Raw genomic sequence first — 72,089 nt, 5'->3', positions numbered from 1 at the left:
AATCTTATCTCAAAGGTATCCCATTTTTAAAACATCTCTGAAATCTTCCTACCACTTTGCCAACATGACCTTGTCCCTCTCAGAGCAGGTACCCTGCTATGATCCTGTCTGGACAACCAATCTGGGAGCTTCATATAGACATAATATTTTTACATTCATGTTTGAAACTCCCTATTGCTTAGCAAAAAAAAAAAGCAACTTACATATAATAAGCAGTCAAAAAGTGTTTTTTGAATTGACCCAATAAATGACACTCTTTTTTGAATTCCTTTAAAATGGAAATGATAGATGCTCTTGGTCACAGTGCTGAGTTGAAGGTAAGGTCATTTCTTACCAGCAGGTTATGACTGCTGGGTAACACGGCTTTTAAAATACAAGAAACATTAATCTGCAAATGAATAGTATAAAAATCTTTTTACAACTTTTCCCTTAGTTACAAGGAGATTATAGTCTAACCACAATAGTTCTGCCCTATTCAAGATTCACAGAAGAATGCTTATACACCTACACGAGGGTAATATGCATCTGGTGCATTATAACATCCTTATGCTAGCTTCAAACACTGAGAAAGTAAAGAATCAAGAGTGGAGAATGTTATGACTTAAACAATACACACATCTGCATTAAGTCATGTTTTTAAAAGACAGGTTCCACATGTGGGAAGCATAAGTGAGAATAGTTTGGGTTCCACTCATTGATTGGATAATATCATAGCACTATGGGTGTCCAAATTTGCTCTCAAGGTGGGAGTGATGGGAGGAAGAGAAAGCAAGCAATATATTAATCAGGCAGTTTACAGCTACAGGGATGGTAACAACTCTTACCCCAACTTACAGTATAATTGTGCATTGACTAGGAGGATAGTGTTGGCTCATAACACAGCTACGTATGAGAAGCATCAAGCTGAGTCCATGAGAAAAGTGAAGGCCACAGAGTTTAACAGAAAGACAAACCTGAAATAATGTTGGAGCTGGAGGATGACCAATTTCCTTCAGTTTATCTTCAATCCTTCCTTTGATTGGCAGGCTGGAGATGAGGATGTCTTAGGTGGTTAAATGCAATCTGAGGAATGTATATTGAGTACTTCACCACTTCATCTACCCTGCTTACCTGCTTGGTGATGCTTATCTGAGAACAACTTCTGTTTCTCTGTCTTAATGGGAAGCTGGCTGGTCTGTGTTGTAGCCTATGACTTGGGCTTGGTTTCAGCTCTTGCGGGGTTTCTTAAGCTGGGTAATGCCATGTTTTCCATGTTGAAGGTACTAAAGGCCACAGAACTCAACGTGAATGAGCAGTCTCTTTTCCTCAAAAAAAAAAATTAATTTCTTACTTTCCAAAACATTTGCAACTCCTTTTTGCAAACTCCTGGATGTTTTTCTCATTTTAGTCTTTGGTTAGGAGCTCTTACCTCTGTCCACCTTATTCTCTCCTCTGAGCTCCAAATTTACAAACAAACTAAATGGCTGATCTCTGTATAGGAATCTCAAACATAAATTTTGTATAATTCAACCTCTTATCTCTCCCCTCTACATCTCTTTATATCTTTCTCTTATCCATCTCCCTCATCGAAACCATTTCCAAATCTTTAATACTTAGCAACTAAAATAAACCTCAAGTTATGTCATATCTTTCCATCTGCATTGACACAACTCAAATACAAACCACCACCGTTTCTCGTCTGGACAGCTTAAAAGAGCCTTCAAATTGGCCTCCTAGCTTCCTCTTGCATACTATCCCTCTCCATCCATTTTCCTAAAATGTCAGCCAAAATGAAATTTTAAAATGAAAAATCATATGTGGTTCATTCATCTTTAAATCACTTTCTCTCTTTACATTCAAAATTATGTTAAACAATGTACCCATTCCTACCTCTTCACACCCATTCTTCTTGCTCATGCACACTTACCACACAGGCTCCAGTCAATTCTTAGGGCACTCCAAGCTCTTGTCAACTCTTAGACTGTGATATGCATTTTGAGCATGCGATTTTCCTACCTGGAATGTTCTCCCCTTATATTTTTCTTTGCTAGCTTCTTATTCTTCAAGGTTCCACTGAAATATCACTTCATCGCAGAAAGCTTCCAGATAACAACCAATGGAAATTAATGCCATTCTCCACCATTATCGCCTAATAGGACACTAATTTCTTTTACTGCATAACAATTATTTAAATACATTTATTTGTGTATTTAATGTCTGTCTCTTCTGATAAATTGTAAGCTCAATAGTAACAGAGAATATGTCTATTTGTATCTCAGTCACTTGTTCAGGGTCCTTAATGTGTAGGGAGCTCAGTACACAATTTCTGGAGTAATGAGCTGATTTGCTGTCCTTTTGCAAGTCCAAGGGCTGTTAATTTCCATATTCACTTTGTGAAATACCACAATGACAATTATCAATCACAGAATCTGGTTTTGAAATCATTGCAAAATATAGTATCAGTGCAGTTATTTGTACATTCTTTAATATACTACTGATCAGTGGTATTTGCTTTTGTTTTCATGTTTCATCTCTATTGTACTCAAGAAGTGAATGAAAATTATAGTGTAAGTGGGACCAAGAGAAACATTTTTTTAAACAGTGCCATCCATCACGCATTGCATTAATTGCACATTAGCCACTTCAAGTGTTGATTTGATGAAAGGACATGCAAGATCAAGCAGTTTATACTCACAAATCTGTTTCATTGCAGGCTGAGGGTACAGAACAGCACCAGCAAAAGAAAGATGCGTTGTAAAGATTGGGAAGATCTCAGGTACAGGTGGCCCCCCACAGTGGGTCAGGTCACAGAGGATGCATAATTGTCAACTGGTCTTGAATCATCAGTGAAAAATCTTAGTACCAGGAAGACCACAGCCTGCTTGTGCTGGGGATCTGCTATGGAGAGTTGTACACGTAGGCACATTCTACCTTTATGATCAGGATTCACTGCTCAATTTCCCATCCTGACCACCAAATCCATGGACACCAGGTACCAATCATTAATTTCATTATTAATAAAAACAGTGCTAGCAGGCTAGAAATTTTTGCTTCCGCAATTTCACGGCTTAGCCAATGGTCAGTAGCCCTGAAGATAAGCAGTGGTCAACTCAGTCCAGCTGAAATCCATACTATGAAAGTGCAAATGTCCCTTAGGGGATGCCAAATACTTTACAAAAGTCTTCTACACGTTATCACATTAAAATTTCCCAATAAGAGATATGTATTATACTTTCAGTTACCATACAGAAGTGGATGTTTTAAGTCCAAGATTTTAGATGGCTTGCTCAGAAGAAATTAATTAGCAAATGAGATACTTGGAAATCATTTACAGGCCAATTCTAACATCTTCAGATGCTTATCCTAGTGTTTTTCTATTTCAACCAAAATTGGCTCACAAAAAATCTAATTTCTCTAGATTGCTCTGACAGACATTTTTAAAAGGTTGATAAAATCATAGTCAGCTGTTTTCAATATTTACATGCACTGTTCCTCTTTCTTTTATCTAGCCCCGCTATCTTGTGACAATTTATACTATAAATCCTCAAAATTCTCTTATGCCCTCTATTTCTCTCCTTTTCCATCAAACACTGAACAGTTGAATTTTACACCGTTCATCAAATTCATGATCTTTGTTTCTCTCCACGTGTTATTATATAATCTGTCTTAGTTATTCCCTTGAAAACAACTCTGAGGGAGATTGTAGAGTTGCCTTCTTTAATAATTTACTCTCAAGGAGAATGGATTAAATTTGCATTAAATTAAGAGAATAGAAATCAGCCAGATTTAGAAGACCGATAAAAATGTTTGCAGTGTGTGTGTGTTTTCCCTTCTTTTATTTATTTTTATTACTCTGGTCTTTTATACTCTAGAACACATTTCTTTGTCAGGCTTTGTACTTCACATCACTTCTAGCATGGAAATCTTCCTGACTTTTTTTTCTCTGAGCAGTTAGCCACAAAGAATCAATACTGAATTTTTATCTATACTTTAATTTACTTTATTTTAACTCAGCCTTTATTTATCAAAGCTTCTAGGGTCTTAGTGAGTGAAATTTTATCTTAAAAAAGTATATTATTTGCCTTGAGTTTTCTTTGAATATAATAAACATCACCAAATAGAAGGGAAAAAAGCAGCATTTAGAATTTGAAGTCATGGGGGAATCCTTCTATTTTACTTGATTTATTCATTAATTCACATAAGATGACAAAAAATTATTCACCTAAATGCAATTATTTGAAGGGTAAATAAGGTTTTGCACATGGAAGCTTTCTGTACACTAAAGCACATTGTAGATACATTATTCTTTTGTGTAAATGGAAATATCTCCAGTTTAACATGGTAAACTAAGCACATCATTTTTATCTTTCCCTTCTGGAAACTCTTTGAAAAGACGGTAAAGAAATACAAAAGCTATAACTCCCTAATCATATAGAGACGAGGAGAATGGACATCAACAGATGCCGTATTTCCACACATTTCTGGAAAGCATTAATCTGATTGGGGATGAGTTACAAATGATATACAGCAGTGGAAAAAACTGCCCAGAAAGTGGATGAAGAAGGCTAGAGCCAAATGGGAAATTATCTGCAAGAGAGCCTGTAAGCACAGATTGTAGAGCAAGCCTGACTGGAATTACCTCCTGTACTGACTCCATCTGGGAGTAGAAGTTACATAGATATGTATCCCTCAGATACCTATCTGTAGAATGGGGTAATAATATTACTTATTTCAGAGGGCGTCTGCAAGCATTAAATGAATCAATGGGTTACTATTTGTACAACACTGAGAACAGTGTCCAGTAGGGAGTATGCACTCTGTTAGTGTTTGTTAAATGCATAAACATGAAAATTGGGTATTGCTACTTAAACTCAGAAACCTCTGCCCAAAGCAAGTAAACCCTGAACAACTTCACTGCTGCAGGCAATTGGCAAAGTCAAGAGAAAAACCCAGCAAATTGAATAATAAGTCAATATATGCTTGAGAATGAAAGAGGAAGCAGGTAAATACTTTCTGACTGATTGAATAGTGAATCCTCTGAATATGACAGCAAATTCAAAGCAGTCTCTATTTGCTTGTTTTCCTCAAATAATAGCATTTTTTCCTACTTTTCATTAACTTCTTCCTGAATTCTCCCTTGGACTTTGTTTATAGTTATGCTACCTGCTGATTTTTTTTAACAGGCCAATTTACATCTTTTGGGAGTAGACACGGAAAATTTCAGAATGATTTAGGAACCAGCTGGATACAGTAACTTCCATGTTTTTCCCTTGCCTATGAAGGGAACATCTGCTAGATATACTGGTATGGTATGTGCTTTTGTCTTCAGAAAGAATCAGACATCTTCCTGCATTTTCATTCTAAAGGGAAATGTTACTATGATCCATTAAAGAAAAATCCAAACTATAAATAACAATTTGCTAAGGCACTCCTCAGAATTGTGATCTATTTTAGGGTCTTAAACGGAATGCACGGTTATCAGAGGCAGAGCTGGGGGAGGGAATGAAGTTGACTTAGAACATGCCTGCCATGGCCTCCTTTAGGCTGTTAAATCTCCTGCTGAGAAAACTCAGGAAATATTAGTAATTGGACAGGAACTGACATGGTTTACATGGTGGTCTTATGCCAAACAAGCTTAGGGACACTTAAAAGAAAATAATTCCAAACAAGCTGGAGAGAAAGCTAACTGTAAGAGTTTTACCATTTTAAGGTCATTCTTTTAATATTGAAAAATAGTAAATCTGTTACCACCAAAATAATAATTCCCTCTTTCTTTTCTTATGGCAATTAGCAGAAATTGATCAATGATATGGTCAATTATCTTTCAGTTCTGTCAAATGGCATACAAGGATTCATGCACTTAAAAATACAAACACTCACACGCAAGCACATGTATGTATGTATTTGTATACATATTCACATACAAGTATATATAGAATTTATTCATATAGCATATAATTACATATAATATAATACTAATTTTAAAATTGATTTCGATTGGGACTAGCTATTAACATTACATTACTTCTGTAGACTCTTTTTGTCCTGTATTTATTGTATCACAATGACCCAATAAATCCCTTGGAATTAAAGGTACTCCAATGACAGCAATCATCATCATCATTTATATCATTAATTCGCTGATAATTCCTGGGAGGTGTGCCATACCGGAATTGCTTCTCATCTAATGCATGCAGGGACTTATCCAAAAATATTTTCTCCTCTTCTGAAAGATCCTTACTTTTCATTCGCTCTTCAACCTCTTTGATCACTTATCTTCACAGGACAATGATTGACCTTTTTAAAAAGCATATTTGGCCTTGATACCCCCTGCTTAAAACATTTCCTATCTTTCCATGGCTCCTTTAATAAGGTCCTACCAGACCTTGCATATCTTGGCACTTGCCCATGTCTCCAGCAATCTGAGCTCAATGATACTTTTTTCCCTCTCTTCCTACACACAAGGAACACAGTACCAGAAGGTCTTTTGCCTTTTCTTTCCTGTTAGGAGCCCTCCTTTCTCCTCCCTTTGTCTTTCGTTAACTCCTCCTTATCCTTCAAGACAGCATTTCTTGTTCCGCCTCTGTCCCCTCCGCCTCTGTCAGATGTCTCATAAAGCTCTGCAGATATTTCAGCCGTTGGATTTATCACTAGAGCTTCTCATTCCTTAAGAACATGCACCAGACAGATGCATTTGAGTCTTGCCTAACATTATATTAAAGAAAACATGCATGTGCTAGCCTAATGTGCTCATGGCACCTTTTTATAAGGATGGGTATGCACAGGCATAAATTAAGAGGAAATGAAAGGGACATTGAAAAAGAGAGAAATGTGGAGCTAAAACCTTCCTAATGGATGACACATTTTCAAGAAGTACAAATATATGCTAGTGTTTTTGCAGTAAAATGTATATGGCTTTTTCCATTATTTGTGAATATATAATATATTACACTGAGCATTTGTTTCATAGCTGTTTTAAAAGTTAATATATTTAAAAAGAAATGTAAATTAAGATGTCTGGACATCTGAAGCAAGAAATCCATAGACCATATATTTAAAATTGATGGCCTTTAAAAAGTCCTTAAATTCAAAATGAAGACATTTGTACCTAGAGATTAAAATAGGTTCCTGAAGTCACACAGTCATTGAGACAAATGTACCTTGAATTCAGATATACGAATTCTTTCAGGGGCTCTATACTTTTCACAATATTATACAGTTTCCCCTCCCGTCTCCTCCTAACTTCTCTCCCCCTCCCAGCTCTTTTACTTTTTAGGCCACTGACATCCAAAAAATATGGAAAAAACTGAGTCAAAAAGAGAAATGATAGAGCACACAAATCACCGTTGTTTAAGAAAAGCTGGAGTAAGCAGTGTAGCCTTTGGTTCCTTAGCCTCTCAAAGTCTTTTACAAGATAGTGGGAATAACATCTACTGTGAGACGTTACTCTACTGTGAGGATCGAATAGTGGGATGATTTTATAATTAATCCAAATCTCTAACTTGTAAGGAAGGCGTCTGAGAAAAGTCAATTTTCACGTATATAATAACTCTGATTAAAAGCAAAGAAACTAATAAACAAGCAGGAACAATGTGTGATATAGATAGAATTTAAAATGTGAAGTGAACTAGCTCATCTTGCAAGATTTTCAGACCTGACCAAGTTTTTGTCAAGCAAATGGGTATTATTTGTATTGTATTATGGGTCAAAATATCAAAACTCAATGTATACTTACTTTGTTTTGTCTTTAGCAAGCTGTGTCCCATTGGAAAATATATATTCAACTGGCTTTTTCTATTGGATTACTGAGTTTTTAGAAGCTGTTAAAAAATAATCGTCTGTTGAAAAGCTAAAATTCCTTTTTGACCAATTGCATTCTTTTGCTGTGCTTGAAGAAAGAACCAGGACTTCATATAGCAGGGATGTTAATAGCTGCCTCTATACTCCTCATCTTTAGCTGGGTTCAGTGTTGCCTGCAACAAAGACTACATTTCCAAAATGGCAAGTAGGTGGGATCTCATATCAAAATCCTGTCCACTGGGGCTAAATAAAAGTGTTTGCTATGTGGCGGCTGACATTTGTTGAGTCCCTGTTATGTGCCAAACCAATGGCTCCACTTCCCTAAGCATGATTTCTTTACTCTCACAAAAACACTGAAGGATCCTGGGTTGGTTTGGAACTGTTCTGTACCCCAGAAAAGGCCATATTCTCTTAATGCATTCCTGTGAGTGCAGACTTGTTGGTGGGAACTTTTGGTCAAGTTATTTCCATTTGACATGTGCCCCACTCATTTCAAGATGAGTCTAAATCCCCTACTGGAGTCCTTATGAGAAGATGAAAAAACAGAAAAAGCTTAGAAAGAGAAAAACCCAGAGAAGTTTGGAGAGAACCAAGAGATTGAGAGAGAGAGAAAAAAAATTCAGAGATGCTAAGAGTAAACCGAGAGACTCTCAGAGAGGAAGCCTCTGGAACCAGGAGCTGAAAGCAATGAAACCTGGGAGTGAAGGACAGCAGACGTTGCCATGTGCCTTGCTACCTGACAGAGGTACCCCAGATGCCAGTGGCCTTTCTTCAATGAAATCATCACCTTGTTGATGCCTTAATTGGAATATTTTTATTGCCTCAGAACGTAAGTTTGCAAATGAATCCATTCCCATGGTTAAAATGCAGTCCATTTCTGCATATTGCATTTTGGCAGCTTTAGCAAACCAAAACAGGTATATGGTACCATCACTTTAGAGGTGAGGAAGTGGTAGCTCAGTTGAAACTAGGTCAGATGCCCAAGGCCACAGAGCTGGGAAATATGTTTAAATCCAAGTCTGCCTAGTGCAGCCAAAAGAAGAGCCATGGAAGCACACTGCCATCCCAGAAGGTTGAGCAGTGTTAGCCTTCTGCAGAAGAGTTTTCTGAAATAGTAAATGGACTGTTTGAGAGGCCTGAAATAGCCTTGCAGTTTTGTCTACAACTTTAATCAAGTTTCAGTCTGCACTGCTGACCCTGACCACCAGTGCCTTCCACGTGGAGCCAGTGGAAAAAGAGATCATAAAGACAGATGGAGCCTTTGGACCCATGTACCATCATTGCCTCATCTCCTTTTATATGATCCCTGTAAAAATAGGTCAGTTTAGCCGTCTCACTCAGTTGAGAATGTAATACATGTTTACACAACTCATCACTTAAAGAATCTAAATTTAATTTCCTACTTGGACTCCTGTCTGCATTAAAAATATAGAAGCAGCAGTCTGGGATATTTACCTCCTGAGAATGACAAGTTATAACGTGGGCTCTATTGAGATCATAAGACTAGATGGATGTTTCTGGAGTTTGTTGCACAAAACACTGCAGCAGTTGCAGTTATCAATACAGCCGGATTTGACCACATGATTATTCTTGCTTATTTATCACTGACTTCATTTTAAAAGGCCTTCAGGATCACCTGATTTGTCATTATAATGGCTACAGATAGAGACACTCTGACTCTCACATCCCATTAACGTGACATTTGATTGCCCTGTAAGGGGATAGCATGTTTTGGAAATTTGGGAATATAATTTCTGTTTTTTTGCTGGGGAAGCATTGAGAATCACGACTTTCACGTGAAGTCTTAAATTACTTCATACGTCATTCAGTGACAGAGTGAATTTTGAGGGCTCCTGTGTTTCAGAGACCTTGCTTACTGGAATTTCATGGTGTAAAAATGATTTTTCCTTTATTGTGGTTTCACTTGTATCCTGTGAATACAGTCTTGGAAAGTTGAATTATTTATACACTACTGTAAATTACTATATGAAAAAGGCTCCCCTTTGAAACAGTTTCCTGAAGACAGGGTTCACTGGTAAAGAATAGTTTGATAAAATGTAGGGAGATCACTTAGAATTTAAAAACAATAGAATAAAGGCTGAGAAATGACTGGTAAAGAGTTTTTGGTATAATATTAATGGCATCATTTGTCTCTTTCACACTTTTTTTACTAGACCTTGCCCATCTTCTTTTAATAAAAGTTATGACATTTTGTAGGTAGTCACAATTTTTCTTTATATTCTTATTACAAAGCAAATGTTCTAAAAGTGTAGAAGAGCTGAAAACTGCATGCAAAAATTGGATTATAAGTGGGTGTTTTTGAAGGAAATATGTTTTCCTTATGCTTATACATGCTGTTTTGTGGTAAATGCACAAAATGTATGGATATGTTTTAAGCATTAACAGAGATTCTGTGAAAAAAAAAGAGTAAAAGTGGTCATATAATGAGCATGAAAGAGGAAAGTAAAGAATTATTCTTGAGATTGGGTATGAAATCTTTACACTGAGGTTAAAGTCATGGTTAACAGGCTTTATTATAAGAATGGCAAAATCAAAGAAACGAAAAACAAAAACAAGAGAAGATATACTTGTTTTTTTTGTTTAATGTGTAACTGCACCTTGGATTTTTATTTTGGATTGTATTTACTCAAGCTGCATTTTAAGATTTTTTTTGTCAAAAGTATGGGATATATTGTATATATTAAATGCTTTGTTTTATGCTTTTCATAACATCAAGAATCACGATTTTAGTTTCTAATCCTTGCCTCATCTAGATGAAACAAGGTGTAAGTGTGTATTTATGTTGTAGGAATTTAACCATGGCATAAAGTTCACTCTTTAATTTTAAACAGAAACAAAAATTTCCAATTGCAGCTTATCTCATCTCAGACATTTTTGAGCAAGTTGTTGTAAAATGTCTTTTATTTTAATATTATATTATTGAAATACCTGAATACTAATATCAGAAAGAAGTAGAAAAAAAAACTAACATTTCCAACAGACTGAACAGGATAACTGGAGGCTTTCTCCTTTTTGGAATTAAGGGAAAGACTAAGACTTGTTCACAATGGTTATTATCTTTTCCATTATCACTTACGTATTTACCCACTTATTAGAAAACTATGTGACAAGCAATAGGTACTGAGCATGTGAAGAGGGCAGTAAAGCAAATATATATTCTTTAAAATATGAAATGCAGTGACCAATATGAAGTGTGTGCTAATAAAAACCCACTTTACTAATGCTGTCTGCCTCTATGAGGTGTTGCTGTCACCTGGGATCTGCTTAGATGTTTTCAGTAATGGTGACCATGATATCAGGAAAAATATATGAATGTATTTTTCTTGCTAAATGGTTCTGGCAAGAGAAATTACTCTTGTTGATAGTAATGTAACATCTTCTCCCCCATAATCTGTGGCCAAATGTTTTTTTCTATTTGGATCAACTGAACATATTGTCTTATGCATAGTAACCCTGTAAATATTGGAAAACATCTCTGACATCCTTATTTACCACACCATTTGATTGCTGTGTTGGCTGTATGTAAGATAAGATCTCTCAGAGCCTTAAGAACTTTTGTGTGCATGTCTTTGAAGATTCCTGCTAATTAGAGTAGCACCAATGATAATCTGATTTTCTGTTCTTTTGTAGAAAACCTAATTATCATTTTTCCCCTTTCTTTCTAGAAACTTTTAGACTTTTACATTTATCTCTGAATGCCTTAAACTTGTTTCACAATATGTCTACATGTATCATGCTTGCTTTTCTTATTTTTGGTCATTCTTCTCTACTTTACATAAGTTCTTTCAACTTCTATTGCCTGTATTTCTCTCCGTCTGTGAAATGTTTTCCTATTGTTCCTTTATTTCCTTTCATCTCCTTTTTTTGTATTATCTTCCTTTTGATTTTGTATGAGTGTACTGTTGATAGTTTTGGATATACTCTCCTTGAATCTTAGCATTCATATTGATATGGGTATGGAAAAGGATGTGGACATGAATGCAGGTGTAGACAGAGGCAGAGATGTTAAAAGTGCCTAGAATTGTGCCTATGCCAGAATGAGAGTGCAAAAAAATTTAGCTACTATCTCTCTTTCCTTTGTACTAAGTGAAAATCCCTTCGCCCCATGTCTTATCTCACTAATTTAAGTGGTCTTAATTTTGCTATTCATTTCATCTATTTTCTTGTTATTCTGAAGATTAAAATTTCACTTTAATATTTCCATTTCATTCTCATTCATGACTGCATTATCTTCTTGTATTACGCAGAATCTCATATAGTAAGTTTATAACTTTGTTCTGCAACTTTCTTTTCCGTGTGTGTCACTTGCTCTATTTTGGGAAAGTCTGTTTCTCGTTAAAGGGAATTGATTTCCCAAAATATTTTGTGACACATTTTTGCCCACAAGTCTCAGTTCATTTTTATGTCCTGTTTATTATGGGTCCCTCCAATATCATGGAGAAAAGGAGAGATGCTTGCTATGGAAGTCCTGAAGTGTTCCCTCCTCCTACCTAGGACACTGTTGGCTTCTCCAGCTCCCAAAGTGAAACTTGATCTTGGCCTCTGCATTCCAGTCTGCAGGCCTGTCGCTAGTGTTCCAAATGCAAAGGCAGGAGAAGAGCAGAGGAACCTGGCTCGTCCAAGCACTGCTCCCCAAACCATCACAAAAAGAAAGCTCCAGGTTCCACTTCTTGTATCTACTGGTTATGGAATTACAGCACCCCAAGAATCTCTCCCACCTGGGTAGCAGTTTCACCACTACGTGTCATTAGCTGTGGTTTCATCGATCTACAGATTTCTTTCTTCTCCTTTTTCTTTTTTCTCTCTCTCGGGAATTATTTTTGCTATGATATTATTCATTCTAAAATGGACTTTCCTCTAATTTCCTGGATTTCAAGTAGAAAGGAACATTGATTTTATACATATGCGCAATTCATTATCTTTCAGTTCAACTTAAATTGTCTTAAAAATTATGGCCAGAATAAGGTTTCTTAGAGTAACTTTACTTCAAGTTCTTTAGAGTACAGGGACTCACAGTTGGATTCTTATCACTTTCGGCTTTATTTAATCTCAATCCTTATTTCCAACCTTTCTAAAATGGTCCACAAATAGTTAAGAGGAATGAACAAGATCTGAATCATCTGCAAATGTTTTATTCTATCTCATATTCTTATACTATTCTCTTAACACCATATTACCTGGTTAAAGAAAATACTACTTTCCACATAGTTAATTCTAATTTATCCCTGAACACAGATTCTTGTGTCTCTTCACCAAATTGCAAGTAGCAGTTAAGGCTTTCTTCAGATGAAAACTAGGAAGTGACTATATACCTTCTCAACCTTAATCTCAAGCAAACAATGGACAGGTGGTCTTGTCGGGACTCGAGTGTACTGCCTAAGCCTCGGACGCTTGTGCCAATCCCGACAGCAGCCTACTTGGGTCTGGCCCTTAGGCTTTTGCACATGTATGAGTAGTCCACCTCCCAGGCAGTGTATGCAGCCAGTAGGCACTCTATCAAAGCTTTGAAAAAAAGGGAGGACTGCCAGCAAAAGACAATGAAAAGAGAAGGAAAGTAAAACTTTCAAAGGAAAACCTCTCTTAGAAATATAGGTAGCAAAGGCAATGTCCCTGACTTCTATTTTTAAATGCCTCTTAAACCAAGAGAGGCTATAGTGTTTCCATGAATAATTTGATGTTACAGCAACAAATTACCTGATTTATCTATTACTATTACACATGACTTCTGATACGTGAAAAGAAGAGAAAAAGAAACACAGACAGAAATTATAACATTTGCTATCAAAAACATTTATCCAGTGCTCGTTTCTGATGGCCCTCTAATAGGCACTGAGGAAATGAAGTCTACACTCTAGTGAATCAGGAATAAGTAAAATATTGGTGATTTTATAGTGCATCATATGTACATTATTTAAATTTGCATGACAGCTTGCTTTAAGCTAAAGGTATAATATTTCCCTGTTTGCTCAAGAACTCTGGCATTTCTTTGCATCAGTATTTGTCTCCTTTCCCAGACCAGGGCCAATTAGTCCTGCTGTCACCTCAGGTGCTCGCCTGTGGTCCGATCCGGCCCAGTCCACTGAGCAGGGAAGGACAAGGGAGACGGAATAGGATTCGCTTTGGTAACTTTTTCTGGTCTTGTACATAGAATGAATGGAAACTTCTTCAGTCCCCAAATATTCAGATTATATGATTCAAAATAGTAAGTCACTGCTGTGTGCACCATCCAACGTAAACCTACATTTCCTAAACTAGGACCTTTCTTTATATGCCCGATATTTAGTAGGATTGAGGAAATACTGAGTAAATGAAGAGAAGAAGCATACACTTTTTGTCTGATTTTCCTAGCCTCATTATAATCTTCCTCTGAATCCTGAAATTCAATTTTATGAATTGAATACATTTTTTCTGTCAGCAAAACTGGCTGCCAGATAGTAAAAGAGATGGAGAGAAAATTGCACATAAGTTAAGTAGTTTTAATAAAAATGCCATAAATAAAGATATAGCCATATTTGGCTTCTAGATGAACATCTTAACACATTTTCCCCTAAATTACAAATATATATATGTATATTATATACACATATATATAATAGGAATATATATGTCCTATTCATGAAGCAACTCAGCTTTAACCAGTTCGGTGAGAACTATTCAGGGTCATTAGGTCCCATTGATCACATAGACATTTGTTTCTTTTCAAATGCTGTATTATTCCATAAGAAGAAATGAGCTCAAGTTTCTGACTGGAAAACAGGAGTGAGTGAAAAAGTAAATTTCTCCTCCCCTCTTTTTTTCTTTTTCCCCACATGGGCAGGTACTGGGAATCGAACCAGGGTCCCCTGTCATGGCAGGCGAGAACTTTGCCACTGAGCCACAGTCGCATTGCCCTGTCCTCTTTTACTTTAACTTTTTTGTTGAGTTCTTTATTTTTTTCCCTTTTCACTGCCTGGTGCACTTTATCAGAATATCTGCAAAGTTAAACTCAAGTCATCTAAATGCATGGTCTGCTAGCAGCTGTATTAAATGATTAAGCAGAGTACTTGGGAGCATCCGTGTAAAGTAGTGTCATCCAATTCTAGTACAGAGAGTAGTGTTGCGTTTGAGAGCCAAGGCCTCTGGAATCACTCAGATCTCAGTCTGAATTCTGATTCTAAAGCTTGCTAAGTTATGTGAACCTGGGCTAAAGATTACTTATCCTTCCCAAGCTTATGTTTCTTATTATGGACAGTGAGAACAACATTTCCTAAATCGTGTCATCAGTTTGACCATCTCAAGAAGTACCATATGCAAAAGAAAGTTTAGCATGTCACAGAATAAGCATCCAATGACTCTTATATTTACAGTTTCAATGACCTATTGTTTTATACAATGTTTTAGAATGAGTTGAAGATTTTTGCTTATACGCCCAGATATATGCACACAACACATTTTTCAGACATTCCGGGTTTCCTCAAAGAATACACCCCTTTACATTTAAGCGGTAATCATTGGTTTAAACATGGAGCCTTGTTTTACTCTGTGAAGTACAGCACACGTGCCAATAGAAAGTTTCCACAGCAGAGATTAAAAAGCCTAAATATTTCAGAATGTGACCTTCAGCAGTGGGTCTGGAGGTACTGCTTCTCTCTTGCTGGTCCCAATTTATTGTCTGTTTGCTTCTTCTGATTCTGTTTCCAGCCTAAGAATTCAAACTGACTCTGTTTTTCTGCTCATTTCAGCTTGACTTTAAGTCTGTAAGTTTTTCTTTACCTGTCTGATTTGATCTGAGATCTTAGGTCTGGGCATAGGTTTTTCTCTGGGTGTGACGACGCTCCCTTGGTCTATAAAAAACACAAATTGGGATTTGTTGCTCTAATGTTAACTCCATGCCTTATGCCTTGCCTGGTAAATCTGGTCTCCAGATTTTGCAGCCCATGACTTAACATGCGTTTGCATCAGTGGATGTGCATATTTCACATACCTATGCCTCAATAAATCACCATGGATTAAAACAGAAATTTGTCAAGTGCCACAGCATAACGATTTACTCCACTATGCCTTTATGAGCCTTATATTAATTATAAAAGTAAGGATGTCTGTCCTCTCAGGGGTGATGGCGTGTGAAGCAATTAAAATATTTTAAGGACCACATGATAACTTGTCTATCCCTTTAGCAACCTATAAATATTTGGGAAATGGGATAATCTGCTGTTTGTTTTGATCTACCCACCATGGAAATTAACCATCATTCAGACTATAAATTTAATATATAGACTGTCATATTTCAACATAGTTCAGTTTGAATAAAGTACCCTGAAGTGAAGATGTGTTATATCACAGAATCTTAGGTAGGTAGGAAATTACAGATAATGATTTGCAGATGAAGAATCAGAGTCTCTGGCTGGCTAGGTCATTTGGCCATGATCACATAATAAGTGTTAAATCATTCTTTTAAATTGAGCCCTTCTCAACCTTAGTCTGGAATGCTTGATATGCCATGTACTCACTCTGGGGGAACTGATGAAGTAACGTATCTTGATTTTTTGTGTAATTTTGATGATGGAAGGTATGTAATTTTGTATAATAGGTGCAATTTTATAGGAAACATAATGTCTAATTTTGAATGCTTGGTTTTTCTAATTTGTTAAATTTAGTCTGTGACAAGATGGTCCTGTTTTGTTTTGAAATGTTTAGTGTTTAGAAAATGAGCTATGTGTAAATAAATAGCTAAAAAATCTTTGGAGCTTTACTTATAAAGAAACCTTTATTGTAACTCAATGATCTTCCACCACCAAAATTCTTTTTTTAGATTTATGAAACATGTTGAACATCAGATAGACACAATATGAAGCAGGAATGTTATAATGTTTCAACAAAAGCATAAAATTTCCTAATTTGAAAACACTTGAAGAGACCGTGCTGACATCGAATGGGTCACCTGGGCTTGGATTACTTAGGAAGAGTCTTCATTTGAACCTTCGAGAAGTCCCTGCCATGCCTGGGTTCACCCAGCATTTCCAGAAACCAACGACGACCATAGAGGGGTCAACCACCTGTGGCACAGGTCCCCACATACATGTCACGCTGCCATATGCCAGCTGGAGCTCAGTTCTGGCAGGCTCTCCTTTTGGCCGTCCCTTACTTCCTATTGGAAGTTTATCCAACTTGTTGGCATTGACTCTGGAGCTGAAATTTCTCTCCAAATAAAGCTTACTTTGCTTCACTCTGGGTTTTGTTTAGGTGTGATTCGCCAGTCTGTACACAATGACAGCCTTCCCCTCTCATGCAGTCATGTAACCAGATGGAATCTATTTTCTAGCCATTCTCATTGACCTGGAATTCAAAGAACAGACAGCCCTCCACCCCCCCTCCAAAAAAAAATGCCCCCTGAGCCCTCCCCATAAACTTCCCTGTGTGTTCATAGTAAGCCACTTTGGCTGATGTCTCTGAGATCAGGCACAGTAAACAGAAGTTATCCAGGCACTCAGAGTCTGGCCAACAGATGAGGGCTGGCTTCTGTGTCAGATGAGAACTACTTAGGGCATTTTCTCCCTTCTGTTCTTCCTGAGATCTCCTTTCAGAGACTGCAGATCATCTGTACCTTCCATTTGCAGTTTGTTAGGGTAGAACCCATGATATTTATGAACACAGAGAAAAATGTAAACATTAATTAAATGGAGGGCAATGCTCCCTGCCAAAAATACCTCTCTAAGTATTTTGAGAAAGAAAAACATGTACCGAGACAAATACAAACATAATTGGAGACCTAAAATATGTCAGGCACCGTGCCTGGAGCTGTACAATATTTTACCTAACATAATCTTCATAATGGCAAGGAGGAAAAAAATTATTCACTCTTTTTTACACAGAGTTGAGCATGAGACAATTGAAAAAGACATCATTTCCCAAAAGTACTTACATGAAAATATGATGGTTGAGTATAATTTTATGACTCCTTCAACCTTATCATATGCAATTTTCACATCTCTGTGACAGAAAAAAATTTATTATCTACTATGACAGTCTTCTTCCTTTATGAGAACAAACATAGTTACAAAGTTTGTCCAGAAACACCCTCAATAACGGGATTACTCCTCAGATGTAATTCTTTGATGTATTCAAAGTTATAACTGCATCACAACTTTGATCAATTCCCAGTTTACTTCTACATGTAATTTCTGTGGCTAGTCAGATTATATGTCAGTTTTCCAACACGGTTTCATTATTTATGGAATCCAAAAGAATTTAAAAATGCAAAACCATTCCAAACACAGGTACATTTTAATCAATTTTTTCCTTAATTTAAAAAGATGATTACATTAGTATATATGAAAACCAAGTTTACTTTAGTGCAAAAGAGACAGAGGGCTGGAGAAATCATTATGATTTAATGCATGAACTGTGAGCAGTATGTTACATATCACTTATTATTTAAATATGAAAAACTGTCATACGTTACATAATGAAAATTATAAGAACATACACAATAATCATAACAAAAGATGCAACCTTACCTCCTAGGTTTGTTAACCTGTGAGTCATGGAAGACCTTATCCATGAAGAAATTCTCTGAGAGAAAATAGTCACGAGTTTTTAAGGCTAGAAATGGGAAGGGGGTTTCAGAGTGGTTATGTTAATTAAAAATGAAAACCACTCCTCTGGATAACATGAAATGTACCTCTTGGTCAATACAGAGTTAAAAGTCCCATTCTCCATTGATTAGAAAAGTGTCTTCAGTCAGGTCCAGTGAGGGGCCAGCAAACTGGGTCACTTGAAGTTCACGGTCATTGATCAGCTTCAGATAATTAGAACCAGTTGTGATGAAACGCTACATTCAGGCTTGAGATCTTCTGCAAAAGTGAGATTGGAAGCAGAAAAAATTTATTTTCATAACAAATATTCCAATTATTTAACATCTTATAATATTCTGAATGTATAATAATAGATATTGAAAATAGCATATAATATTAAAAATATAGGAAAGATATTTAGAAGCAAAGCATTGCAAAGAAAACAAATAATACCAATAATAAATTATTTTATTATGTTTATCATTGTTGACACACTTTGTAACTAAACATTGCTACTATACTTACATCTTAGAAAACCACTAACCTTCCATCTTATCTTAGAATGGCAGTCTGAAATGAAGGAAACAAGATAGACCTAACTCCTAAATACACCAGTGAAGAAATTGCTAAGTCCTTTGGCATTTTCCCTGGAATGGGAAACTAGTTGAAAAATTGGAGCCACAAAAAGACATTGATATTTTATAGAAAATAAATACGGGGAAACCATGTCAAAATTACACTTGATGTGCTGAATGGAAATTAATAATATAGGTATGTATACATAGTTTTCAGTTATCACTTTCTATGAGATTGTTCTTCATAAAACTTCTACTGATAGCTCTGTATATTTATGTAACATTTACCGCTCTTAAAACAGAGTCACTTTTCAATAGTTTTTCCCTGTTCACCTAGACTGTGACCCTGTGCCTGCTGACACAGGGAGGGGATACAGCATTAGTGAATGTTTCTAAGGCTCACAATAGCTAAAGTCAGAGATTTGTAACTCACAGATGGTTAGCATTGACTTGTCCAAAAAATGTACACTTTAGCCTGTAAAAACTACTGTTGATATTGACTGGTCACCTCGCATTTGCAATCAATAGCTCATCAAGATACAATTATGTCAAAATTAGGTACCAATTCCATCTTTTTTGCTGAATTCTAGCTTAAATTAAGCTAATTAGATTATTCTTGAGTTTCAAACTTGTTTTCACCATCTGAAGCTTCTTCTAACAATGGTCTCTATGTATAACAAAACCAAACCAAACAGTCTTGAGTCAGTTTAGTTTTCTTGACTTTGTTGAATTGTTTTTCAAACAAAGCCATTATTTCATTCAGTAAGGAATTATTTTCTTTCCTGGACAGATAAAGTATGGAAAGGGAAAAGGCATCATTTCATTTTCAACCCTGTGTTTTTTTTTTTCTTTTTTTTATTAGAGAAGTGTTGGCTTGAGGACAGATCATGCAGAAAGTACAGAGCTCCCATATAACCCCCTCATGCAGTGTTCCCTTTAGTAACATTTTGTATTGGCATGGCACCATTCTTACCACTGACAAAGCAGTATTATTATAATGATTACACTATTAACTGTCTACTCCATGGTTAACATTAGAGCTGACTCTTTGCAATTATAGTTCTATGTTTTTTTAAACTTCTAATCAGGTTATATATATATATATATATATATATATATATACACACACACACACACACACACACATCTGTGTTTTAAGAAACATCCAATTTTGTAACACTAAGCAGAGCAGAGTGAGTGTGTGTGAAAGTGCAGGCATGTGAAGGGATGCAAAATGGAATGCGCCATAAGCCCTTGGCAGGAGATCAACTTTTTCCAAATATTTTATAGTGTGATGTGGCTATACCTATTTATATAGTAAAAATAAATTCACTTATAATATGAAGCCCAATTCTGAATCGCACTCCTGTAAAAATGTTTATTCATGTGCACTAAGAAGCATGAAAAATAACTTTACTGTGATATCAACTGCAAACTGAAAATAAATAGACGAACAATAAATCATTGGAAATATTTTAATAATTCTGTTACATCCAATCTATAGAATATTGTGTAGTGCTTAAAACTAATAAGAAAGGTCAAAATGTACTATTGGAAATATTTTCAATGTGTCTTTATTATAATAGAAGGACGCTTTGAAATGTTGCATGATGTGTGATAAATGCATATAGAAACTGTATATTTTCGCATGTACATATGTGTTTGTAAATACATAGAAAGAAGTATTTGTAATTATGTGCCTCAATCTGTTTTTAGTGAGTTCTTTTGGAACATTTTTTCTTGGACACATTTCTTTTTTGTAATTATACTAATTTTTCACAATAGTGTATTTATATGTTTCATGAGTTTACAGAGCATATTATCCCAATATTTTAGAGATATACATATATGTGTATATCATTTGATGTATATAATTTTTTTAATTCTATAGATATGTATTATAGATTATTTAGCTATATCTTTATCAATACCAAAAAAAATAGAAACAAACTAATTGTATATCATCTGCATGATAGTTAATTCAAATATATTTTATCAGTACTATGGAGTATAATGCATACTTGCATGATAATAGCTGTCGGACTGTTATAAAAACATTGGTTCAAGTGAGAATATGAAGCCAAGGGCACTGAGGAGCTTCTCTCCTGACAAGACAATATGTTCTAGTGAAAAAAGCATGATCAGAAAGTTAGATAATTATACTGATCTGGTGAAAAAGCCAGAGGGCTCATTTCAACAAGGGAAATCAGCAACTGTTATGAATACATAAAGCTGTACAAGAAATTCATAGTTCAAATACCATGCAAAATGTAATTTGGAGTCATTTCTTTTAGCAAGTGATGACATTTATGAAAGGCGATCTATTTGAGCATATTGGAAAATTCTCTGGAGCAGCAGAATGCATCTTTTTCTATGAGTTCTGTTGAGCAGTAAAGTCTATTTACATAATTATCTACCTATAAAAGTTGGTTTTCAATTTTTTAGAGTTAATCTATGGATAAAACTCAGATTATTTATTTATTTTTTTGGAATTGAGTGTAAATATTAGAAGGCTTGACAATATAAAATAAACAGCATCACACAGAGAACTTGGGCTGAGAAAGTGGGGTGGAGATAGGTGAAGTGCCCTAAATTCCTAATTTCACGTCATAGGGATAAAAAAACGGTCTCTGAAGTGAATGGATCCTGAATATGACAATTAAACATACTAGTTATTTATAGATGTGCAAGCAATAAGAAAACATAAATAACGATATAATTGACAAACCTCAAAATGGGGAAGGTAATTGGGGCAGAGGTAGCGGCTGGGAGTTTAAATTACTTCATTTTCTCCTCATCCTCTGGGGACAGAAATAAAGGATATTCAGTTTACTAATAAAAAAGCTGTTTAGAATTAGGTCCATCCATTAAAAAAGGAAATTTTGAAAAATATAAAAAGTTCTTCTAAAGGAGCAAGTCAGGCTTTGGAATCATTTAACTTGTTTTATGCTGAACTATTTAATGTTTGTTTAATATACATTAAATAATTTCATATTATGACACATAAAAGGATGATGTGCCATCATTGTTACAGAATTTTACATCAGTATAAAAGTTTATGCCAATTATTCTTGGCATTATAGCAATCAATTTCTGGTCAATATGAACCATCATTTTGGAATCCCAATATAACAGGTCATTTGGTAATAAAGGGCTATTAACTTTATAGCATACAGTGTGGTATAAAACAAGTTGAATGTTTTGGAAAAAATGCACCAAAGTGAGTTGCTAGAAAAAATATAATGCAACAAATGTAGTGTAATATTAGAGAATTAGTTTGTTAGCTGCTGGAATGCAATATACCAGAACAAGGATGGCTTTTAAAAAGGGAATTTAGTAAGTTACAAGTTTATAGTTCTAAGCCTATGAAAATGTCCAAATTAGGCCTTCAGGGAAAGATACCTTAATTCAAGGGAGGCTGCTTGATCTGGAACACCTCTGTCAGCTGGGCCACACAGCTGGCATTTGCTCGTCCCTTACTCCTGGGCTCTGTGCTTTCTGCTTCAGTTCCCGTGAGGGCTCCTCATTTTGCTTCCCCAGGGGTTGGCTTTCACCTCTTGGCTTCCCTTGGCTCTCTCCAGGCTCTGGGTTTAACATTTCATGGCGACATCTGCTGGACACCAAGCATCTCCAGACATCTGTGTCTCCTTTCTCTGAAGTAACTGTTTTCCAAGCATCTCATCTGCTCTCTCCAAAATGTCTCCTCTTTTAAAGTAAACTAATCAAGACCTGGAAGGGGTGGAGGCACATCTTCATCTAATCAAAAGACCACACCCATAACTGGGCATGCCATGTCTCCTTGGAGATAATCTGATCAAAAGTTTCAGACCTACAATATTAAATCAGAATTAAAAGAAATAGCTGTCCCCAAAAGATTGAATCATGATGAAAACATGGCTCTCTAGGGTACATAATAGCTTCAAAATGGCACAGTGGGAAAGACAAATATTTAGAATTTGATTATTAAATCATAAACTGTAGAAGAAACCTCCATATATGGATTATATATGAATTACAAATATATAAAACATAGCTCCTTGCTTGGTTTTGTTTTTGTTAAGTATTTATTTCAATTTAAGTAAACTTCATCTCTTAAAGATAATGCCATGTTATTTATAAATGAGAGACAAAATGGTTAATTTGTAAAAGCCAGTTAAAAAAAGATGCAAATATTATATTTATACCTAGATACACATATAGAATGAATAAATACAAATATACATCTATTTGTATAGGTGACTCTATTTCCAAGGACACTTAATTGCTTCTGAAAATTCTGATTGTTATTTTAAAGTTGTCCATAATCTTAGCCAAAAGTTATAGTTTCTAATATGGTTTCTGTTGCAATTTGCATCCTAACTCCTCTTTTCACCATCTAGTTCCTTATTCTTGAATCTTCTCCAGCGTTTCTGACGCTCTCCAAGGTGGTACCCACAGCAGAATATCATATCTCTGTGTTCTGACAAACAAAGGGTAGGGGAAGAATACAATTAATAAAAAATTCTCTAAACTACAATTCTACTACTTCATCAAAATACTTGATCATATTTAAGTTTCTCATTAATTAAAATCCCTATGTCTTTATTAAATCTACATCTGATACTATGACTACTATTTTTTCCTACCTTATTGAGTTTCTCCCCCTAAATTCCATGTCTATTTTCTCTTGTAGCATTTGTTCCATAACTTTGGGCTATCTCACACTCAGGATGCATATGTCTCCTTTGAGACTACTCACGCTGTTATTACCAAACACTCATAAGTGACTCAAAGAAGCCCTGCTATATACCTTAAGCTCGGCACTTGAGGTGGTATAACTTTACGTGAGTCTGCTCATATTGACTGCTGGCTCCTAGGACTCATCATTTCTTCTGGGGGTTAACAAAATGATTCTATAATAGTTCATTCTGGAAACGCAGCAAAGATAAATATCAAGACTACTCCTTTGTGGAACGCGCTTTCTTAACACTTTGGAAGATCCACTTCTCCGCCCCTCTCGTCCTGCTCTGAAGTTTCATCAACGTTTTCTAATAATTCAGGATTTACTCTTGAAAAATCACCATCATTACTTTTCTGCCAAAGTAAAATATATTCTTGGAAGGCAAGCATAGCAGTAAACACAATATATTTAGATGCCCAATAAAATTATATTTAAAGATGTCATATCCATATATGTAATTTAGTTTTCTTCTCTATTTTGCACTATTAACATAAATGTTCATATTCCTTTCTTCTAATTTAATTTTCAAAAGATAAATATTCCTCCTGTTTTAATAAAAAACTACAATATTTCTCATGGAACTGCAAGCTATTATTAGAAATTAAACTATTTTTTCTTGAGAATAATTAATCATTCTTACTTCCCCTCCCTTGACCACAGTCACTTGTGGGTCCATGTTGTCAGAACATTATTGTTTTTCCTTATATTTCCCTGTCCTTTAATATTTTGCATATACTATTTTTCACACAGAATTAATGAGAAGAGAAAGGAAGAATAAGATAATGCAGCTTTCAAACAACAGTGGATAATTTCTTTTTACATTTCTTTAAAATTGATAAAATTTTCTCCTTTCAACTATGTATTTGAAAGGAGGGATTTTCTAGTACCTTAAATTAAATCGTACACCTTTTTAATGTATGTCTGTCTATAAAACTACCAATTTTATGACATTTGCCTCTGATAACAACTGCTTTCTAAAAGAAGTTAATCTTTTGCTAGGGAGCAGCCCATTGGCCATTACAGAATATAAATCTTTTACCAGAGAACACATTCAGGTCTGTCTTAATTCTCACCTGTACAATACCATTTCTGAAGGTTGTTGGGGTTACTCAGAGATTCCCTTGATTTGGATTGCAAATATTCACCTATCCATGGCATGCATATATAAGCCACCTCATTTCTGTTCCCTACCTGTGTGTATGGAATATATATATATACGTGTGTGTGTACAAGGTTCAATGACAGTTCTCTGCCCCAACATGCAACTTGACAGCTTTAGTTTTCCCCTAGGTTTTGATGTGCCCAAAGCATATAATATGCCAAACAGAGTCATTTACCAGCCTTCACCCTCAACCAGTCCTTTTCATCCCCAAATGAATACAGAATTTAGGTTTTTAAGGTTTTTAGCAGTTTTGAGCCACTATGTAGTAAAATTACCTCTATTTTGTTAGAGACTTCACTTGCCACCAGGCTTCAATTATATTTCCCACTACTATTTCTGAGTGTCTGCCCCAGTCCCTAAAAAAAAAAAGCACACAGGAAAAACAATAAAAGAAAGTTATTGATAAAGCAAAGCTAAATTCATCAGCCTTGTCAACATGTTAGAAAAAAGCCACTGTGACTGAATCTTGGTAAGGTCTCAAAATGGGAAATCAGACGGGTATTTATAGGGCTTTGAGTGTCAGAGCCTGGTCCAGGAGACTTTGAAGATCGGTCTTGCCAGGTGAGGAAATGATTGCGATCAAGCAGATTTTTAAAACACAAATAGCTATGAGCTGGGAGTTACAGAGCAGCAGAGGTATGGAAATGGCCTTGATGAGCTTGCAGTGCTTGAAATAGACTGTACTTCTTTCGCCATCTCATACCTCACAAACAAGTGTTTTCAGAAGAAAAGAGCTAAATGATTTTTACTTGCTGCCAGCATTGTTTAACAAAAAGACAGAAAAGTGCGTCCAGACCCAGTGCTGCTAAAGGCAGCATGCTGGCTTCAGCTGCCACTGCGTGCACTACCAAAGCCCTTCTCACGTCTGTTTTTCTTGGTGTTCATTTCTGCACATATACAATAAACGTCATACCTCGTATGCAGGCTCTATGCAGGCAGGTGTATTTTCACATCCAGGACCCTCAGCCTGCCTGCTCTGGGGTGTACATTCAATAGTATTCTGCACCAACAATTTATGGAAATTATTTCATTTACTAGTTTAGAGTGAATTCCAAAAGTATACAATTCCAAAAATATGCATGTTAGAAGTAATTTAAACCTTCGTTTAAAACCAACTTTTCCCTTTAGGTCTCTTTGCAACATGTAAAGTTCATTCAGTCAGTCAGCTCAGAAATATTTACAGTTCCTAATATTTGCCATGCACGCTATCAGACACTGAAAATATAATTCAAAAAGAAAGAAGGAAGGAAGGAAAGGAGGGACAGAGGGAGGGAGAGAAGGAAGGAAGAAAGGAAAAGAAAGAAAGAGAGAGAGAGAGAAAAGTAATGATCCCTCTTCTTAGAGGGCTTATTTTTTAATGGAAAGGATAGACAATAATTAAGAAATCATGCAGATTATTTTATTACATACTAAGATTGGAAAGTGGCCCTGGGTTTGTGAATATATAAATAATGAAGGAATGCCCTAGGCCACATTTGATCAGAAGTGGAGGATGTTCAAGAACGGTTTCCCTGAGGATTTCGACTCCTTGAGCTCAAGCCTGAAATTTGAGTGGGATTCACCTCGACAAATGGGAATGTACTCTAGGCAAAAGGACAAAATAGGAAAATTTATGTTATGGGTTGAAACAGAGTCTGTCTGAGATAGCAAACAAGTCCGTTGTCGCTCGGTGTGGAGAGCAGGATGGAGAACGGGGACAGATGATGTGGAGTGTGAGCAGAGGCCAGGACGGGAGAGGTCTCGGGGCAGTCAAGGTATTTTGGCCTTGACCCTAAAAGTCCGTGAAACCGCTGCTACACTCTGAGCAGGGAAGTGAGCGTCAGGTCTGAAATTTGACTGTACCCTGGCTGTCTCTGGGAGGGGCTGTCAGTATTGGAAAACCACGGACATGCTCTGCTGTGACCAAGACCGGACGATGGCAGCAGCTTTAGATGTTGACATTAGTGAAGGAGGGAAGCAGGGGACCAGGAGGCGCAGGTGAGGCATAAAATCAGAAGACTGAAGGCAAACACTCTAAGCTAGAGTGGGGTAGAACCTGGCTACAGCTTTGCCTTCTTCCTCAAATGTCTAAGGACTTGGGTGGACTTACTAGTTCTGAGAGCTGTGTTTTGTCAGTTTTTTTGTTTTGTTTTTATTTTTGTTTGTTTCTTTCTATGGCAGCACCTACATTGGGTGCCTAATGTATCCTTCGGCCTCTCCACTCTGAAAACACTGCTGTGTCAGGGTACAAAAGGCATCTCTTTTATATTATATTACAAAGTATAATCCTAGAAGAAGGAAAACGAATATTTACTCTTTCCAGATTTTGGAAGATATCTAAATCTAAACAATTTCAGAGTGATTTTGATAAGCAATTATTTTTCATGATTGAATTCAGTTTATAAAGTATGTGTTCTTATAGCCCAAGATCATGTAGCCATCAAATAGTGGATATAAGGTTTGGATTACTGTGGTCACCTAGAAAATGGAAAATGCAGTATAGACTGCCAATTTCAGTGATTTGAAATACTCTTACCCGTTATTATTATTAATGTTCATTTTCTTTAATTGTAAGGATGTACATGATTTCAAAATGAAAGTATTTTTATAAAAAGTTGAGTTGCATAATTATATAACAATTACATAAACAAAGTGGTCACTGTGACGTTAGGCCATACTGTTAGTTTGGAAAATTTTGAAGTTTGGGAAATTTGATGTAAGGGTTCAATTATTTATTTCTGTTATAGATATCATACTCTCTATTTTTCTTCCTTGCCAGAAACATAAATTTGTAACTTGAATTTACATGATGTTTATTCTCCTTATAAGACAATAACATTTAGGAAACATTTACACCACACCAGTCTTAATTTTCTTAGTTTCTGACCAAAAATTATCGCATTTGAAACTTGACTGGTTTATAAAAGGAAAATGTTTCATATATTAAAAGCAATAGAAACATGGTATATATATATATACATATATTTTTTAAATTAAAAATTCAAAGAAAAATTCGGCCCCAAGCAAAATGTTGACAAAATAATGAGTTAGGTGTAAACAGAATGTTACCTTAACTCTTGAATAAACCTGAAACTGTTTCAAAAGTGTTTCAGCCTATATTGTATCTCTAAACTGGTATCTAAAATGTTACTATTCTTCGTTTTTATGCTGACTCTTGCTCTGCCCTTTATTCCATCGATCTTCTCTCTGCCATGTGTAATCTGCTGCTAATATCATCCAGTGAATTTTTCATAGCACATTTCAGATATATCAGTTTAATAAATTATGCTGAGCTCAGTTTTATATGTTTGTTGTTCTGTTTATTATGTTCGTTTTGTCTTTATATATTTGAGCATATTTATAATATTAAGAAAAGCTGCTTTAAAGTGCTTTTCTGCTATTTCTAGCATCCCTCACTTCCAGGTCTGTTTGCATTACCTGATTTCCTTCTTGCTTTGTGTCATATTTTGCTACTTTTTCGCATAACTGAGTCTCAAACCCTGTGAATGTTCGGCTCCTGATTATTTAATCGTGTTTCCTTTGTATGGCTGTCCAAGTTTCTCTTGGCAGAAACTTAACATATTTGTAGAAGAGTTTGATTGTTTGAATGCTTGTTTACATATTGTCATGGTAGGTCCAGGATTATCTTTTCTTAAACCTAGACATGACCTTCCGATGCCTATCACCATCTCTCTGTTCTCACAGGGTGGAATTTTACCTTCTGCTCAGGCAGACAGCTGGGGGAATTTTTCATCTCACAGCTGCCTGGGGACTGTTCTGTGCTTGGACGCATGGAGTGCCACTCTATGGCACATGCACGTTAATATTCAACTGAAGGCTGAAGGGGACCCCATGCATGGTTCGGGGATAGTCTTTGCTAAGCAACCATCTCTTCACTTTCTTCTCTGCAAATTCTAGCTGCCTTGACTTTTCCAAACTTCTTATATACCCCCCACATAAATACGACCACTAGACTAGACTTCTTTACCTGCCTGTGCCAAAGATCTGAAAGCTGTTTCTAAGCAGGTAGATGGGGAAATTGTAGAGCTCACCTTGTTTCCCTTTTTTGGGGAAGCTTAGTCCTGAACTGCCTATTGTCCCAAACTATCCAAATAGCATTCCTATATATGTTCTTCAGTATTTTGCTATGTGTGGGGTGAGGTATGCACCAGGAATTCAGTCACGGCCAAGATGGAAGTTCAATTTCCTCCCTAAACTCTTTCAAATAAGAAAAAATTGTATGTACCCACATGTTTACTGTCTATGGCACTCTGTTTTTTTCTTTTTCTTTTTCTTTCTCCAGATTCTACAATTGCTATAAGAGGGTTCAAAGCCATTTAGAAAAACTTCCTCATTTTATAGATTAGTGAAGTAATGCACAGAAACGTGATCATCTTTGTTAAGGCATCTTAGCCAACGAGTGTTCCAGAAATAAAACCCTGATTTTCTGGCCAACGCGCTGTTCATGAAGTTAACAATATAATTATATGGAAAAATAGATGAGGCATAAAATCTTAGGGTATTACTTGGACCCGAGTTTCTTAAATCATTGTAGTCGGAACATTAGTCCTTTAGAGGTGATCACTGAAAACATTGATTTCCTATTAAATATATTTGATAAAATACCCTTCTATTAATTTAAATTATGCAAAATTCCTTTCCATTAATTTAGATTACCCAAATATTAAAGACTGAGAGATCTTACAATTAAACCCCACCAACAAACAAAGTAAGTTGCTTAATTCAACATTTCCCAAATATGTTTTACTGCTGGTCTCATTTTTATATGATGCGTGTTGCTATCCCTTGGGACTAAGGTTTCATATACTGTTTTCTCTCCAACAACAGATTAGAATATGACAGCACTAGAGGGAGTTTAGGCAAATATTCTGCTGTATATTCCATTCTCTCTATATTTTAAATGTCTATATTTTTGTCATTATAGTGTTATATAAATTATTTGTTATATTTAAATATTTGTATTTACTTTTTTTATTTTACAGACGTAAAAGTAAGGAACTGCAATACACAGAATAGCAGTGGAATCACATTCCCAACTCCTGGTGTGAAGAAATTCTCATCATCAAAGGAAACAGGCTGGCCCTCGCATGGAGTTGAAGTTTGGTCCATGCTTTTCCCTAATCACCTCCCCCCAGCCCGCAGGCTGCATTACACGCACTACAATATCCAAATTGGATGTGAGGGCTGGGGCAGCTGGTCTCTGTCTCAGACATTTGTCAGAGCCGCGTTCTGCTTCCCTGGTGGACCTGCCTGACATACAGAAACCCACTTCCTCTCTGTACCTGTGTGCTGCCATCTGACTACTTCCCTTGGACTTGACCATCCGCCACTCACCTTCAACTTGATTTGAATTCCTGACGCTAAAATTGCTCTGCCTTTTCTGTCTTTGTTTGCTGTCTGCTGCTTCCCACTCTATTTGGAAAACTCGCTGATGACCTCAGGCTGTGCATTTGGATTTTACGCCCCGTTTGCTCCTTTCCTGTTTCCACAGCATCATTAGACTTGGAACAGGTCATCTCTCTCTGGACTTACAATATCTGTTCTCTGTAACCCCCTGGGTTTGGGGCTGTGCCTGACAGACATTCACTGACCTCAAGGGCCTCCCAGTTGGACTCCTGATCTTGGCTTTTCCTTGTCTGCCCTAGCTGGCTCTTTGACAGTTTCCAATACTTAACAGGCATGAGGGAACTCCTTTCAGTAAGTCAAATACAGCACTTCCTGCAATCTCACGGAGCCTATCTGCAAGGCACCACCGTGCTCTTTCCAAATGCACCTTCCCCACAAGCTCTTCCCTCAAAGTCTATTTAAAAATACAGACTTTTTGCTTCATGACCACATTCCCCAGACCCTTTCTTTCTTTATTTTTCTTCATAGTATGCACAACTGTCTATCACATTACATGATTTACTCATTTATTTTACATACTGAATGTCTCCTTCGACTGAGATGTAATTTCTGTTAAGTGAAAGGTTTTATTTGTTTTCGTGACTGATATAGCCTTATAAATCTAGAAGAATCTACTTTACAGCAGGAACTCAGGAAATCCTTGCTGTAGAAATTAATTGATGTGTGAAAATGACTGAGCCCTCGCTGGGGAAAATTTGGGGTAAGAACATTGTAACCAACAATTTCGATTATGGAAAAGCCAGAGACCTTTACTCACCAAGACGGTCCCACCGCCGAGCGCTCCAAAGACTTAGAAGAAGATTTGCACCCTGGGTGTCCTTATCCACTTACGTATTACTGAAAATTTTCCAGCAAGGAAATCAAAATTAAGTTTGACTTATTGAAATTATCTTAGAAATCAAAGTGAAATTATTTTGAAAATTAACATATCTAAATAAACCATTGACAAATGTAGTATGGCTTACTTTCTTTTCATACCGTATTTCATGTGACGAAAATCATATAGCTAAGTAGTTCTGATTTCTAAATTGTTTGAAAGGGCAATTTATTTTGCATCCTACCTTTGTTTTATTGCCTTTTGTGACAGTGGGTTTTACCTTCATTACATTTTTAAGCTTGGAATCTCTCAGTTGAGAGGTGTTGTCTCCCCTTCAACTTCACTATCCTTGTTATAAAGGAGATTGTCTCACACAAACTGCACTGACACACTCTAGGGAGCCCCTAATTCTTTAAACCATTATGCAAATGGTACATCAAATTTTACTCAAATTTGAAATCATAGACCAGAATGTTTACCTGTTTCTTTAGAAAAATTACCTTTTGGTACATCAGAAAGTAAAATTAAAATTAAACATTTCAATCACATGTGAACTTGGTTTCCCACTATAAAATATTAAATACATTATAGTTAATGTAACACTTAAATTATACAATGGATATTTTGGTTTTAAATAAGTTACAAAAAATGTAAAAATGTGTACAAACTCTCATATATCAGTGTACGTTTCCTTTTCTTTTTTTTCTTTTTATGCTGTATGGCAGGGTCACACTTCATTCTTTGTCCACGCGAGTATCCCCTTATTGCAGCACCATCTGTTGAAGTTTTGTTTGGTTGGTTTTTCAATTGTTTGTTTGCTTGTTTGTTTGTTTGGGAAGTGTGTGGGCTGGAAATCGAACCTGCATCTCCTGCACAACAGGTGAAATTAGACCAATGAACTGTCCTCGCAAGCACCCCATGTATGTTTCATAAAGAAGAAAAAAAGAATGTGAGGTTTACTTTAACATCCTCATTGGGTAGGATTAAGGACTGTGCCACTATCACAATAAACTCAAAAGAGGGAAAATACCCCTATGGAAAGATACAGCTGGATTTGAATCAATTTCCTCTTTTTCCTTGTTTATCAAATTACCAGTTTTCCTTTAGAATCAAATGCTGAATCATCACTTTTTTTTGGGTGGGGGAGGTGATATTTAAACTCAAATCTACTTCTCAAGTGTCATTGTTTTATTTGTCCTGCTAGTGATCTATTAAAAATTCACTGTTTGCTAAATTCAGAGGCCCTTGTTTAGTTTTCAGTTTATGTGTTCTCTTTACAAATTATAACCTTACGATTCAGTGTAAAATGGTCTGATAGTAATTCCTGGGCCAAGCTCTTCCTACTTCTGCAGCTTTTTCTCTTAGTTTTTCCCTCTTGCACTCTTTGCTCTAGCCAGAGGAATTAAACAATATGTCATGAAGCCTCTGTAACACCCTCTTGTTCACTATTTGATCATAATAGATTCATAAAAAAATAAAACCACAGTGGTTTTCAAACTTTAGTATGTGTAAGAAATTCCTGGAGAGGCTCAAATTTATAAAAATGAAGAGTCTTGAGTGGATCTCTAGAGATTCTCTGGTTCTCATCTTTAAATGAACCGACCACTGTACTGCGACTCGGTGGAGCAGAGCCCAGGGATGGGTGGATATTGACTTTGAGGAAACTTTCCTCTCTACTCTGTTGGGTGACTCCTACTGATTTCATTTTTCAGGAAACCTGGCTGATGCCCACCATCCCCCCCTTTATGCTTTCAGTATCAGGATCTCCTTCTGAATATTTTTTCCTATCTCCCTTCAACACTAAAATATTTATGGATTAAATAAAGAAATAAATAAAAGATTCTTTTGGTTATAGGTGATTCTGTCCATCGAGCTCCAGGTCGGTATATCTAAATGCCTTGATCTGCCATGCTGCCGTGTCCTACAGTACATAACTGGTGGTACAAACGGTGGAAATTTATTGTCTCATAGTTTCAGAAGCTAGAAGTCCAAAAATCAAGGTATCCACATAACCAAGCTTTCTCTGCAAAGTCTGTAGCTTTCTGATTCTGGCTTGCTATGGTTTCTGGGGTTCTTTGGCTGATATCTCTGCCTCCTTTTCACATGACCATCTCTCTCCGTCTTGGAGTCTTCTCATCCAGTTCCTGCTAAGTTCTGGCTTCTTGTCCTTTCTCCATCTTCTGGTTTCTGTTTCTGTTTTTGTTTCCTTTTTCACTTTATAAAGCCCCCAATAGTATGGATTAAGATTCATCCCAATTCAGTTGACCATATCTTAACTAATTATAACATCTTCAAACTATGTTATTGACACATAAATTCACAAGCACAGGGACGTGGAAAAGATTAAGACCTTGTTCTTTCAAGGTGGCACATAATTCAATCTAGCACACTATATCCACCAGAGATCTCTGATAAAAGGGTAATATAACCATGCTAAACTCAGTATGGGTCCCTTCACATCCCTTCCAACTCATCACCTTTGCTTCCTGATGAGATGTGGTTCCGGCCAAGCTTAGAAGCAAGCTAAGCGGGTGACAGATAACTGCTATGAAGAGAGTGGTCCAGAGGAGAGGACATTTGTGATCAAAACAGAGCCAACTGATAACAAGAGTGGACCTCAGCCAGTGGGGAGCAATCTTGGTCAGACTCAGCAGGAATGGTCATGGGGACAGTATTCTTTTGTGATGGGACAGTTGGCAGAGGTAAGTGCCCCAACCAGACACCCTGCCTGTGCTTACTGTGACTTTAGTGTCAAACCCAAACTGCATTTTGTGCTTCATCTCCAGTCATGCCCACACTAAATTACATTCACTTCCATCATATCACACAAAATTCCTCAACAGTCTTTGAATGGACTATGCCGCTTTATTTTCTGGTGAGGCATTTAGTAGAACTAGACTTAAGTCCTGGTGAAGTTACCTCTTATGTAACGTTGAGCAACTTATCTCTGTGGACCTTCTTCCTGCACCACAAACACAGACACTATAACCTTCTCCACGGTGCTATAAATTTGAAGTGAGATAGTATGTAACCGTGGGCACGGAACTCAAGACTAGCAAATACTCTCATAGAGTAGGTGTCTGATAATTGTCAGTTACACACTTAGACTTGCAAAAAATGCCCAACCTCCCCCTTTCTATTTCAATTGAGAAATTTTAAAGTTTGGCAATTAATAACACATTCAGATTCTCTTCAATTTCTTTTTCTTCTACTAAATTCTAAAAAAAACTCTACATTTATTATTTTAAATATAAAGTAAGACCCAATGTTATTAAATCATTCCATATCATTCCTATCTGAAAGCTGTATAGAATAATATTATTCTAATGGGAATAATCTCATTATTGTGTTGTGGATTTTTGGTGACTTCTAATTTTTTTTAATTTGAAGTTATTGGGATTCATATATAGTTACTGGACATAATACAGATGGATGTCATATACCAGTCACCTGGTTCTCCCTGTAACAATGGCTCACATGATATTATCACAACCAGTAAATTGATACTGACACAATCCATCAACATTTCTTAGACTTCACCAGTTTTACATTCCTTCATTTATATGTATCTATGCATTTAATTCTATTCATTTTATCCAGGTGAATATATATGTGATCACTTTCACAGTTCAGATACAGAGAAGTCGTATCACCATAACAATCACTTGTATTGTCCCTCTAAAGCTGTACTCATTTCACTTCCATTCCACCCACCTCTGACTCCTGGCAACACTAATTGGCTCTCCATTTCTACTTGCCAATTTAAAGTGTTAGATGAATAGGGTTATAATAGTCAATATTCATGAGGCTGACTTTTGGGGTTGACTTTTTTTTCACTCAGTAGAAGTCCCTGGAGATACATTCAAGTTTTGGTTTTTTTTTTTTTCTTTTCCATTGCTGATTCTTAGCCCTGGCATGAGTGACCACAGTTTAACGATTCACTCATTGTCTGACATCTGAATTGCTTTTACATTTGGAAATTATAAGCACCCAGGTCCAGGTTTTTGTGTCCATATTATTCTTCAGTTCTTCTGGATAGATGCCCATGAATACAATTGCTGGGTTCCATCGTATCTTGGTTTCCCCACCACTAAAACAAACACCATGAACTGGGTTGGCTTAAACAGCGGGAGCTTATTGTCTCACATATTGAGGGTGAGAAAAGTCTCAAATTGTGGTTTCAACAAGGCGACGTTTTCCCCCTGAAGATGTGGAGTTTGGGGGTTGGTTGCTGAAGGTCTTCAGTCCTTACATTTCTCAGCTCCTGGCAGCACCCATGGAACATCTTCTACTTTCTCTTCTGGGTTCTGTTGTCTTCCAGCTTCTTGGTTCCCTTTTGCTTGTTCCCTAGGCCTTTTCTCAGGGAAATGGATGAAGAACATTTTATTTTATTCCTCTGGGTACATGATTCAACCTCCCACATGTGGTGCATGTTTAGTTTTGTGAGAAAAAGTTTTCCAGAGAAGCTACCAGCATATGAGTCTTGGTATTTTTACTACCTTTTAATTTAACCTTTGTGATAGGTATGTACCTTTATCTCATCGTGGTTTTAATTTGCATTTGCCAAAGGGCTAATGAAGTTGAACATCTTTTTGTGGGTTTATTTGTCATCCATATATTCTCTTTCATAAAATGCCTGTTTATGTCTTTTGCTCATTTTCTAATTTGGTTATTTGCTTATTTTCTTTTACTATTCAGTTTTGAGAACCTTTTGTATTTTCTAGATACTAGTTCTTTGTCAGATGCGTAGTTTGTAAATATTTCTCCCACTTTGTAACTTGTCTTTTCATATGTTTAACAGAGTCATTCAGAGAGCAAAGTTTTCAAATGGCATTTTTATTTATTTTCTTTTATCAGTCCTTGTTTCTATGGATCATGCTGGTATTGATGTATTAGATTAGTACATAGTAGTACTAATGTAGTATTAGATCATACTAATGTAATAGCTTTTTGAATAGCCCCAGATCCTGAGGATTTTCTTCTAAAATACTGATGGTGATACTTCTAAAATACTTAAAAATGATCACATTTTTAAGTCTGTGATCAATTTTGAGTTCATTTTTGTATAATATGTAAGATTTATGTAAATGTCCTTTTTTTTTGATGTATGGATATCTAATTTGTCCAGCACAATTCGTTGGAAAGGTTATTCTTCTATTGAATTGCGTTTGTAACCTTGTCAAAATGAGCTTGAGTATATTTGTGTGGTTCTATTTCTGGGTTATCTGTTCTCTTCCATTAATCTATTTGTCTGTCACTCCACAATAACTAAACGGTCTTTGTTCCAGTGGCTATATTATGAGACTTAATATCGGGTAGGGTAATTACTCTGTTCTAGTTTGCTAGCTGTCGGAATGCAATATACCAGAAATAAAATGGCTTTTAAAAAGGGGAATTTAATGAGTTGCTAGTTTACAGTTCTAAGGCCGAGAAAATGTCCTAATTAAAACAAGTCTAAAGAAATGTCCAATCAAAGGCATCTAGGGAAAGATACCTTGGTTCGAGAAGGCCGATGAAGTTCAGGGTTTCTCTCTCAAGTGAGAAGGCACATGGCGAACACAGCATCATCTGCTAGCTTTCTCTCCTGGCTTCCTATTTCATGAAGCTCCCCGGGAGGCGTCTTCCTTCTTCATCTCCAAAGGTCGCTGGCTGTTGGACTCTCTGCTTTGTAGTGTTGCTCTCTCTGAATCTTTCTGAATCTCTCATTCTCCAAAATGTTTCCTCTTTTATTGGACTTCGGAAACTAATCAAGGCCCACTCAAATGGGTGGAGACATGTCATCCCCTAATCCAGTTTAACAATCATTCTTAACTAAATCACATCAACCAGGGAGATGATCTCATTACAGTTTCAAATCTGCAGTATTGAATAGAGATTATTCTACCTTTAAGAAATGGATTTATATTAAAACATGGCTTTTCTTAGGAGGCATACTTCCTTTCAAACCATCACATATTCCCACTTACTCTTTATTTCAAGATTATTTTAGCTATCCCAGAGCCTGTAACTTTCGATATAAATTTTAGAAGAAGCTTATCTATGTCTATAAAAATCTTTGCTGAGATTTTGAGAGTAACGACATTCATAAATTTGTGGAGAATTAACACTTTTTTTTTGGTGGGTCTTCAAATCCATAAACACAGAATATCTATCTGTTTATCGAGGTCTTCTTTGAATTCTGTCATCAGTATTTTTTAAATTTTCCAGAAAACAGATTTTGAACAGATTATGATAAGTAGATACCTAAGTATTTCCTTTTATTTGGAGCAATTGTGAATGATACTGTGTTTTTAATTTTGTTTTCCATATTTTCCTTGTTAGTATATAAAAATGTGACTGATTTTTTATGTGTGTGGATCTTGTATCCTCTAACCTTGCTGAGTATATTTATTTGTTCTAATATCTGTCAAATTTTTATATGTAGTCAATCATGTCATCTGCAAATAGGGACAATTTTATTTTTTCCTTTTCAATGTGTATGGTTTTTTCTTCTTTAAATTATCTTCCTGCAGTAATTAGAACTTCCAGTACCATGTTGAATAGGATAGTAAGAATGGACTTCTTGCTTTGTTCTCTATCTTGGAGGGTGGTCATTTAGTATCTCATCATTAAATATGATAGCTGTAAGTTTTAGGTAAATGGTCTGTACCAAATTGTGGTAGATCATTTTTATTCCTAACTTGCTGAGAGTTTTTAACCATGAATGTGTGTTGGTTTTGACAAATGTTTTATCTGCATCAATTGATATGATGATATGATTTTTTTCTTTACCCTATTGATGTGATGGAATACTTTGTTTGATTGTTCCAATATTGAACCAGTCTTCCATAACATAAATACCATTTAGTCATAGTGTATCATTCTTTCTATGCCTTGTTGGATGCAGTTCGTTTTTATGATTTGATAATATTTTCTTGAGGTTTTATGAGAGGTATTTTTGGTTATAGGTTTCTTTGTTTGTACTGCCTTTGTCTGGTTTTGCTATCAATGTATTATGGCTCCAAACTATTTTCTAGAAAATATTGTGTAAAATTGATATTAATTTTTCTTTAAGTGCATGGTAACTCTATAGTGAAGCTATCTTGGCCTGGTAATTACTTTTTTGAAGATGTAAGTTATGAACGCAATTTCTTTAATGATTACATAATTATTCAGGTTAGCTATTTCATCATGATTGAGTTTTTAGAGTTTTTGAGGAAGTTGTCCATTCTTTTCTAAGTTGTATTTTTAAGCATACAATTAGTTATAATATTCCCTTATAATTCTTTTATAGGTCACAAAATCTGTAGTGATATTCAGTGTTTCGTTCCCCATATTAGTGATTTGTGTTGTTGTTAGTGGTTACTAGTGGCTTATCATTTTTATTGATTTTTTTTTAAAGAATCAAATCCTGGTTTCATTGATTTTTTCTCTGCTGTGTTCCTGTATTCAGTGGTATTGATTTCTCCTCCTTTTGTATTATTTCTTTCTTTCTGTTTATTTTGAGCATATTTTGACCTTGTTTTTCTTAACAAAGAACTTAAATATTGATTTGAAGCTGTTCCTGTCATTTGATATAAGTATTTAGAGCCTTAAATTTCACTTTCAGCAATGCTTTAGTTGCATCCACAATTTTTGATAGGGGATGCTTTCATTTTCTCTCAGGTTTAGATATTTTTTAAATTTCCTTTGAGGTTTGCTTTTGTATTTATTATTTAAAATATGGTTTAAATTCCAAGAGTTTATATTATTTTCTATTGTCTTTCTACTATTAATTTCTATTTGGATTCAATTATGGTCAGATAGCACAATCTTTATGCTTTCAGTTCTTATGCATCTGGTGATACTTTTAACTTCAGGATACGGTCCACAGAATTCATTGGTACTTGAAAAGAAGGTGCATGCTGCATTTGGGGAGTTGGAATGGAGAGTTCTAAAAATACCAATTTGATTCTTTTTGGTTGATGGTGTTATTCAGTTTTTCCATATCTTTGCTAATTTTCTGCCTATTAGTTCTATCAAACATGGGGCAGTGAAATCTACAACTGTAATCGTGGCTATATTTCTCTCTTCGCCTCTATCATTGCTTCCTCCATGTATTCTGTAGCTGTGTTGTTTGCTGCGTACACATTTAGGATTGATATGCCTTTTTGGTGAACTGATCTTATAATGTTCATAGAATGTCCTTTTTGTAACTGGTAAATAGCTTTTCTAGGTAGTCTACTTTATCTGATACAGATATAACCACTCCTGCTTATTTATTTCATTGGAAATGGCCCACGTGTCTGTAAAACTGTGCAGTCGAGCTGCTTATAGAGCTGTTACATAGCAGGGCATCGGAAGTTGAGATGACTGCCTGAAGGATTCTCAGTTTCCCGCTCAGGTCCTGTCCTTCATCAAGGACACCTTGGCTGAGGGATGAACAAGCAGTAGCTCTCCAGAAAGCTCCATCATGTGTGTTGGTGGCAATAATATTTATAAAGTGTCCCATCTCCTTTTGCTCTCGATCTGGCAGATTCCAAAGAGGGAAGAGTTCAGGGTAAGGTTTTCAATGCTTTGTCCAAGGTCTTTATGGTTTGAATTATATGCCAGCTCTCACGGAGGGAGTGCGAGGCTTGCTTATCAGTATGCCCAAACGTTGGACAGTAGAGAAAAGGGGGAAGGGCAGAATTTGAAAGTGTCAGCAGTCAAACCATAAAAATATTTGATTTTTAATACAAAAACATCTCCCAGCTGAATACATTTGTCTCAATTATGTTTGCTGCATACATTAAGCAACATGATAGTTATTTTTACTTCAATCATTTAACATAGCTTAAGAAACTAACAAGTATAGGGTAGTCCATTATATCCACTCCTACTTTTATCTATTCTGTTTACTGTCACTCTTTTCTGGAGTTCTGATCCTTCTTCTGTCAGCATTTATTTTCTGTCTGGAGAGCTTCAGTCATTCTTCAAGAGTAAGCCTGTAATTGGCAAATTCTCTTAATTTTCCTGCATCTAAGAATATGTTTATTTTTCCCTTCAGCATAAGATGATATTTAAAGTAGATACATAATTCATGGTTGAAAATGATTTGCATTCAGGGCTTAAAATATGCCTGCTGACCTCCATTGTCTCAGATGAAAAGCCCATTGCCATTCAAATTAATGTTCTTTAGTTGGTAGTGCCTTATTTTTCCCTGGTTACTCTCAAATATTTTTCTTTGAAGTTTAATTACAAAGTGTATAGTGTGAATTCCTTTGGGTTTATCATATTTGGGGTTTACTAAGCTTCATGAATAAGTAGCTTTATATCTTTTACCAAATTTGGAAAAAGTTGTCCATTATTTCTTCAAAGACTTTTTCAGCCTTCATTATCTTCTTCTCACCTTTTGGGGCTCCATTAATACAGATGTTAGATATATTGGTATTCACCCTTTCTTATCAGTCTATTTTCTCTTTTTTTACTGACTGAATATATCCTTTTGATCAGTCCTCAACTTCCTTGATTTGTCCTTTATCATTGTCATATTCTATTGAGCTGTTCCAATGAGTTTTTATCTATTTTAATATTTTCAGTTCTATATATTCACATGGTTTATTTTTAGAACTTTTTTCTTTGCCGATATTTCCTATTTCTTCCTTTATTTCAAGTAATTCCATAATTTCTCACTGAATCATTATTTCCCTTTATTGGAGAAAGTATGGGTTTACAGAACAATCATGCATAAAATATAGGATTCCCATACTCTACTCCACAACCAACGCCTTTTAATGGGTGTGAACGTATGTTACACTTGATACTGGTGTATTGTTATAATGGTACAGTTAATAAAACACGTGGTTAACTCAGGATTCACCAAATGTGTAGTGTCATTCCATGGATTTTTAAAAATTTTTATTTCTATACAATCTAACATTTTATTTAAATACAACCTAACATTTCCCTTTTTAATTATATTCAGTTTATATTTCAGTGCTGTTAATTGCACTCACCGTGTTGTTCTACCATCACCATCATTCATTAGCAAAGCATTGCCGCCATTTCAAATAGTACCCAAAACATTCTATACCTCAATGTGCCATTCCCTACCCCTACCTTGCCCTCTCGTAACCTGTATTTAAGATTCTGACTCTATGAGATTACTTCTACTAATACTTATACTAATATCATACAATATTTGTCCTTTTGTGTCTGGCTTATTCGATTATGATGTCTTTGAGGTTAGTGCATGTTGTTACAGGTGTCAGGACCTCATTCTTTTTATGGCTGAATAATATTTCATTATATGTGGACACCAGATTTTATTTATCCATTCATTTGTTGAGGGACACTTGGGTTGCTTTCATTTTTTCATAATTGTGAATAATGGTGCTGTGAACATCAATATTCAAATAACTGAATCCCAGCTTTTAATTCTCTTGAGTATAAACCAAGTAACCGGATTACCAGGTCATATGGCATTCTATACTTAACCATCAAACTGTCTTTCTCAAGGATTGCATCATTCTACAGTAACACCGGCAATAAAGGAGCATTCCTATTTGCATCTTCTCTAAAAGTTATGTTCTTTTTTTTTTTCTATATAACAGAGTTTCTAATGTGTGTGCAATGATATCTCATTGTGGTCTTGATTTGCATTTCCATGTTGGCTAATGATGTTTAGCATCTTTATGTGTGTTTAATGGCCATTTGCACATCTTCTTTGGACAGATGTCTGTGTCTCCTGCCCAATTTTTAATTGGATAGTTTGTCTCCTTGTTGTTAATTTGAAGAATTTCTTACATATTCTGAATATTAATACTTTATCAGATATGTGGTTTCCAAATATTTCTTCCCACTTTAGACATTGCCATTTTACTTTCATTTTAGAAAAAATCCTTTGATGAACAAAAGTTTTAATTTTGATGTCGTAAAATTTTTGTTTCCCTTTCGTTGCCCATGCTTTTGTTGCCCTATCCAAGAATCCCTTGTCAAAGCCAATGTCATGCAGATTTTCCAGAGTGTTTTCTTCTAAGAATTCTATTATTTGAATGCTTCTAATCAGGTAGTTGATAAAATTTGAGTTGATTTTTGCATACGGTATGAGATAATTTCATACAAAAAAATGTGGTAATAATAGAGCACTTTTTGTAAAGGCCAGATTAGTATATTTTAAAACTTGTCTTAACATAAGTAATAAATATACAGTTTTGCTTTCTTTCTATTTTTTACTTCTCTGTGTATTCTAAAATAAACCAATTACATTTATTAGACATGCAAAGAATATATTTGTAACAATGTAAAACTTTATTTCTCTTCACTAAACCCCTGGGCATTAATATTTTCATGCCATCTAGGTGACAATTTTTGAAAAATTTAGATTTTATTAAAACAGTTCACAAATATTCCCATATTATTTTAATACCACTGCAAGATGAGCATATTTTTCTAACTTTTAAGTTGCCAATGTTGTCTTACTTAAAACTACAAGACTGTAACAGTAAAGAAATCTTTGTACCATAAATAGTATATCAACATTTAAGGTGTTTACTAAAGAATTAGTGTGCACTAGATACCTTCGAGCTTATATATTTTGTTTGTATCTTTCTTTTGTCACTTCTAATATTTCCTTATGAACAACAAATGTCTGAAAACATATCTTACCTTTTCTCTTTAAGCGAATGACCATATCATACTTATTTTTGCATTCCTTTTGCCACCTAGCACAGAAATCATGCAAAAACTTGATATACATATGTAGCTGTTAAATTTAATTGGACTCAGTCCACATATATCACACATAAGCCCTAAATAATAAAGAAAAAATTCCACAAACTCTCTCAATTTTCTCTTATAATATTTCAAAATATTTAATTTGAGATCATAATTCTATGGATTAGGTGGGAATATGACATACAATATTCACTCAGCACTACTTTATAATTCATTCATATCATAAATCTAAAGATGTAAAGATTTCCATCATGCAATCATGAAGTAGTTACTTATTTCCAATCCACGAGAAAGGACTCCACAGGCTGAAACCTTAGGCTTCAGTCTTGGAATACAGGAAAGCTGTGAAAGAATCTGCTTTTTTCCTTTGCTACCAATTCCAACCTGATAACCTCTCTTTTTAAATTATGTTAAACCATGTTATTATCTTCAGACATTTCCACAGAGCTGAGCACATCTTCATCAGCCACTCTGTTTCTTGTGGACCGAGTCAAGCACGGAAGCTTTTTTTTGACTGATACAATTTCAGAAAAATGAAATGGAGTGAGAATCAGCATACAACAACAAAAACATGCAGTTATAAAAAAATTAAATGCTAATGATGCTTTCCTAAATTTCCCTCTAGCAAGTCAATAAGAATGATTGTCTGAAACTGATTTGAAAACTTCACTCTGGCTTTCCTAGACAGTGAGTTAACCAGAGAGGGGGGTCCCTCCTTTCTTCTGGAGAAGAGGCTGCATTTGAAGTCATTTTCCCTTAGAACTGGTGGCATCCTTTATTAGCTGGTGTGATTGCATTAGAATCTGCTTCTCCATGGGTTACTAGAGAAGTAGGGAATGGAGCTCTCATACTATGGCTTTTGAAATCTTGAATCAAAACCCAGGCTGACTGGCATGTCAATATTTCCCTATAAGCAAAGTTTTTAACCCTCCCCCCTATAAGAGGGCAGAATGAAGGTTGTTGTGGTGGTGGAAGTTTCCCCCTGCAATTTATGCCTTCTGATTGTGAATCAGATCACATATGTCTGTGAGCTAATGAGATCTTGGGGTTTACATGCCTCCTTTTGGTAATTATTTCTTGTTATGTTTCCCCAACAAATACAGTTTTCTTATCCATTTTATTTTGACACAATGTCATTCTCTTCAATCCCTGTTATGTAACAGATTACATGTAATATTGATATAGTTTTTTTCATATTCCCAAGAATTTGTATGACATTAAAAAGAAAACAAAGGGGGCCAAGATGGCGGCTTAGTAAGGTACATGCATCTTAGTTCCTCCTCCTCCAAAGCAACTACTAGGTGAACTGAAACAGTGCAGAACAGCTCCTGGGGCTACGGCAGGGAATGGACACACAGCGTACCCCAGTCTGGACTGGCTAGTCTGATTGCGAGACTCGGCTGCGGTGAGATCCCCGAGGAGCGCGCAATTTCCCGAGCAGCAGCAGCTGCGGAAGCCAGAGCTACTCCCTCCCTCCTTCCAGGGCCGGCTGAGAGTCTCGGAGAGGCAAGTTTCCCAAGCCAAGGCGGCCGGCGCCCCTCTTTTGCGGGCGGCTTCGAGTCTCGGCTTCGAATCCGCGGCTACGAGTCTCGGATCAGAGGGCTATCCAAGCCGCGGGCCCCCCTCTGCGGGCGGCTTCCTGGTCCAGTGGCGAATTCCCCGGGCCCGCTGCGGCCGGTGACCGGCCACAGGGTCCCCTCAAGACACGGTGGCTGACGCCCCCACCACGCGCGGCCCCTGAACCAACGGAGAGAATTGGATCGGAAATCCCCAGGCCGCGGAGATCGGTGACCGGGGGGATCAATTCCAAACACGTGAGACAAACGTGTGCCACGAGCACCACCTACTGGGCAGGATAAGAAAAACAGAACCCAGAGATTTCACAGAAAAATCTTTCAACCTTGTTGGGTCCGACACCCAGGGAAATCTGACTAAATGCCTAGATGCCAGCAGCAAAAGATAACGGTCCACGCTCAGAAGATTGAGAATATGGCCCAGTCAAAGGAACAAACCAATAGTTCAAATGAGATACAAGAGCTGAGACAACTAATGCTGAATACACGAACAGAAATGGAAAACCTCTTCAAAAATGAAATCGATAAATTGAGGGAGGACATGAAGAGGACATGGGCTGAACATAAAGAAGAAATAGAAAAACTGAAAAAACAAATCACAGATCTTATGGAAGTGAAGGATAAAGTAGAAAACATGGAAAAAACAATGGATACCTACATGATAGATTTAAAGAGACAGAAGATAGAATTAGTGATTTGGAGGATGGAACATCTGAATTCCAAAAAGAAACAGAAACTATCCGGAAAAGAATGGAAAAATTTGAACAGGGTATCAGGGAACTCAAGGAAAATATGAACCGCACAAATATACGTGTTGTGGGTGTCCCAGAAGGAGAAGAGAAGGGAAAAGGAGGAGAAAAACTAATGGAAGAAATTACCACTGAAAATTTCCCAACTCTTATGAAAGACCTAAAATTACAGATTCAAGAACTGCAGCGCACCCCAAAGAGATTAGACCCAAATAGGCGTTCTCCAAGACACTTACTAGTTAGAATGTCAGAGGTCAAAGAGAAAGAGAGGATCTTGAAAGCAGCAAGAGAAAAACAATCCATCACATACAAGGGAAACCCAATAAGACAATGTGTAGATTTCTCAGCAGAAACCATGGAAGCTAGAAGACAGTGGGATGATATATTTAAATTACTAAAAGAGAAAAACTGCCAACCAAGACTCCTATATCCAGCAAAATTATCCTTCAAAAATGAGGGAGAAATTAAAACATTCTCAGACGAAAAGTCACTGAGAGAATTTGTGACCAAGAGACCAGCTCTGCAAGAAATACTAAAGGGAGCACTAGAGTCAGATACAAAAAGACAGAAGAGAGAGGTATGGAGAAGAGTGTAGAAAGAAGGAAAATCAGATATGATATATATAATACAAAAGGCAAAATGTTAGAGGAAAAGATTATCCAAACAGTAATAACACTAAATGTCAATGGACTGAATTCCCCAATCAAAAGACATAGATTGGCAGAATGGATTAAAAAACAGGATCCTTCTATATGCTGTCTACAGGAAACACATCTTAGACCCAAAGATAAACATAGGTTGAAAATGAAAGGTTGGGAAAAGATATATCATGCAAATAACAACCAGAAAAGAGCAGGAGTGGCTATACTAATATCCAACAAGTTAGACTTCAAATGTAAAACAGTTAAAAGAGACAAAGAAGGACACTATATACTAATAAAAGGAACAATTAAACAAGAAGACATAACAATAATAAATATTTACGCACGAAACCAGAATGCCCCAAAATACGTGAGGAATACACTGCAAACACTGAAAAGGGAAATAGACACAAATACCATAATAGTTGGAGGACTTCAATTCCCCACTTTCATCAATGGACAGAACATCTAGACAGAGGATCAATAAAGAAATAGAGAGTCTGAATATTACTATAAATGAGCTAGACTTAACAGACATTTATAGGACATTACATCCCACAACAGCAGGATACACCTTTTCCTCAAGTGCTCATGGATCATTCTCAAAGATAGACCATATGCTGGGTCACAAAGCAAGTGTTAACAAATTTAAAAAGATTGAAATCATACACAACACTTTCTCGGATCATAAAGGAATGAAGTTGGAAATCAATAATGGGCAGAGTGCCAGAAAATTCACAAATATGTGGAGTCTCAACAACACACTCTTAAACAACGAGTGGGTCAAAGAAGAAATTGCAAGAGAAATTAAAAAATACCTCGAGGCAAATGAAAATGAAAACACAACATATCAAAACTTATGGGATGCAGCAAAGGCAGTGCTAAGAGGGAAATTTATTGCCCTAAATGCCTTTATCAGAAAAGAAGAAAAGGCAAAAATGCAGGAATTAACTGTTCACTTGGAAGAACTGGAGAAAGAACAGTAAACTAATCCCAAAGCAAGCAAAAGGAAAGAAATAACAAAGATCAGAGCAGAAATAAATGAAATTGAAAACATGAAAACAATAGAGAAAATCAATAAGACCAGAAGTTGGTTCTATGAGAAAATCAATAAGATTGATGGGCCCTTATCAAGATTGACAAAAAGAAGAAGAGAGAGGATGCAAATAAATAAGATCAGAAATGGAAGAAGAGACATAACTACTGACCTCACAGAAATAAAGGAGGTAATAACAGGATACTATGAACAACTTTACGCTAATAAATACAACAATTTAAATGAAATGGACGGGTTCCTAGAAAGACATGAACAACCAACTTTGACTCAAGAAGAAATAGATGACCTCAACAAACCAATCACAAGTAAAGAAATTGAATTAGTCATTCAAATGCTTCCTAAAAAGAAAAGTCCAGGACCAGATGGCTTCACATGTGAATTCTACCAAACGTTCCAGAAAGAATTAGTACCAACTCTCCTCAAACTCTTCAAAAAAATCGAAGTGGAGGGAAAACTACCTAATTCATTCTATAAAGCCAACATCACCCTCATACCAAAACCAGGCAAAGATATCACAAAAAAGAAAACTACAGACCAATCTCTCTAATGAATATAGATGCAAAAATCCTCAATAAAATTCTAGCATATCATATCCAACAACACATTAAAAGAATTATACATCATGACCAAGTAGGATTCATCCCAGGTATGCAAGGATGGTTCAACATAAGAAAATCAATTAATGTAATACACCATTACATGATCATCTCAATTGACGCAGAGAAGGCATTTGACAAGATTCAACATCCTTTCCTGTTGAACACACTTCAAAAGATAGGAATACAAGGGAACTTCCTTAAAATGATAGAGGGAATATATGAAAAACCCACAGCTAATATCATCCTCAATGGGGAAAAATTGAAAACTTTCCCCCTAAGATCAGGAACAAGACAAGGATGTCCACTATCACCACTATTATTCAACATTGTGTTGGAGGTTCTAGCCAGAGCAATTAGACAAGAAAAAGAAATACAAGGCATCAAAATTGGAAAGGAAGAAGTAAAACGATCACTGGTTGCAGATGATATGATACTATACGTCGAAAACCCGGAAAAATCCACAACAAAACTACTAGAGCTAATAAATGAGTACAGCAAAGTAGCAGGTTACAAGATCAACATTCAAAAATCTGTAACATTTCTATACACTAGTAATGAACAAGCTGAGGGGGAAATCAAGAAACGAATCCCATTTACAATTGCAACTAAAAGAATAAAATACCTAGGAATAAATTTAACTAAAGAGACAAAAGACCTATACAAAGAAAACCACAAAAAACTGTTAAAAAAATCACAGAAGACCTAAATAGATGGAAGGGCATACCGTGTTCATGGATTGGAAGACTAGATATAGTTAAGATGTCAATCCTACCTAAACTGATTTACAGATTCAGTGCAATACCAATCAAAATCCCAACAACTTATTTTTCAGAAATAGAAAAACCAATAAGCAAATTTATCTGGAAGGGAAGGGTGCCCCGAATTGCTAAAAACATCTTGAGGAAAAAAAACGAAACTGGAGGCTCGCGCTGCCTGACTTTAAGGCATATTATGAAGCCACAGTGGTCAAAACAGCATGGTATCGGCATAAAGATAGATATATCGACCAATGGAATCGAATAGAGTGCTCAGATATAGACCCTCTCATCTATGGACATTTGATCTTTGATAAGGCAGTCAAGCCAACTCACCTGGGACAGAACAGTCTCTTCAATAAATGGTGCCTAGAGAACTGGATATCCATATGCAAAAGAATGAAAGAAGACCCGTATCTCACACCCTATACAAAAGTTAAATCAAAATGGATCAAAGACCTAAACATTAGGTCTAAGACCATAAAACAGTTAGAGGAAAATGTAGGGAGATATCTTATGAAACTTACAATTGGAGGCGATTTTATGGACCTTAAACCTAAAGCAAGAGCACTGAAGAAGGAAATAAATAAATGGGAGCTCCTCAAAATTAAACACTTCTGTGCATCAAAGAACTTCATCAAGAAAGTAGAAAGACCGCCTACACAATGGGAGACAATATTTGGAAATGACATATCAGATAAAGGTCTAGTATCCAGAAGTTATAAAGAGATTGTCCAACTCAACAACAAAAAGACAGCCAACCCAATTACAAAATGGGAAGAAAACTTGAACAGACACCTATCAGAAGAGGAAATACAAATGGCCAAAAGGCACATGAAGAGATGCTCAATGTCCCTGGCCATTAGAGAAATGCAAATCAAAACCACAATGAGATATCATCTCACACCCACCAGAATGGCCATTATCAACAAAACAGAAAATGACAAGTGCTGGAGAGGATGTGGAGAAAGAGGCACACTTATCCACTGTTGGTGGGAATGTCAAATGGTGCAACCACTGTGGAAGGCAGTTTGGCGGTTCCTCAAAAAGCTGAATATAGAATTGCCATATGACCCAGCAATACCATTGCTGGGAATCTACTCAAAGGACTTAAGGGCAAAGACACAAACGGACATTTGCACACCAATGTTTATAGCAGCGTTATTTCCAATTGCAAAGAGATGGAAACAGCCAAAATGTCTATCAACAGACGAGTGTCTAAACAAACTTGGTATATACAAACGATGGAATATTATGCAGCTTTAAGACAGGATAAACTTATGAAGCATGTAATAACATGGATGGACCTAGAGAACATTATGCTGAGTGAGTCTAGCCAAAAACTAAAGGACAAATACTGTATGGTCCCACTGATGTGAACGGACATTCGAGAATAAATTTGGAATATGTCCTTGATAACAGAGTCCAGCAGGAGGTAGAAACAGGGTAAGATAATGGGCAATTGGAGCTGAAGTGATACAGACTGTGCAACAGGACTAGATACAAAAACTCAAAAATGGACAGCACAATAATACCTAATTGTAAAGTAATCATGTTAAAACACTGAATGAAGCTGCATCTGAGCTATAGGTTCTTGTTTTGTTTTGTTTTTACTGTTATTACTTTTATTTTTTACCTCTATATTAACATTCTATATCTTTTTCGGTTGTGATGCTAGTTCTTATAAACTGATGCAAATGTACTAAGAAACGATGATCATGCATCTATGTGATGATGTTAAGAATTACTGATTGCATATGTAGAATGGTATGATTTCTAAATGTTGGGTTAATTTCTTTTTTTCCATTAATTAAAAAAAAAAGAGAAGGGGTAATTGGAGCTGAAGGGATACAGACTGTGCAACAGGACTGGATATAAAAACTCAGAAATGGACAGCACAATACTACCTAATTGTAATGCATTTATGTTAAAACATTGAATGAAGCTGCATGTGAGGTATAGGGTTTTTTTTTCTCTCTCTATTAACGTTTTAATTCTTATTCTGTTGTCTTTTTATTTCTTTTTCTAAATCGATGCAAATGTACTAAGAAATGAAGAATATGCAACTATGTGATGATATCAAGAATTACTGATTGTACATGTAGAATGGAATGATTTCTAAATGTTTTGTTAATTTTTTTTAATTAATAAAAAAAAGAAAAAAATATATATATTTTTCCATTTATTTTTGTCTGTACTGGTTTGATTAATAATATACTCTGTTTCTATTTTGTAAGTAATCATCCTTGTGATTTTACCATAACTCTATTCTAATGGCACTCCATCCAGCTTACATGTCAATCCTATAGAAATGTTTACTTCTATCTTATATCATTATCGTTGTCCTCACTGATACCTTTGTGACTTTTTCCTTGGATTTTATGTTTTTTGCAATTTTATATGTTTAACATTCCTCCTGTACTGTGCATAATCCTTCCCCTTTCTTCTGAAAGGCATCCTCTGCAAGTTCCTTAGTACACATTTCTGAAGGATAAACATTCATAACTTGTCCTTATTTTTAAATATTTCTCTTTTCCCATTCTCTTCTTGAAAGATACATTTGTTGCGTTCAAAATCCTGCTTTTCGATTCCTTGCTTGCATGTATCTTGATGAAACTTCCCCCCAATAGTTTGGCGGCCTTTTTTGGTACTTGAGGCATTTTAATCTTACTCCTACCATTATCTTAATTATTTTTTAGTGAGGAGGACAGGGAGGCAGGTAATCTATTCACTTTTCGCGACTTATTTTAAGACATTGTTTGGTATCTGCATTTTCACTATGGAATATCTTGCTGTGGATTCTTTCATCGCTCTACTGTAGCTAACAGTGAAGTCCAGCTTTAGATTTGTTTGAGATATTTTCCAATTATGATCTCATCAACTATTAAACAATTAAATATTTTAAATAATTAGAATTAATAAAATAATTAAATATTTTAAAATAATATATATGAAACTAAACAACATTTAGTATCTAGTCCATTTTCCCAGATGGTGTATTGTAGATATTATGTGAAATTTATAAAAACTTCAAATTGATAAAATGTTTGATTCATAAGCAATGCCACAGACAAAGGCATAGGAATTCTTATCTCTTTATATTACATCCTTTTCTGTGTGTATTTTTCTAGGCTATTTTAAATGTTATATAATGATTTATCACTATTTGTCTAAAGTATGTATGCACACTTTGATATATTTCTGACTAAATTCATTAAGAAACAGAAAACAAAGCAAAATAAGATCATGCTTTTTGTTCCATCAGGTTTATTTTTATTAAATTGCAATTTTTTTCACAATCAGGTTACTGGTTGATTTTTACATTACAAATAGAATAATGTGGTAAATGATAGCTTATCATTTAGTTCAATCATAACCTTTATGTTACATCATGTAGATAACGAAAAACTAATTAGCATGCTCTAACATTGACTTTATTTGCCTTATCAATGAGTTTATGGGTTTTAAAGTCCCAGAACTTTCCCAGAACTTTTTATGAAATCTTCATAAAAAAAGAAAAAATGAATGCACTTTAAAATTATCCAAATTATTCATGCTGAATTGCCAAGAAATAACTGCATTTCAATTCTTCCAGTAAAGCTTCACTTACATTTACTCTCACTTCTTTCTTTTCTTCATTTTCCATTCTTTTTTTTTTAAGAAAAGTCTGTATCCTATCAATGCATGGTTACTTAAACATCATAAGGTATCTTTAAAGTAATACACTCAATAAAATACCTACTCTAAGGACTGGAAACAAAACAAAATAAAGCTAAATATGACATTGGAAGAACCAGAAGAGATTATTTCTGTCTGGATTGGTATTAGTAGAATTTGAAAGTCAGAAAAATTCCAGACTTGCATTAATAATACAAAATGAGAAAACTCTTGGTTGGTTTAAGTTTATTTCTGCTTTTTTCTTTTTTTTTTTTTTTTTTTATTAATTAAAAAAAGAATTAACAAAACAATTAGAAATCATTCCAATCTACATGTACAATCAGTAATTCTTAATAACATCACATAGTTGCATATTCATCATTTCTTAGTACATTTGCATCAATTTAGAAAAAGAAATAAAAAGACAACAGTATAAGAATTAAAACAATAATAGAAAGAAAAAAAAACAAAAAAAAACAAAAACAAAACATGCAGCTTCATTCAGTGTTTTAACATAATTGCATTACAATTGGGTAGTATTGTGCTGTCCATTTCTGAGTTTTTATATCCAGTCCCGTTGTACAGTCTGTATCCCTTCATCTCCAATTATCCCTTCTCTTTTTTTTTTTTTTTTTAATTAATGGAAAAAAAGAAATTAACCCAACATTTAGAGATCATACCATTCTACACATGCAATCATTAATTCTTAACATCATCACATAGATGCATGATCATCATTTCTTAGTACATTTGCATTGGTTTAGAAGAACTAGCAACATAACCAAAAAAGATATAGAATGTTAATATAGAGAAAAAAATAAAAGTAATAATAGTAAAATCAAAACAAAACAAAACAAAACAAAACAAAAACCTATAGCTCAGATGCAGCTTCATTCAGTGTTTTAACATGATTACTTTACAATTAGGTATTATTGTGCTGTCCATTTTTGAGTTTTTGTATCTAGTCCTGTTGCACAGTCTGTATCCCTTCAGCTTCAATTACCCATTGTCTTACCCTGTTTCTAACTCCTGCTGAACTCTGTTACCAATGACATATTTCAAGTTTATTCTCGAATGTCCGTTCACATCAGTGGGACCATACAGTATTTGTCCTTTAGTTTTTGGCTGGATTCACTCAGCATAATATTCTCTAGGTCCATCCATGTTATTACATGGTTCATAAGTTTATCTTGTCTTAAAGCTGCATAATATTCCATCGTATGTATATACCACAGTTTGTTTAGCCACTCTTTTGTTGATGGAGATTTTGGCTGTTTCCATCTCTTTGCAATTGTAAATAATGCTGCTATAAACATTGGTGTGCAAATGTCCGTTTGTGTCTTTGCCCTTAAGTCCTTTGAGTAGATTCCCAGCAATGGTATTGCTGGGTCGTATGGCAATTCTATATTCAGCTTTTTGAGGAACCGCCAAACTGCCTTCCACAGTGGTTGCACCCTTTGACATTCCCACCAACAGTGGATAAGTGTGCCTCTTTCTCTGCATCCTCTCCAGCACTTGTCATTTTCTGTTTTGTTGATAATGGCCATTCTGGTGGGTGTGAGATGATATCTCATTGTGGTTTTGATTTGCATTTCTCTAATGGCCAGGGACATTGAGCATCTCTTCATGTGCCTCTTGGCCATCCGTATTTCCTCTTCTGAGAGGTGTCTGTTCAAGTCTTTTTCCCATTTTGTAATTGGGTTGGCTGTCTTTTTGTTGTTGAGATGAACAATCTCTTTATAAATTCTGGATACTAGACCTTTATCTGATATATCATTTCCAAATATTGTCTCCCATTGTGAAGGCTGTCTTTCTACTTTCTTGATGAAGTTCTTTGATGCACAAAAGTGTTTAATTTTGAGGAGTTCCCATTTATTTATTTCCTTCTTCAGTGCTCTTGCTTTAGGTTTAAGGTCCATAAAACCGCCTCCAGTTGTAAGATCCATAAGATATCTCCCAACATTTTCCTCTAACTGTTTTATGGTCTTAGACCTAATGTTTAGATCTTTGATCCATTTTGTGTTAACTTTTGTATAGGGTGTCAGACATGGGTCTTCTTTCATTCTTTTGCATATGGATATCCAGTTCTCTAGGCACCATTTATTGAAGAGACTGCTCTGTCCCAGGTGAGTTGGCTTGACTGCCTTATCAAAGATCAAATGTCCATAGATGAGAGGGTCTATATCTGAGCACTCTATTCGATTCCATTGGTCGATATATCTATCTTTAAGCCAATACCATGCTGTTTTGACCACTGTGGCTTCATAATATGCCTTAAAGTCAGGCAGCGCGAGACCTCCAGCTTCGTTTTTTTACCTCAAGATGTTTTTAGCAATTCGGGGCACCCTTCCCTTCCAGATAAATTTGCTTATTGGTTTTTCTATTTCTGAAAAATACGTTGTTGGGATTTTGATTGGTATTGCATTGAATCTGTAAATCAATTTAGGTAGGATTGACATCTTAACTATATTTAGTCTTCCAATCCATGAACATGGTATGCCCTTCCATCTATTTAGGTCTTCTGTGATTTCTTTTAGCAGTTTTTTGTAGTTTTCTTTATATAGGTTTTTTGTCTCTTTAGTTAAATTTATTCCTAGGTATTTTATTCTTTTAGTTGCAATTGTAAATGGGATTCGTTTCTTGATTTCCCCCTCAGCTTGTTCATTACTAGTGTATAGAAATGCTACAGATTTTGAATGTTGATCTTGTAACCTGCTACTTTGCTGTACTCATTTATTAGCTCTAGTAGTTTTGTTGTAGATTTTTCCGGGTTTTTGACGTATAGTATCATATCGTCTGCAAACAGTGATAGTTTTACTTCTTCCTTTCCAATTTTGATGCCTTGTATTTCTTTTTCTTGTCTAATTGCTCTGGCTAGAACCTCCAACACAATGTTGAATAATAGTGGTGATAGTGGACATCCTTGTCTTGTTCCTGATCTTAGGGGGAAAGTTTTCAATTTTTCCCCATTGAGGATGATATTAGCTGTGGGTTTTTCATATATTCCCTCTATCATTTTAAGGAAGTTCCCTTGTATTCCTATCTTTTGAAGTGTTTTCAACAGGAAAGGATGTTGAATCTTGTCGAATGCCTTCTCTGCATCAATTGAGATGATCATGTGATTTTTCTGCTTTGATTTGTTGATATGGTGTATTACATTAATTGATTTTCTTATGTTGAACCATCCTTGCATACCTGGGATGAATCCTACTTGGTCATGATGTATAATTCTTTTAATGTGTTGTTGGATACGATTTGCTAGAATTTTATTGAGGATTTTTGCATCTGTATTCATTAGAGAGATTGGTCTGTAGTTTTCTTTTTTTGTAATATCTTTGCCTGGTTTTGGTATGAGGGTGATGTTGGCTTCATAGAATGAATTAGGTAGTTTTCCCTCCACTTCGATTTTTTTGAAGAGTTTGAAGAGAATTGGTACTAATTCTTTCTGGAACGTTTGGTAGAATTCACATGTGAAGCCATCTGGTCCTGGACTTTTCTTTTTAGGAAGCTTTTGAATGACTAATTCAATTTCTTTACTTGTGATTGGTTTGTTGAGGTCATCTATGTCTTCTTGAGTCAAAGTTGGTTGTTCATGTCTTTCCAGGAACCCGTCCATTTCCTCTAAACTGTTGTATTTATTAGCATAAAGTTGTTCATAGTATCCTGTTATTACCTCCTTTATTTCTGTGAGGTCAGTAGTTATGTCTCCTCTTCCATTTCTGATCTTATTTATTTGCATCCTCTCTCTTCTTCTTTTTGTCAATCTTGCTAAGGGCCCATCAATCTTATTGATTTTCTCATAGAACCAACTTCTGGCCTTATTGATTTTCTCTAGTGTTTTCATGTTTTCAATTTCATTTATTTGTGCTCTAATCTTTGTTATTTCTTTCCTTTTGCTTGCTTTGGGGTTAGCATGCTGTTCTTTCTCCAGTTCTTCCAAATGGATAGTTAATTCCTGAATTTTTGCCTTTTCTTCTTTTCTGATATAGGCATTTAGAGCAATAAATTTCCCTCTTAGCACTGCCTTTGCTGCGTCCCATAAGTTTTGATATGCTGTGTTTTCATTTTCATTCGCCTCGAGGTATTTGCTAATTTCTCTTGCAATTTCTTCTTTGACCCAGTCATTGTTTAGGAGTGTGTTGTTGAGCCTCCACATATTTGTGAATTTTCTGGCACTCTGCCTCTTATTGATTTCCAACATCATTCCTTTATGGTCCGAGAAAGTGTTGTGTAAGATTTCAATCTTTTTAAATTTGTTAAGACTTGCTTTGTGACCCAGCATATGGTCTATCTTTGAGAATGATCCATGAGCACTTGAGAAAAAGGTGTATCCTGCTGTTGTGGGATGTAATGTCCTATAAATGTCTATTAAGTCTAGTTCATTTATAGTAATATTCAGATTCTCTATTTCTTTGTTGATCCTCTGTCTAGATGTTCTGTCCCTTGATGAGAGTGGTGAGTTGAAGTCTCCAACTATTATGGTATATGAGTCTATTTCCCTTTTCAGTGTTTGCAGTATATTCCTCACGTATTTTGGGGCATTCTTATTCGGTGCGTAAATATTTATGATTGTTATGTCTTCTTGTTTAATTGTTCCTTTTATTAGTATATAGTGTCCTTCTTTGTCTCTTTTAACTGTTTTACATTTGAAGTCTAATTTGTTGGATATTAGTATAGCCACTCCTGCTCTTTTCTGGTTGTTATTTGCATGAAATATCTTTTCCCAACCTTTCACTTTCTACCTATGTTTATCTTTGGGTCTAAGATGTGTTTCCTGTAGACAGCATATCGAAGGATCCTGTTTTTTAATCCATTCTGCCAATCTATGTCTTTTGATTGGGGAATTCAGTCCATTGACATTTAGTGTTATTACTGTTTGGATAATATTTTCCTCTAACATTTTGCCTTTTGTATTATATATATCATATCTGATTTTCCTTCTTTCTACACTCTTTTCCATATCTCTCTCTTCTGTCTTTTTGTATCTGACTCTAGTGCTCCCTTTAGTATTTCTTGCAAAGCTGGTCTCTTGGTCACAAATTCTTTCAGTGACTTTTTGTCTGACAATGTTTTAATTTCTCCCTCATTTTTGAAGGATAATTTTGCTGGATATAGGAGTCTTGGTTGGCAGTTTTTCTCTTTTAGTATTTTAAATATATCATCCCACTGTTTTCTAGCTTCCATGGTTTCTGCTGAGAAATCTACACAAAGTCTTATTGGGTTTCCCTTGTATGTAATGGATTGTTTTTCTCTTGCTGCTTTCAAGATCTTCTCTTTCTCTTTGACCTCTGACATTCTAACTAGTAAGTGTCTTGGAGAACGCCTATTTGGGTCTAATCTCTTTGGGGTGCGCTGCACTTCTTGGATCTGTAATTTTAGGTCTTTCATAAGAGTTGGGAAATTTTCAGTGATAATTTCTTCCATTAGTTTTTCTCCTCCTTTTCCCTTCTCTTCTCCTTCTGGGACACCCACAACACGTATATTTGTGCGGTTCATATTGTCCTTGAGTTCCCTGATACCCTGTTCAAATTTTTCCATTCTTTTCCCTATAGTTTCTGTTTCTTTTTGGAATTCAGATGTTCCATCCTCCAAATCACTAATTCTATCTTCTGTCTCTTTAAATCTATCATTGTAGCTATTCATTATTTTTTCTATGTTTGCTACTTTATCCTTCACTTCCATAAGTTCTGCGATTTGTTTTTTCAGTTTTTCTATTTCTTCTTTATGTTCAGCCCATGTCCTCTTCATGTCCTCCCTCAATTTATCGATTTCATTTTTGAAGAGGTTTTCCATTTCTGTTCGTATATTCAGCATTAGTTGGCTCAGCTCTTGTGTCTCATTTGAGCTATTGGTTTGTTCCTTTGACTGAGCCATATTCTCAATCTTTTGAGCGTGGACAGTTATCTTCTGCTGCTGGCGTCTGGGCATTTATTCAGATTTCTCTTTGTGTTGGACCCAGCAAGGTTGTAATATTTTTCTGTGAAATCTCTGGGTTCTGTTTTTCTTATCCTGCCCAGTAGGTGGCGCTCGTGGCACACGTTTGTCTGCGGGTCCCACCAGTAAAAGGTGCTGTGGGACCTTAAACTTTGGAAAACTCTCGCCGTCCTGGGGGTTCGCTAGCCGAAGCGGCTTGAGCCGGCCCGGGGTCCGAACGCAGGGAGGGTTGCTGGTCACCGCAGCCAGGGAAAGAGCCCGTCCGAATTTCCTAGTCGGCCCTGGGCAACAAGCATGGCGGGAGGGCGCCAGCGGCAGCGGCCCGCCCGAGAGAGTGCACGTTCCCCGGGAGTCACGGGGTCACCGTTCTCCGCGGTCTGGGGGTTTCCGATCCAATTCTCTCAGTTGGTCCGGGGGCTGCACGTGGTGTGGGCGCCAGTCGCCTTGGTTTCAGGGGACCACCTCTCCAATTCTCCCTGCCGGCCCGGGAAGGGGGAAGGGAGTAACTCCGGCCGCTTGCCACCCCGCCCGGTAAGGCCCGCGCGCCTCGGCGATCTCACCCGAGCTGCCTCTCTCAGCCAGCCAGCCGTTCCAGGATGGGGTACGCTGTCTTTTTTATCTCTGTTGTGGCTTTGGGCGCTTTCTGTATCGTTTCTACTCCCCTATTAGGTGTCCTGGAGAAGAAACTAAGATCCGCGCGTCTTACTAAGCCGCCATCTTCCAGGAAGTCCTATTTCTGCTTTTATGGTCTTCTTATAGATCAAAGTAATTGATTTTCATTTCCATGTTTTAAATTATATATTTTCGGGAAAACAAAAACAAATAAGTAAAAAAAACTTTGAAAGGTAATTTAAAAATATGATAACTTGGGGAAATTTTGTCCCATATATTGATATTTTTTATGTATAAGGATTCATCATTGGGAATAAAAAAGACACACATCCACTGCGCATCTAAGTAAAACTTAAGTCTCTTCCAAGGAAAACAATAGCTGCATAGTCTTATATTCCAGAAAGTTATGGTAACCTTCACACTTCTCTATCCAAGTTGGATTTTCAATTACTATCCAATTCTTTAAACAGAAGTATGTTCAAATATGTTTTATTACTATCATATATAACATTAGCTTTCTTATTCTAAATAGGATTTGAATACATGTATTGTGCAGTTGCCTAGAAAAAAAAAACGTATTTGAATACGTGTAGTTTGAAATATCCAATCAGACAGTTTATGCACAGTTGAGTATAAGGTCAGTAGACCACAAAAAATGGAAGCAATGTGTTTAAAGAGTAGAAAGTGGAAATGTTTAAAACCTTGCAGGTCAAATTTTAGATTTATACATTTTGTCTTTTATTGCTGCCTTTCTTTCTCATAAACAAAAAATGCATTGTTCATAGGGTTTTATGATGTTTGAATGTCTACATGTTTGAAGTATGCCCTATCATTTGTTTTAGTGCATTTATTTTAATCTGTTTGTTTTAGTCTCAGGAGAAAGTAAAGATCATAAGATTATCACACAACTTAAAACACATGGCAAAGAACTAAAGAGTACTCTCAGAGCATAAAATGGTGTTTTTCTCTCTCTCTTTCCAATTTTATATCACAACTTTAACTTCCCCTAAAAGCAGGAACACATACTGCTACATGGAACTGTAGGTCTCAAATCATTATTCATTCCTCTTCGTATGTTATGTTTTGAGGTTGAGATTCCATCATAAATATTAGTATTATCATCTGGATCTGATTAAATGTAATGGAGAGGGAGTTTTGGAAAAATAACCTAATCTTTTTTGCCTATTAGTAAATAATATTGATTCTTCTTTACACAAATCACTAAAATTCTGTAACACCCAGTAAAACAATGGTCTTTCAAAACTTGCCCAGTCTTGTGTAAAAAGTTTTATTTTCAAAGGTTAATTCAGTCCGATTATTTTCATTGTTTTTACCATAATAGCCTTGAGATTACCTACCGACATAAAATATTTTAAACATCCATAATTAAAACCTAAGGGGAAAAAAGACAATAAAACTTCAAAACTAGTTTAGAGCTTTGCAGTAATATTTTACTGCCAAAGAAAGCAGATAAGACTTTCACACTGTGCCGAAAACTGCAGGTAATTAATTCCCATGGCGGAAAAGTGAAAGGAAAGCACATTCCATACTCTCAGGGCAAAGGGTAACAGGAATTTGCAATAGATCCTGTTAGGTTTCAGCATTAACCTGTAAGGACACAGAGAGTAGATTAGAGGAGAATGAACTGTGAAAGGACAAATCGCCTGTACTTTCTGCCTTCCTACATGTAAGTGCTTCTGCCTTCCTATACGTAACTGTTACAGATTTCCTCTCTTTAAAACATGCAATTCTGACTCTTCCTCTCATTGAATCATTGAGGTAATCTGTAGTTCATCACGGATTCAGGGAAATATGTGTGATCTCATCAATCCTGGAAGTTGTAAAATGTGTTTGGAGATGGCGGGAGTCAAAGACAGAGGTCCCCACACTATTATCTAGGAAAACTTGTAATTTCCCTGCATGTTGCCAGGGTTTGACTGTCTCAAATCTTCTGCGGTTTGTCTGGTATATCACAAAGAAATACAGTGACAAATACACCAGGGCAGGCGAAGCAGCTCTCAGACTCACGTGTGCGACATTTATGCGATCTAGACTTTCTTTAACGTCTTCACAAGGGCCATTCTGGTGGGCAATGTCTGAATATCACGATTATGACCATAGGGAAAATAATGGAAGTAAAAACACATTTTACCACTGAATACTAAATTTGAAAATTTAATAGCCTTCAAAACCCACAGGCTAGACCAAGCCGTTTTCTTACGTATTCAATGAGTTAACGAAAGCTGAGGTTGGATGAAAAGTCCATAATCTCGGCTCTTTCTGGATGGCCACATTCACAAAATAGCTTGAAGATATTTGTCAAAAATTCTTGAGAATGACAACCTAGGAAAAGACTTAGATCCTATCGGTGAGACATAAATACTCCTATTCTTTCCCTGCACCTCATCACATTCTAAGTATTCCAGAATTTTAGAGCCCATGCAAAATAAGAACAAATGTCCTGCAGTTGTAGCTGCCTTGAGTACACCATCAAAATTATTGAAAGTTTGCACTTATGAGTGCCAGTAGGTTTTTCTGCCATGCCAAATCGTTTGGATAGGTGGAAAGAGAAAGGAATGCTTATTATTTTTCCAGCTAATAATTGGAAAACTATGCTCAACAATCAGCGTTTCTAGAGGTACCCTACTCTGGCACCATGATAAGGAGGTGACTGGAGGGCAGTTACCCAATGTCCCAGGTCTCCCCAAATATATTTCAAACAGCTTTTATCTGCTTTGTATTCTGGAAATCTTCTTTAACTTAACCCACTTCAGGAGAAAAACTCATCTGGCTTAAGTTGGAGATCCTCAGACCTCAAATGTACATAGGTGTAAAAGGAGAATAAATGTCATGGGACCTAATCATTTGTGTGTGTGTGCCATTGTGTGTATGCTTACCACAGACTGCAAAGTAAAATTATTACAGTTGATGAAGGTTTTCCCACTCCACTGTATTGAGCTACATTTGGCCTTATCATTCAATACAATAACTCTTAAGAACATTCAATAATTTTTTAATAGACAGAAGAACATTCATTAGTTTTCAGACTTTTCATTTTTCTGTTCAACCTGTAATCACCCCCAACATGTCGCCAGCATACTAGGCAATCCTGGCAATGAAATTTTAAAGTCACCTTGACAGAATTGAATGATCTGAAGTCTGCATGCATGCTTTTATCTGAAAAACCATTTTTTAAACTAAAGTCTTCAAAATTATCAATTTTAAAATCAAGTGCCATGATAGTGTTTGTTAATGGGCCTCTCAACTGGATTCCTTTGATCTTGAAGCAATTAAGCCACAAGAGTAAAAGTTGAATTCGGATAATATTTATTGACTTTCAGTTTGCATTTTTAAGTATTTACCATGTGCCCAAACTATAGTAGATATGTTTTCCCAATTTTACAGATTAAAGAGAGAGAGCGAGAACAAGAATGAGAGAAAAAGACAGGGAGAGAGAGAGAGAGATTCAGCCTGATGACAGAGATCCAAAAATGAACTCAAATCTTCTGGCTACAACTTCCTGTTAACTTTACAGTTGCAATCCTAATTGTCTTTACAGCCTGGTTTTGATTGGGTCCTTGTCTAATCTCTTCTATCCTAACACAGACAGAAATTTATGCATATTTATTCATGTGCTCCCCGTACATTTTAAGTTCACTTTCTGCTGATTCTTCTTCTCCTACATCAAATTAACCACAGCGTACTTTGTTTTTTGTTTTTCCCCCTTGGGCAGGCATGGGTCTCCGGTGTGGCAGACGAGAACCCGACCTGCTGAGCCACCGTGGGCCACCCAGCAGCGTACTTTTAAATGGTCGTTTATGTTATAGCTTGCTACAAATATTATGCTTCCATTCTAAATGGAATGGCACACAAGCATTATACCTGACATGTCTTTGAAAACCTCATGAAATTTAGCAGTTTCCAGAACATGGCAGGCCACATCTATGCCTGCACCTATCAAATACATGACTGTGCACACACACGCATTTTGGAGAGCTTGAGTTTTCAAAGAGCTGAGTTTCAGAATGAAGACACATGCTAGTGATTTTAGTTTGTGCTTGGAAAAGTAGGTATTTGAGTTATTCAACCTCACTTGACGTAGTCCCTGGCAGATGTATATAAAGAGATGACCACAATGCTCCTGAAAAATGTGGTCTCTAACATAACTGAGCTTTCCAGAGGTCAGATCATGCCAAAGTTTGTAACATTTCCCCAAATATAAGATTACTATCAAGGATACAATCTTGAAAACAAAGGAGCACCACTAATTTGATTTCCATAACTTTTCTTCAAAAACTAGAAATAAAGCAATATCTTTTTAAGTGCGTGGGCATTGGTTTTTACACAAAAGCGAACTTGCTTGCATGCTTTCTCCTTATTATACCCCAATCCCTGCCATTCTTCTGACTTAATTCAGATTCCTTTACTTTATTGTCAGGCCTATTAAAGCATTTCCAAAAAAGTGCTTTTCCTTTCCAAAAGTATTTGAAAGTGTTGGGTTCAATTTTGGTCCCAGATTAATTTGGAATAATCACATAAGTTGTTGACAAATAAACATTGAAGAAATTTTTATGAAGGATAATCTTGGCAAACCACAATGGCCTTTAAACTTTGCTTTAAATTAAAATTCTTGCAGTTTATTATGTTACTTTGTGCCAGGATAAGGCCATAAACTGCTCTCATATTCAAAAGAATGTTTCCATTTAAAATTTACATTTACAAGTCTAATAAGATGTTGTAGCTCATTCTATTCACAGAAAATCCACTGAGTTGCATAACTTAACTTTATTAGAAAACCAGCTCACATTGTTTCTTGGAACAATTTAAGTTAGTACATTGTGGGTTTTTTGTTTGTTTTCATGATGGAATTTTGGGGGTAAAATTAGAAGTAATCACAGATTATTTAAATGATATTAATAATTGGATGGTTTAACATATATATAGTTGATACTCATTTTGAAGGTAGTGTGTTCAATGAGGCATTGATTGAAAATCAGTTTTGAACTTCAAATTATTTTATGATTAGCTTGAGCAAATTATATGGAGTATTTTAAGTTGAGTTTAATTTTAGATTGTGATTTATAGAAGGCATCTAGAAAACTATGTTAAGTACATTAAAGCCAGATGGCATATGGCTTCATACACAAGAGATGTCTCATCAACTTTGAGAAATATTTTGGCCGATAAGTTTACGACTCATTCTTCAGAAAGGTTCCTAAATTATAGGTCAGTTCTTTGAGAACAGGAATTGCAGTTCTTAACATTCTTGCAGAGTTTCAAAAATTTAAATTATTCTACATAATTGGTCAATTTGTTTATATTTTTTAATGTAAATGCAAATCATTTTGGCAACTGTATCTTCATGAGTAGTAGCTAATCTGACACTTTCAAATCCTGCATTTTGAGGGTTGAACGATTTAAATTCTATTTGTGATGGGTGTTCCTTTCAGAAAATATATTCATTACTATCCGTAAGCATATGTCAGAAATAAAAATGGAAAAATATGACTAAATTGGCCTCAGTGAGAAAATTGATATCAATTTCTGTGAGAACTGAAAAGACTTGGGTTTTATTTTGATATCATATTAAGTGAGCCTGTAATAAAGTTCTGGCCTGGTAGAGTTGGAGCTATTCCAGAGGACCATAAAGCATCTAGATTAAGTCATTTAAAGTAGTTGAGATGTATTATGTAACCTAGAGAGAGGCAAGCGTTTTCTGGCCATTTGTAATCTTCTCTCACATCTTTCCATAAAAGACCATGGAAAGTGGCTCCGACCACAAAGAAAAGTTGACATGCACGGAAAGCCAGCTCAGCTGCATGGTGGGAGAGATTTCCCAAGGCTGGTAAGGAGCAGAGATGTGCTATTGGACCTGAGATGACACTAAGAGCATCTGGTCTATTTTGTGGCCGGTAAACTAACTAATGTGGATGATTTAAAATGGCCTGGAAGGTGTGCTGGGCCACTCCACACAAGCAAGGCCCAGCATGCGTGTGCCCAGCCAGCTGGGCAACGCTGTGCTTCGTGGTTGAAAGTAATTAGACCTGGGAAAAGGAGGCCCTAAGAAGCTGAGGGCAAAATGTCATTTTATGCACCCTTCGTGCCAGCATGCGGGGAGGGCACAGGAAAAAGCACCCACATGCTTCAGTCAACTTTTCAATTTTCTAAGAAGTGCTCAGAGAGGTGGAAGACCGTGTCTGCCGAAGAAAAAGGGAAATTGGAAGACATGGCCACAGCAAACGAGACCGTTATGAAAGATAAAGAAAAACCTTTATTTCTCTTAATTTCTCTTAAAGGGAAACTAAAAAGGAAGTTTGGTTACCCAAGGGGACCCAAGAGGCATCCTTCATCTGTTTTCTTATTTTGCTCTGAGTATTGCCCAAAAAATCAAAGGCGAGCATCCTGGGCTGACCTCTGGAGATGACGCAAAGACAGCGGGAGGCATGTGTGCTGGCAGTGCGGATGGAGCGCAGCCCTGTGCAAAAAGGCTGCTAAGCTGAAGGAGAAATGTGAAAAGGATATTCCTGTATGGAGCTAGAGGAAAGCCCGAGTCGTCAAGATGGAGAGATGAGGAAGATGAGGAGGAGGAGGAGGAGGAGGAGGAGAAGAAGAGAGATGAAGTAGTTGGTGATGATGAATAAGTTGGTTCTAGAGCATTTTTTTCTTGTCTATAAAGCATTTAACCCCCCTGCACACAGCTCGCTCCTTCTAAAGAAAAACAAAACAGAACAACACAGACATGTAAGGCTGTGGATGATTTGCTGTTCAATGATACAGTGCCTTTTTTTGGTATATTCAACACCCTACCAAGTGTGTGTCTAGGCAGCCCTGTCCTGTGGTCTTGATAATAGGCACTAACACGTCCTGGTGCCACACAGGGGCTGTAAATTGGCATGGACAGTCAGAGCAGCTTCTCGTTGCTGCACAGCAGAAATGAGTTATATATGGGGATGGGAGTGTTCTCATCTTCAGTTGTCTTTGATGCCACGTATCCAAGACAATTGTCATTCTGCTGGCTGAATACCACTCTACAATTGAAAAAAAAAGTTGCAGCTGCTTTGCTGACATGTTGAAACTTCTAAGTGAATAAATGTTTTTTTTTAACGTTAAAACAATGAAATGGGTGCCATAAAAGCAGTTTAAAATTGGTTCAACAAGCTAAGGAGAAATAATAGACCACACCCTGGTGCTTATGTGCTGTGTATGTATAGAAAAATAATAACTACCTTCAATTATTAATGTATGGTTAATCCACACAGGGAAGCAATAGTTGCTGTTTTAGCAGATGAGAGAGCCAGTACTTACAGGCGTACCCGCCTTGGACATGACCACACTGGCACATATTTGAACAAAACGTCACTTCAAGCTAATACCTGTACCTTTCGGGGTAACTGTGAACGGCACCAGGTAGCATTTATAAAATAGCAAATATAGTGCCTGGTACCCAGTAGATATTGAATAGTAGACTTTTTTTCTTAGAAATATTAACAACACTTACAGCCTAGGAAGATTCTAGACAGTGAAAAGACAAATATTTTACATATTTCCCTATTTCTCTTTCAGCTCTATATCGTCTGCTTACAATTCTGTAAAATGCTCATGAACATAATATAAAGAGAAAGAGCATAATAAGCTGTTTCTCTGCTTTATGCATTCTAACACTTTAATTCTGATAGTAATTAGAATAGTTGCAGTAGAATCTAGTAGTTGGTTTCCTACTTGCAACCAAAAAAAAAAGGGTAACTTCTTATATAATAATCCCAAATTCCACTGTCTATTAATTGTGGTTTTCATGATCTATTAATATATGTGAATTATCCGAGAATCCTTGTTAAATCTTAACTCAACTTTTTTGGTTTTTGGACTAGATGGTTGAAAGGACAGGAGAAAAGTCATGCTTCCTATCCATATTGTAAATATTCTAACTTTTAAATGATCTCTTTTATCTAATGTTTCTTCAAGAAATTTATACTTGTCTTATTTTGTCTTAAACATTGTGCAAAACATTGAAAATAAAGTAGCATACAAATAATTCACCGAGCCTTGTTAACTTGTCCTTTGGAATCTGTACTGCAATTCAGCAAGTGTAAGCTGCAGGCATAATAGAGTGTGATAAGTACTCAAAGCCAAAAAGACAAGAGTGTCACAAGATTACACACAGGGAAATCTTGTCCAATAGGCCTTTCAGAGAAAATTCTACCAAGAAAGCAATGTTAAACTGAGAACTACTAGAAATTACTAGTTGTGATTCCTGATTTTGATTTTGCTTAATATTAATGAAAAGCTTTCAGCTCTCCAAGTCATACTTGAAATAAATTTCATAGACACATGAGTATCTTTGGATTGGGACTTAGGAGCCAAAAAACAAGCACAGAAATATTGTTGAATACTTAAGCTATTACAAGAGTCCACATGACAGCTTTCAAAACCGTGTTTTAGATTGAGTATGCATTCATCTGCCCTCTGCCTAGTGAAGAGGGTGGAGCTATTTGATGTGACTCTACCGACCTCGTGCGTGTGTGCATGTGTGTGCATGTATGTGTGTGCACGTATGTGTGTGCATGTATGCATGTGCATGGTTTTCTAATCATCTCAGAGAGGCATTACATCTGATAACATAATCTATAGTTTCTTGCCTAACGCTTCCTATGCATGAGCACACAACCCCAAAACGCGGTTTGACTGATCCATTGATTCTTGGAGATCAAGTAAAATTCCAGAAAATTAGAAAACAAATAGCAAAAATCATTAATAAACAGATGAATTTGGAGTATTTAAAAATAAAAGGGTCATATATATATAGCTGCTCTGTACTTCTGTATAAGTGCTTATGTGCCATCTTGGTTATAAATGCAGAAAAGTGAATGTGGTTACTGATTGCTAAGAGATCACTTTATCATGACTCACTAGAAAATCACACCTGGCCACTGGCAGAGCATCCTAATGAGCAGCACCTGAGTAAGTAATACTGCATATCAGTTCTTACATGTAAAAACAAATGCAAAGGAACTTTTCATTTGCAATACCAATAATGGAACCAAAGAGTAAAAAATGTCCCCAAGGAAAGAAAATGAAATCCGAACTTCAGATAACTGGTATAATGAAATAATCACATGATCTAGAGATGGATATCAATTTTTCTCATTCTTTCAAGAATAAACCATACAAGATTTTGCAATATATCTGACACAAGGACTTATTGATTGCTTGCCTGCATGAGGCTTTGTCCTATGTTATTTATTTATTTTTACTTTCAAGATTACTTATCTTCAGTTTCACAGATCAGGACATTGAGGCAGGTTGAGAATGGTAGTTTTAACCTATTTCTCTATATTTTTATACTATTCCTTTCAAGTGGTGGAGTGTAATTCCCCTGCAGCATGGGCTGGACTTGGTAACGTGCTTCTAGTGAAGAGAACATGTTAGAAGCGTAGTGTGTGGCAAGACTGTGTCATAGAAGGCATTTATGCTTCTTTCTTGACCTTTCTCTCAGACCATTTGCTCTGAGGGAAGCCAGATACCGTGGCACGAACACATTCAAGTTGTGCTGTGAACGGAGAGGCACTGAGGTCTCCACCCAGCAGACAGCAAGGAACAGAGACCTCCTGACAACATCCGGGCGTGTGAGATTAGAAGTGAATCTTCCAGCCCCACTCAAAACTTCAGATGATTGCAGCTATAGCTGACCCACAGAAAACGTGAGATAATAAATGTCTGTTGCTATAAACTAAGGATTTTGGGGGTAATTTCTTACACAGCAAAAGACATGGTGAGTTAATTGACTTGTCTAAGTGGAGGATATGAGAATTAAAATCAGAAAATCCAACTCTCCACAGCCAAGCTCTGCGTGTGGAAGGTCACTAATAAAAAGCATTACTTGTGAGATATGACCAGGTGCCGAGAACCTTCCTCAACCCAACAATAGCCCCATGCAGGCAATAATATTGCTTCGTTTTACTCAGGCTCAGACAGGTTTCTTTACTTGTCAACACCACCATACCACCCAAGTGAAGAAAGCAAATAATATTAGGGATTAAATTAGGACTATACAAATTGGCAAAATTAGGAAGAGTATAGACTTGATATTGTAATTTTATATCGCTGCTACCTAACTATAGGAAAACTTTGTAAACTGGATTAAGACAAAGCTTGAAATCATTTTATAGCATAATTATTATAAATGCGGTAGAATTGTGGATGATAATAATACTGTCTAAGCAAAGAGGATAAAATAAGAAATCAATGTGCACATATGTACCAGATGAGAGACTGATGGTGAAATGTCACCTTTTTCGACATAGTCTTGTCGTAGACCAGCCAATTTTTTTCTTTAAAGGGCCTGATAGCAAATATTTTAGGCTCTGTGAGACATTGGGCTCTCTTGTAACTACCCAACTCAGCTGGCATAGTGTATACGCAGTAATAAACCATAATGAATGGCTGTGCTTTGCTCTAATGAAGGTATGTTTACAAAAATAGGCGGTGGGCTGCATTTGGCCCTTGGGACATGGTAGTCCAGTTAAATTTTATCAAAATATGAAGAGTTTGGTATCAAAGAAACAACAGATATCTCTGTGGTGTATTTTAGTTTGTAGATTACTTTAACATAAATTATTGGATCCCTGGTCTTATACAATGCTGATCATAAATGGAAATTGGAGCATATAGAAAGAATAACAAAAATTACCAGCAGATTCAGTTATACTGCCTGAACACAAATGAAAACACAAATCATTACTGAGATATTCTAGGTAAAGAGAGGGGGGTGGAAAGAGAGAGAAAGGGAAAGAGTAGGAGTGGTGGGGAAGAAAGAGTGAGTGAAAGAGAGAGAGAGGGAACAAAGCAGGCTAGATACTGAAGGTTTAACACAGAGAAGATTGTCAAGACAAGGCAAAAGTCACTCAAAGTGCAAAAAATATAGTGGAAAGAGGATGTTAGCTATTTTTTCTACTTTAACAAAGTGGACTGATATATAACCATTAAAAATAATATATATAAAGAAAGCAGAATAGGTAATAGAGAGGAATGCATTCCTTTGGTTTGAATAAATTGCGGAATATTTTATAAGCATTTGGTACATTACGGTAGATACAAGAATGTAAGAGAATTCAGTCTGTTAGAAAGTATACATATGTTCAGTGGAATGAAAAATGGCTGCAGTAGAGAAATTAATATTGAACAGACCTGATCAACATGAATAAATCGATATCCTTACAAGTTTTCATATATAAATTATATTTATACCTATGGTAGGTGAGTGCAGCCAAGGGAAAATAAAAGATTAATCTGATCAACAACAGAACGTTTACTGCCTTTTCATCTTCATCTTTGGTATGTTCTTCAACTCTGGTCATGATGCTGCTTACTCCTCTGTATCAGGTTCAAAAATGAACAGAAATTAATAGTTATATTAATGAAATTACTTTGTCAGTATGTTTATCTGCTTTTCTCCCATCTTAATAGGAAGATAAAATCTATTAAAACCATGGAATGTAGAAAAGACAGAAAAATATTATATTTTTATATGACCTCTGTATTTTTCTTGTACTTTTTTTATATGATCGTTGTATTTTTGTTGTACTTTTTTTTACTTAGCAAAATGATACTTTGACATGTGGCCTGTACTGACGAGATAAGTGTGCATGCAAGTATTATTGGATGACCTTCGCTTCTACATGTGATGGAACCTCACTTAAAATTTGCATATGCAACTTTGTCACCAGCCGTCTGAATCCTGAAACCAAACCGAGGTATAAGGGAATGAGTTCAGCGACAGCAGGGACTATAAGGTATTCAATTTTGCATCAACAACTTTTGCACAGTTGCCTGGTGTATAGTAGACCCTCAATAAAGTTGTGTTAAATAAATAATAATTGTCAAAAAAGGAAAAATTCCAGTTTTTCAAATTTATTCAAATCATATTTTTGACATACTGAAAAAAGTTTTGGTTGGTCTGTGGAAGCTTTGTGAAACGCAATGATAACTATGGGTGTTGAATCCCAAACAAAGAACATATGTGCTCACAATGAATTGAAATAATAGTGCCCTGAAAAAAAGTCTACCTTCTGTCCAGAAGTTGTGACCATCTGTTTGATCATAATTGTTAAAGAAAAAAAGTGATTTTTGAGGTTTTCTTGATAATACTTAACAATATTGTAAGGTTTTGGTATTATGTGCAAGAGTGTAGTGAATTCAGAGCTTCTTTTTACCACATTAGTGCTCTTACTAAGTTAATTTCATGTGAACAGTGTGGTCGAATAAAGTGATTTGAATAAAACAAGAAAAATGGTGTGTTACTGAAGTGCTAGTATGGACAAGCTGCATAGTTTAGGTTAAAAGAAAACACCAAGAATTTCACCAATGAGTAAATAAAGCAGAACCAGTGTGGATTACTAAATCCAAGCATAGTATTTTTCATATGCTTATTACCTTCAGACAATGAAATACAATATATAGCTGATTCCATTTTAATTAGTTTTTTACTTTTTAGGTCATCAAAAACTTTTTAAATCATCAAAACAAGCATGATGTTATATATTTCAGGTTTAGAGTTTTAAAAGAAATGCAAATTTTACTCATAAAATTGAAGAACGAACTGAATTCTTAGTTACATCAAATTATAGAAAATAAACTATATTCATTCTCACCACGATTAAGAGTACATCATTTTATTGTACGCTTATATATTTTTTTAGTAGTTCAAATTTCAGACCTACTTTCGTAAATTAGAAAAGGGAATTAAGGTAAATTACAGTATGCCTTCAAAAAAACATAGCACACTAATATCAAAGAATGAATTATGCAAACAAACACAACGATGCAACTCACAATTCTGTTTTGTGAATAAGTGAAGCACAAAAGCATATGTATTGTACCTCTCTGATACTTTCATTTAAGAAGAGACAAACAAATTGTTGATACAAATCAGAATAGTTACCTGAGATGTGGGGACATGGGGGAGCAGAGATTCAGGGTTTGGGTAGGCATTAATTGGATGGCACATGAAGGAATTTTGGGGTGATCAAAACTTATGTCTTGAACAATTTGTATACCTAAGATTAATGTACTTTCAATAAGTCAATGAAAAATCTTAATGAAATTACTCAATACATAGTAAGCACTACAGTAGCATTTCTTGACGGAACAGGAATATGCTTAAACATTTTCTTTATAATAAAATAAATAATCATCAAGATGGCAACATTTCCCCTAGAAACAGCCAAACAAAAGAAAAGATTCAACTCTGTTGGTACTCTAGAAGACAGTCAAGACTGGAGAATGACTCTATCAATGCTGTATTAAGGGGGGAATAAACACCTTACAATAAGTAGGAGCATACCATAGGCAGTCTTGCCTGTCACAACCCCTGCCTCAGGCTCAGATCCAGATGGTTGAAAATGTCAACCAGTGGAGACATTCTGGCCTAGGCACCTCCTGATGTGGTCACTGACTGCAGAACCACCCATGGCAGCAGCTTGGAGTCCCGCACACATTCAGGCATGGGGCACTGAGGTTACACAGACCCACGATGGGTCTGCAGTGCCTACACATATGCATTCAAAGCAGCACCCTGGAAACCAAAGGGACACATGGCAGAACTTCTGGCAAGCTGTGCACAGAATTGGGCCAGAATTGCTCATAAATTGAAATAAAATTGTGTGTTTTTCAACACTGACCCCACCTGGCTTTGCAGGCTGTGATCCCCTAAAGTGGAAGTTACCAGACAGAGAAAAAACACATGGAAAGGGGAAATGGAGCATCTCTATGGCAGTGTAGACTCAGGACGGATAACTAGAGTGAAA

Source organism: Tamandua tetradactyla, chromosome 22, assembly GCF_023851605.1.
Source record: "Tamandua tetradactyla isolate mTamTet1 chromosome 22, mTamTet1.pri, whole genome shotgun sequence".
Lineage (NCBI taxonomy): Eukaryota > Metazoa > Chordata > Mammalia > Pilosa > Myrmecophagidae > Tamandua > Tamandua tetradactyla.
The sequence above is the reverse complement of the archived record's forward strand: the minus strand, read 5'-3'. Positions refer to the sequence as shown.